Raw genomic sequence first — 71766 nt, 5'->3', positions numbered from 1 at the left:
TCCACTTTCAGTTCTTAACTGATAATCTTTCTCAGTCTCTTCAGTAACTTTGGGTTGGTACATCATCTGATGTTAGTCTTTTCAATATATAGGTGGCTTCCAATCATATTCTTGTCAAGCTTTTTAAAAAATTGTGTCATTCAACCATCTTCTTGGCAAGTTTTTTAAAAACTCATGGCATTATATCTCTCTCTCTCTCTCTCTCTCTCAAGTTATCTTCTTCTTAAGCTATTGATCACCCATGGCATTTGTATCTCCCTCTCTTTCTCTCTCCCTCTCTCTCTCTCTCTCTCTCTCTCTCTCTCTCTCTCTCTCTCGCAGTGTCATTAGTTTTCAATCATTGTAAATCTTCATTAGAACATGCTTTATGTCTTCTCAACAACTGCTTCTTCTAAGAGGTTAGTTTCTTTAACTTTATCTCTTTTGAAGAAATGGATTTTCCAATGGAAATTAATTTCCCTTCCAAGATCTCTGTACTTAACATTTTAGTAGCTTGTCTTAACTGTCAGATGTATGATTACATGTTACCATTGTAATATCACTTTCTTTAACTGTCAGATGTATGATTAAATGTTACCATTGTAATATCACTTTCTTTCTTGCATTTTTCTTTAGCACCTTTGATATGCTTATCATCGTGATTAAACAGGTTTATATGAAAAATAATGTGTTCATTATGGGCTTGCCAGGGATGGATGAATTCCTTTTTCTGATTTAAGGTTTTGTTAAGTGGGTAGCAATTTTTCTAATCATAGCTTTCACTTGCTTGGAGTTTTAGTGCAGTGTCCACTTGTATATTAGGTTCATGGAGAATTTGAGAGAATTAAAAAAGATGCGGAGATGGAGAGAAGAGGGTTTTGTAAAATAAAAGGAAAAAAGGGCACATAAGGGGTGTCCTCCTCCCGCTTCTTTATTTCATTTGTTTCCTTGTGTTCCCAATGCATACATACTCATCACATTTGTGGTCTTTAGTTTGTAGAATGTTGGAATGTAAATAAAATCCAATATGCCTTGGGAAACGAAGTGTTGTTGTAGTGTCCTAGAATACTTATTATGTGTTGAAAAGTGAAGAGTCTTTGAACATTTCCTAAGTCTTTTCACATAAAGGAGTCATGGTAACTACAAGTCTACAACTACATGAATACTTATTATGTATTGAAAAGTGAAGTGTCTTTGATTATTTCCTGTGTCTTACTATATGATTAATGTGGTTAGCTATTTTAGGAATGGTTTTTGTCCAAAAATATGAGATTATTGGTGTTAAGAAAGAAAAAGTGCATGTGCAACCAAGAGATTAGGAGAAAAAGTGTAGAGATTTAAAGAAATGAGTAGAACACCAAGTTTTCTTGCAACTTTGTAAGTGTTTTGATAAATAAAAGTCTTTTTATTTTGGTGTTATTTTTTATTTTAGCGGAACTCTACACAAACCCTTTGGCAGTGTAAATAGCTCTAATTATTCAACAGATTAATAAATAATGTGTCCTATATATAAAAAAAACAAGCTTATCAAAGAAAAACAAGATTGTATTCTGCGCGTCATATATCCATTTATACTCATAATTATTGTGATCTACATGATGGTATTGAAAGCTTTTTTACACCAATATTAAATTCTTCTTTGTACCTGGTAGGCTGGTACCAATCGATTAACTTACCACTCTTCCAGAATAGAACAAAATTCTTCTTTGTACCTTGTACCAATCTACTCCGAACATTTTTTTCGTTTCTTTTCGTTCTTCTTTTTTTTGAAATGGCAAATTTTATAAAAGAATCAGAAGGGACACCCGAAAGGGAATACCCAGAGATACAGAATAAAAAATATAAAACTAATTACACAATGAATAGGACATCAAATAGGAAATTGATCAGACCAATTCATCGAGTTGCATACCACCCCTCTTCTAGCGAACGCATCCGCATTCTCGTTAGCAGACCTTCTAACATGAATCAACTCAATATCTGATTCCGCCAATATATCTTCCATTTCGTCAAAAAGATCCAAAAACCTCCAAGGTGGAGCCACCCCACTCCTCAGCCACCGGATAACATTAAACGAATGTTGATGTTATCAAATATTTGCCTCTTTAATGTTATCAAACGAATGTTAATGTTTCTTTTCCTTCTTTAATCTTTATTTAGAAAGCAAAAGATTTTTTGTTATTAAATATTTGCTTCTAGCTAAATCCAATCTCTGCATTTCTTTACAAAATGCATAATATTTATTTTTGATTGCTGAATAAAGTACCATTTTTAAAAGAAGGTGACTAATTTATTTTTTTAGAGTAACACTCATTTTTCTTCAAAGTTATACAATACAATAACTATATTAGAGCGTATTGGGTTGTAGATCTTTTTTTCTTTAAAACCAGCCCGGCCCGATCCGAAATGGGGTTGGGTTTTCCAATTGGTAAACAAACCCACCCTAAGAGACATGATTTTTTAACCCAGTCGAGGGTATTTTCTGGTCCAGTGGATGCAGGTCATGTAAACCCCGACCCAAGTTGCAACCCTAGTGAAAATTGCAAAATGTGAAGTCAGTCTTGAAGTACGGATGTTCTTGATGATATAAGATGACATCTAGACCATTGATATTTTCTTCATCTCCCTAATTCTGAGTATACAGACATAAAATGAGCGTGTTTGACAACCATGAAAAAATTTGAGGAATATTTGAGTGAGAGATAGAGAAGGCTGGTGCCAGAGCAATTTGAGAGGGCGATGAGTGAGGAGAGCATGTTACAGAGATGGAAAATAGGGAAAATATTCCGTATTGAAAACGGTTTTTTCTTCTTCTTATTTTCCCACCCCATTCACCGTCTCCTCACTCAAATCTCTCTTCCTCTCTGCCAATCTCTTACATGCCTCTTTGCCCCTCTTTTACACTATGCAAACAAATATTCCATAAATTTTTTTTATTAAGGTTATGCTGTCTAGGACATGTTGTATCTTAGCAAGTTAGCGTAAGATGGTATGTGAAATATGCTAACCACTGTTAACCATGTATGTGATGAGATGCATACGCCTTTAAGACTCATAGATGTTCTAGTTATAACATAGATAAAAAATGAAATTGAATTTAATGTACGGAAATGTTATCAGCAGTACTGTATTCTGATAAGGGCACTCCTCACTTTATTAAAAGTACGGTATCGCCCGGACCATAGGATGATCCAAACCGTCCATTAGATGGGCCACAGCCTAAATAGGTTGAGTCGCAAAAATCATTTCCATAGGTTGAACTTAACCCTCTAACATTCAGATCAGAGGGTCAGGGTCAACCTATGGAAACGATTTTTGGGGCACAACATATTTAGGCTGTGGCCCATCTAATGGATGGTTTGGTTCTTCCTATGGTGCGGGCAATACCGTACTTTTAATAAAGTGAGGAGTGCCCTCATCAAAATACAGTAGTGCTGATAACATTTCCCTTAAATTATCTTCATATATATTTGCACATAATTTATAGAAGAACAATGTTTCGAAGTTCGATGAGTTGATTATTATTATTAACAATGACTTGGCTGAAGGTATAGGGTCCAAAATTGGGTTCGAGACAATCAAAACACCTATAAAGATGGCGATAGGTCAGGAGTTGACAGTGGTATGGAGAATTAATTCATGGTCAATAGTTCCCCGTCTAGGTAGAGAAGATGTCACTAACATTAAGCCCGTCCGCATTCACTAAAAAGTAGCGAAAGGCAGTAGAGAATGCATTGCTGAATCAATATTTAATTTGACCAATGTTGTAAGAGAGCTCAGTGGCAATAAGCACTTAGTGAAGAGGGCATTTGATGAGATTATGAAGATTCCAAATGTTGAAAATTGATTCCAAGAGAGAGCTTGACAGATTCTGATGGCATATGAGAGTACGGCAATGCGGTTTCTTAACCTCCCTGGTGATGAAGAAAGATAATCTATGCAGAACATATACTTGGTGTTTGCAGGGGTGCACCCTCCTCTCTTACATGTGGCATTTGTGTGTGTGTGTAGTAGTTTACTATTAGATATGTAGGAGCATAGTTTTGATGTGTGGATGTGATTACTTGTGTAGGATGACGTTTGAATACATGGTGGTTATGTTTTGAACTTGAGTTTAGCTTTGATACATGGTGGTCATAATGCAAGAATACAAGCCCCCACGAAGATGTCCCATGTAAAATAGAATAAGCCAAACTATTGTAAACATTCCATCATTTCCATTTTTGTACTGCCTAAGTTTCTCATTTATCAATCAATCCCATGTACTGGCTCTCTCGTCATCAAACCATAGATCAAGAATTTATATTCAACATCCTCCTCACATACATAATGAGAATTACTTTAACAGGGTGTGTCTTTAAGCTGATCCAGACCAATCCCTCCAATGGCTCCATTTTGATAGATATGGGTAATTGGGCTATTTTCTATGAGAAGGGTATTTTATCATTTTCATGAGATATGGGTATTGTAGCCATTTTTCATTAGATGTGGGTACTCTGTGGCCATTTTTCATTACATACGGGTGCTTTGGTCATTTTTCATTTGATAGTGTGCTCTTGTTATTTTCCATGAGCAAGGGGCACATTTTATCATTTCCATGAATTTTCTTTTGTTATTTTTCCATAAGATGGGGGTAACCCGTACTTCAGTTATCTTTCATTGGATAGGTGTATTTTGGTAGTCTTCTATGAGATAGAAGCACTTTGGTCATTTTCCCATCAGACATGGGTACTTTTGGTTATTAGGTAGGCTCATTTTGGTAGTTGTATTTTGGTTATTTTCTGGAATGCAGTGGTATTTTGGTCATTTCCTATATATATATAAGCTATTTTGACAGGAAATGATAAATGCGCTCCTTTTCATCACTTAAACACCCAATAGCGGTTTTTCAATGATTGCAGGGTCTGATGTACTTCACGTCAGAAGGATTCAAAGGATTTGATTGCCACGTACACTGCAGTCTGGTGTCCCATGCGATGAAAAGGGGCGCATTTATCATTTCCCTATTTTGATTCATGGATGTGATATATCCGCCCTTTTCATTACTTGGAACACCCGAATCTAGTTTATCTATGACTAGTAGAGGACCATACTCATGTCATGGGGGGAGTGTTCAACGGCCTAGATTGCCACATACACTGATTTCGGGCGTCCCAAGCAATGAAAAGGGGCGGATGTATCACTTCCCGTTGGTTAATTTCTATGAGACAAGGCTATTTTTGTTATTTTTAATGATCTATGAATATTTTGGTTATTTATAATAAAATGGGTATTTTGGTCATTTCCCATGTGATATGAGTTGGACCATAGATTGCAACCGAAGGTGGGAGCCCTCTACTCCTCTAGCTCTATTACTCATTGAGTTTTCAGCGGGGGCATATCTGAAAACTATTTTATTATCTAAATTTGTAAATAAAACACAAAATAATTTTCCTGGAAAATATTTTCCTTTTCAGGTTTGGTATTCCAAACAATATAAAAGTGTCTCATTTGGTTTTGTGTTTTGCCTACCGGTGCAACTCAGGTCGCGTTGATCAGGTTGAGGTCAACCCTAGCCTAACCCAAGATTGCATTCCCTCAGCCCTAACCCGAACCAACCCAAGCCTTGGGTCGAGGATAGTCAATCCTAACCCAACCCGCCTCTGAATCTCTCAACCCTATCGTAACCCATCTAACCTGTTATCTCTTGAGCGGGTCAGATTAGGTGGGGTTGGGTTTGGGTTCACTTTCTTAGACCACAAGAGGCGGGGTCCACTCTCCCTTTTAAAAAGAGGGAGAAGGAACAGATCGAGGGTTTTGTTTTTCTCATTTTGCCAACGCCGCACAGAAACACTTACTCCGCTCTTCTCTCTCTTTACTCCGTAGCCATGCACGCACCAGTCTTCGCTCTCCGTAAGTCTCTCTCTCTCTCTCTCATTATTCTCTAGATCTAGGGCACTGATGCTCCTACCTCATTTTATGTATGTCATCATGATCGCCTGCTTCGTCTTCTAGGGTTAGGGTTTTCTATTTCGCCGTTGCTTTGTTTTCTAGGGTTAGGGTTTTTTTAGGCGTTGCTTTATTTTATCTCATAGATGACAATGATAATGGATGAAGACTGGTTTTGGTTCAGAAGAAAGCAAAATCACTTAGTAGTATCAATTTTTCACTTCATTTTTTTCCTTCTCTTTTTGCGGACTTGATACAATGATTTTATAAGAAAAGATTGTAAAATCAAGAAACAAAGCAGGATTTTTTTTTATAAACCTAGATTTCACTAGCTTTTGAAATCTAGGTTTTATCTTATAAAGTCCAGGTTTTAGATTATAAACAATCATTGATTGTAAAATCCTTGCATCCAAACGGCCATTTGTTACCCTTTCGTTAATTGATTGATGATCTTATGTAATGTTTGGACTGAATTGAGCAGAAGATTCTTCGAGGCGTGAATCTGGAAATAAGGTGCATCATGCCAATATCCAAGCATCTAAGGTCAGGCTTGATCTTTCGCCATCTTTTTGTTCTATTTCTTAGTGTATTATCACATTATTTGACTTATTACATTTTATTCTTTGTTAGTTCAAGACTGATAGTCACATGGAAATTCCGCTTTATTTGGGTTCTAAGCATGCGTGATTTTGTGATTGGACTCATACTGTTTTTCCTGCATAGTATTGAGGACGAATCATTTATCATTGTATATATTGAGGTTGTTTTATTGTAGTCCGGTATCCGATGTCTCTAGTAGAAGAGTAAATGAATCCTTATGAAAGATTGGACGTGTTTAACTGCTTGTCCATCAAATAACAAACTTAATAACATCAAATTGTTTTTTTTTTTTTTTTTCATAGTTCAAGATTGACAGTCACATGGAAACTCCATATTTATTTGGGCTCTAAGCATGCATGATTTTGTGATTTGTGTCATAATGTTTCTCATTTTTTTTTCATTTTCCTACATAGTATTGAGGAAGAATAATTTATCATTGTATATATGGGATTTGCTAGGCAATTTCGCGGAAACCCATTTCGCGGCTTACTTTTGCAAGAGTGAACAGCCTCCTCATAGGAATTAAATGAATAAAACAAAATCTGTTAAAAGGGACCGCATGTGGCTGTTCACTCCTGCAAAAGTGTGCTGTAAAATGGCTTTCCGTGAAATTGCCTAGCAAATCCACACACACACACACACACACACACAACAGCTACACACACACACACACACACACACATATATATATATATATATATATATATATGTTGTGTGTGTGTGTGTGTGTGTGTGTGTGTTGAAGTTGAATCAGGGTGAAGTTTTTTTCTTGTAGTCCGGTATTCGATGCCTCCAGTAGAATAGTAGATGAATCCTTATGAAAGAGTGGATTGTCTTTAACCTTAGATGCAAAAATCTTCCTCATGCGTGCTGCTCCCAAGTTAGAACCACGATTCAACGCTCCTTAGGAATGGAACCGCTCCCATGGTGCTCCCTAAGAGATAGGAACCGCTCCCATGAAGCTCCCAACGTATTTCTATTACTCCATCAATCTTGCCATCACCAACTAACTTGCATCAAATTCCTCCAACTTTTTAAAGTACTTCATTAGATCAAGCACAAAGGCATTTTTAGAATGCATGAGGAAAGAGGGCACGAAAATTAAAATGGTTAGAAATTACTACTTTTTTATGTATTTAGATTTTATATATATATATATATATATATACGAAGATGGTTAGAAATTACTATTTTTTGACGTACTTGAGTTTTGAAAAACGTATAAATAAAATATTACATAAATGCTCCCATGGCATTCCCAACCTTAGACTCTTCTAGAACCCCACGCTTCCCCGCCCCCGCTCCCGTCTCAGCCACCATACCCGAACCCGCATCGTGCTTTTAACTGTTTAACTGCTTCTCCATCAAATAACAAACTGATTAACATCAAATTGTTTTATGATTTTCCTTTTCATGTAGCTGTTAACTAGAAAACTGACCAAATCTTATTTATTTATTTACCAATATCAAGTTTATGCCTATCATCCTTGTTACCATTATTTATTTGAAGTCTACAAAGTTTAATTCTACTTGATGAACATATGATTAGTTGCTCTCTCCATTGGGCTGCATTATTTTATTAATTTAGTAAATTTGTTGAACAATTCTTGCAGGCAGTCTCTGATATAATCCGCACTACATTGGGTCCTCGGTCCATGTTGAAGATGCTCCTTGATGGTGGAGGAGGTGGCCATCTTTTCTTATTGATAAGCTTTTTTATACCATTCTTACTGTCATAATACTACAAATGTCCTATAATGGTGTTCTTCTCACGAGTCAATGTTCATGGGGACAATGTGTGTATTAACTTGGTGCTTTTGAAACATCAACTTATATCATCTGCGCTGTGTAGTATCTTAGTCTTATTATCGTAAGTTTGTCCGGTGAAAGAGTAAGAACTTGTTTTATGTTTGTTTCAAGTTTCAACCTATTTCATGCTTCACATGGATGATGAGATTCCATGATCAGTAGCCCAAACTTATTAATGTTCCTAATCTGATACATGTTGGAGTCGTTATTCCTTCAAGTTGGAAAATATGTCACATCTCTTTCACATCTATATGCCATCTTTCTGTTGAGTTTCACTTCACTGTTTTCCGGACTTGCATTTCTTGTATCCATTCACTACAACAGAATTGATTAGGCACTAAGTGTGGTTTTTGAGCTCATCATTTTGATCACGGTTACCTTTGCAAGATGTAGGCACAGAGTATTTATTGTAATTGATTTAACCTGTTGCGACTTGTGAGTGACACTGTTTTAAAATTCTTTCCTAATGAGGATGCCTGCGGCTTGCCTTGCAACTTGGTGTCACAGGTGTCAAAACATGAAAACAATTAATCAACAATGCGAAGCCTGAGATATCCCTATCATAATAAGATATGATTATGCCAAAAGTCTACACATCGGAACCTATCCTTTGAAGTAATCCATCGTTTAGCTTGTGAAATACTGTGGTGACTTTCACTTTCTTTGCTATATACCAAATACCAAGTGCAAACGGGAGTGTTTGTTTCATAGTCGTGTTAATGTATAAGTATTGTGTTTATTGTTGGGTTTGGTCATTTGAGGTGCTTTGATAGTTTTGTGGATTAAATTAAATGTTTCAATTGGAACAGACTTGCAGCTCACAACTCATTATCTTTCTGAATTCAAAGGGAAATCATTTTCTTGGCTCAGGGGATCTGTTTTTAGTACATATTGATTTTAGTTTGATCCATTTTCTAATACACTAGCTACCTCGTCAGTTCGTCCTTCTAATTCCTATTTCTTTCTCAGATCACTTTTGGCTTCATATGTCATCATTTCACACACACACTCTCTCTCTCTCTCTCACACACACACACACACGCACGGCTGACTTTGTCTGGTTGTTTGCAGGAATTGTTGTCACTAATGATGGAAATGCTATTCTGCGTGAGTTGGATCTTGCTCACCCAGCTGCTAAGGTATGGTTTGGCCATTCCTTGCCATAGGAATGGATATCGTCCATTTTTCTATTTATGATTATTTACCTTGATCATTACATTATATACTGGATGATGTTTTATATTTTGTTCCTATAGTTATTTGCATTAGATTTGCTCTCCGTTGTCTGAGTTGACTCCTTACTTTTTTTTTACTTATTTCATTACCTTTCTGTAGGGTAACCTGTAATATTTTTTTCTCATTGTTTTTCTCTTACTATCTCCATGCATATTTTGTGAGATGGCAGTCCATGATTGAACTAAGCCGCACACAAGATGAAGAAGTAGGCGATGGAACAACATCTGTCATCATTCTTGGTAGGTGACGAACTTTTGACTTTAAAACCTTCAACTCCTGTTTGTGCAACAATCATGTGCTTTCTATCTGTTTTAAGTCCAAGAAGTATCACCCAATGTGAGACGTATCATTCTGATCCAAGTTTAAAAAAATATCATTTCGATCCGTCTCATTTCAGTTGGATGATACATGTCAAATAATTTATGTATTGTCAATAATAATTTTATTCACACAGAAAAAAATAAACAAACAAATTACATTGGGGCTCCTCATAAAGAGGAGTCCCTATGCACCTCTGATTTAGCTTGTATCTGCTAAATGGTTGGCACTTATTGGGACACAAAAGAAGAGAGAGGAATTCCTCTACATAGATTGACAATTTCAACAATGAACTAAGCTATTCCCCACAGCCCTATGCTTCTACCCCCTGCCCATGATATCACATTGGAAGAGTCTCCTTCAGTGATGAGTGTCCCGTTTAATTCCCTTTTGAAAATCTTCAAACCAGGTAGTTCTGTACCTGCCTCGTTTGAATCACACCTTCCAATAGGTCCCAAGAAAGAACTAGCCGCGTTCCTGTTCTCATCACGAAATTCCCCTCCAATCCCCGCTGGAATCAATTGCCAAAAGAGTTACCATCGAAATTCAGTTTTTCAATGTTAGGCGGTGGCATTTTATAAGAAGCGACACCTTTGTTCATAGTAATGTGGCCTAGGAGAATTTGATTCCATTTTTGCATGCAATCTTGGAATGGGAACACTCCAAAGTCCACCCCAATTACCTCCCACCGTATAGTACATGATTTGATGTTCTAAATCAGGTGGTTAAATGGTGCTTTTTTTCCTTCAAACATTCCCCCCTTTATCTCATTCCAAATTAGACCAAAATCGTGTCAAAGAAAGAAATCTGCCACAAACGCTTTTTTGAATATTAAATCTGCCACAAACATTTGCCCAAGGACCCAAGTTGATTGCAATTCCATGCTCTACTAAGATCCGGAAGAAATCTCAACATAACCACACACGTCACATCGAACCATCGAAGCACTGTCTCCCGCATGCTGCTGGTAAACTTTCACTAAAGGAACAAGTGGTTGACGTACTCCTCTTATTTATTGCAAAGGGTGCACCTATTCATGAGTGTCTTATGGGTAAGACTTTACTATATCCGTGTTTGTTGGGATTCCCATATTTGTTCTATTATAGGAAATGTTGCATTTAACAAAAAGTGGCTTCGTCAGGGTGACCCACTCTCCCCTTTCCTGTTTGTCATAGTTGCCGAGTCTTTGAGCCGCTTGATGGTTAATGGAAGAGAACAAGGTTTGATTGAAGTTTTCAAGATTGTTCATAATGGGGTAGAGGTAACTCATCTCTAGTTTGTTGAGGACATGATGTTGTTTTGCTCGCCTAATTGCATCCATATTATGAATCTCAAAGCTACTATTAGATGCTATGAATTGACTACAGGTCAAAGATCTAATTTTAACGAATCAAGAATGTTTGTGGTCAATGTTGATGATTCTCTGGCAAAAGACTTATCGGGCATTATGGGGTGCCCTATGGATAGGTTCCTAACAAGGTTTTAAATTTCGGTTTCGTTACCGGTTTCGGACCCCACAAAAATCGAAATTTTGAAATTTCGATCGAAATTCGACGGACAAATAAAATGAATATTTTATTCTTATCGAAATCCCTAAAATTTCGGTAATTTCGGTTGAAATTTCGGGGTAATTGTAAGATAATTCAATTAACGAAATATCTAAAATTTCTCACAAAATTTCGGAATTAACGAAATTTTGGTCGAAATAATAACACGTTTCGGTTATTTACCATGGTTCCTAACCACATTTCTGGGTCTTCCTTTGGGGATAGCGAGGTTGAATAAACTTTCTTGGGATCCCATAGTTGAAAGAATTGAAAAGAGATTGGACACTGGGAAGCAGAATTTGGTATCTAGGAGTGGTAGACTCACTCTTATCAAGGCGGTTTTGGCTAACATTTCCATTTATGATTTATCCATTTTCAAATGTCCCATTAGTATTGTCAATCGTATTGACGCTATTCAGAGGGGATTCTTGTGGGGTGGATCTAGTGGTAAGAAAGGAATCCTGCTTGTAGCTTGAAAGGATGTGTGTAAATCCTTAAAAAGTGGTGGTCTGGGTATTAGGAAAATTAAAGAAGTAAATCATTCTCTTCTGGGAAAGTGGTTATGGAGGTTGGGGGAGGAACAATCCCAGTTATGGGCCAAGGTAATTGCGAGTAAATATGGGGCTCTTCCAAGTTCTTGGGAACCAAATTATGTTTATGGAAAAAATATCTTACCGTGTGGCATGTCATCATGCCAATGAAACACAACTTCAACCAGGGAACTCGGTTCAGAGTGTACTTGGGGGATAGAATTGGCTTATGGGATTCAATCTCGTGTGATTCCTTTCCATTAAAAGATCTTTTTCCTTCTCTATTTGCAGTAACATCAGATAAGGACGCCTTGGTGAAATATTGCTTTGAAAGAAGTGAAGATATGGTTATTTGGAAATCGGGATTCAGAAGAAATTTCTTTGATAGAGAACTTCCTGAGGTGGCGAGATTTCTTGAGATTTTAGAAGGTTGCTTCATTCGCTGATCTAGTCAGGACAAGAGGGTGTGGATTTGGGATTCTACCGGGGTATTTACTGTCAAATCTTTTTACAATAAATTGCTGCCTTGTTCCGCTTCCCTATTGAAGCAAAAGTGTGGCGAATTAAAGTCCCTCCAAGGGTTGCTGTGGTCAGCTGAGGTGCTATTTGAGATAGGATTCAAACGGTGACTTCCTCAGAAAGTGAAATATGATGTTAGTGGACCATTGCTCTTTGTGCTTGGAGGCAGGTGAGACAGTCGATCACATTTTCATTCATTGTAGAGTTGTTAGGGATGTGTGGAATGGTATTTTTTGCTAGGTTTGGGATATTGTGGGTACTTCCTTCCAACCTCCCAGCTCTTCTTGAAAGTTGGTCGTTGGTTCCTTGGAAGAAGAAAGGGAAAGTTCTATGGTCTATATGGAAGGAAAGGAATGCTAGAGTCTTCGAGGGTGTAGCCAAATCGTTCCATTTTCTTTTCATCCAAGTTATAGCGCTTTCTATAGTTCGGACGAGAAGTCTTCACCTTTTTCGCTTCATCTTTGCATATGATATGTGTGAAGGTTGGAGGGTAATTTGCTTAGAGGAGGAACATAGGGCCTCTCTGCGCAAAAGTGGCAACCCCAAGATGATGGGAGGTGGAAATTAAATTTTGACGGCTCTAGTATGGGAATCTTGATCCTGGTGGCATAGGAGGAGTTCTTAGGGACCACAGGGAAAATGTTTTATGGGTGTTTTTAGGACCAATAAGTTCGGTTGACGCTAGTTAAGCTGAAGTCAGAGCTGTTCACCAAGGGATTATGCAACTGGATAAGGATATTCTTGATCGAGTGATTGTGGAAGGCGACTCCTTAAATACCATCAGGTAGCTTAAAGGTCCCTCTATTCCCCCTTGGAGGTTTGCTCATCTTTTTGATGAGGTCTTTGATAAAATTGAAGGATCGTCAGTCATTTTCAATCATAATCCTGTAAAGAGATCGGCTATGGTTTGGCTAGAGATGGGGTAGATAGGCAGTATGGTTTGGGTAGAGATGGGGTAGATAGGCCTGCTTTAGAGTGGTATGATTATTTGCCCCCGTAATCTGTGCCTTTTTTCCCCTCATGTTCCTTTGTTTCTTTTCCCCTTGCTCTTTGGGTTGACTGTCTTAGTCGCCCCCGCTAAAAAAAAGGAAATGTTGGATTTGCTATTGATGAGTTCTAAATATATATTCAGAATTTCAGATACTGTCACTTTTGCATGTAAGAGAATGCACAATATATTCGTGCCTGTATTGGTTGCAAGTTTCATGTGCATTATGTGATGATCCCTTTTTTGTTATATGCACAAATGACCTTAGCATCCTCATATGTTAATTATCCAAGACTTTATCGTTAATTATTTATATGATTTTTTTTTTAAGCTGGTGAGATGCTTCATGTTGCGGAAGCTTTCATTGACAAAAAATTCCATCCCACAGTAATTTGCCGAGGTAATTTTGACTCACTGTAAAGGATTATGTTCTAGTTGTAGGTGGGAATTTTGTTTTTATTATTTCAACTTAATGCATTTTGCAGCGTACAATAAAGCTCTTGAGGATTCTATTGCCGTGCTTGACAAGATTGCTGTGTCCATTGATGTGGATGATTGTAAGTTTCTGCCTTATCATGGTCGATGACTTCGATTTTTGAACCTTCACTTTATATGGTGTCCTGAATTTGTGAATAGGCTTTGTTTTAGTTTTCTTTCAGGTCCATGGCATTCTCTGGTCTGCATTATTATATCTTTTTATTCTAAGTATTGTTTGCATATAATGTAACTCATGCCACAATTTCTGTTTTGTGTTAAATCAGTACCATTGTTATTTGAAATGTGATTTCTTTTTGATATATCTGACATGTAGGACTTTTATTTGGCAGATGCCGCAATGCTGGGACTGGTTAAAAGTTGTATAGGCACTAAGTTTACTGGTCAATTTGGAGATCTAATTGCTGTGAGTACCTTCTCTGCATTTGATTCAAGGGTCTCCTTTTTTTATGTATTAATATCTTCTTTTTTCTGTACGTAATTAATGAGTTGTAATTTTGATGTACTAAATATGTAGCCTATTAAGACTACTTGAAATGTCAGGTTTTATTGTATTTTCTGTTGAACTCTTTATATTTTGCGACTTGCGAGTCCTCTCTCTTTCCTGATGTGTAAATCAATTTCAGTTGATTTTCATGTTTTCATCTATTACCTTCACTTTTCTTGTCCTTTTGTGTCATATCGTTTTACATTTCTCTTTCAGTTTTCTATTTCTGCTTCAACCTTTTCCTTTCTTTATGATATACAAGCTGTCCCAGATGGATCTTGTCTTATCAGTATCCTTCCCCGTCATTAGTATTAAAGAATTGCTGGTTCAGTTGTATCACCAGAATATCTCTGATTCAAGAATCTGTATTCACAATGCCATGTAAATTTCAGTTATGACGGTGGTGACTCACATGATATGATAACTTCATATTGTGACAAAATTTCGACCTCAAACACCTCATGTAACCCGAGGTTCAACCGAAACAATTGCCACTACCAGCTATTGTTTTAGTGTGGCAAATGTGGTTCAATGGGGGACGACCTTCCCTTGTTTCAGTGATATCTCTGAGACTTCCTTTCACATGTATTGGGATGAGATTCGAGCGAGCACGTGAGGCGCATTCTTGCCCCAGATGGGGTCCTCCCCATCCTGGCTTATGAATCCTTAACTTCAATGGTTCGAGCATTGAAAATCTGGGTCCGACTGATATTTAATGCCTTTTTAGGAGGTCTGAGAGAGGTCAGGTTAGCCTATTCCAGGCTCATTGGCGAGAAGGATTCCAATGAAGCATAGGTCCATGCGCTCCTTAGTGAAGTCTGTTTGGTACATGGTTTTAAATTTCCATTGAAACCAACATGAAGTGATTGAAATGTTTCCATTTCCATCCCTGCCGCGACGATGTCGATTCTGAAACACATACTAAAACCAAAATCATAATTGCATTAGTGGTATACTAAATCAGTATGTGTTACATAATTATGTTTATGTGAATTGCATGCGAAATGTGATATATGTATTATGTTTAAATGTTTATACGAATTACGTGTGAAATATGGTATGCACTAAGTTATCAGACATGCACTTTCGATGTATTCCGTATATAGTGTCAGCTTAGGCAGAAAGAAACTCAAATCTTCTGCTTTATTAGGTCTGTAGACGTCTGCTCGCGCGTTCACGATTAAATTAAATAGTAAAATTTTTGCAAGAGGTCCAAATACTAAGAGTGGTGACTCTGTTAAACGCATATCGACTGAACTATCATCTTGGATCTACCTTTCTTGTTGTAGTTGCCTTGTAAGCTCTTCATGCTGAGTATGCCGAAGGATTTGACTCTTTCTTGGGTGTTGGATAACAATTGCTGTGCTTTGAATCAGGCAGTGTTCACGGGCTAATGCCTGTCGGAACCTGCTTTGTATGATGGCAGGGGCTTTTGTCTATTGTTTTAATTTCGTGCTTTCCAAAGAAGGTATCAACAATGGTTGTTCTGGCACGAACTCCTGACTCTGCAACCTGCGGAATCTCCAAGGCTAGAGGACGTGCATGAAAATCTTGGTAAATATGATTCATGCGATCTAGGTGGGACTACAATATGTCAAATTTGGAGTTTAAGCCTTCCTGTAACTCAACTATTCAATCATGGCTGCATCTAGACGACATGTTTCCACCCTAAGCTCTGATACCAAATCTGTTGCAGGATGATCGAAGAAAGGACTTATACTTCGCTTTAATACCAAACTGATATAGGACGAATCTAAAGAATGAATTATGTCTGCTAATTCTAATCACATATTGTGGAGTTTAGGGCAGTGTTTCAAAACACGGATGCGGGTCGAAATTCGGCAAAAGCAAATGCTAGTCAACTTGGCACAACATGGTCGAGTACTCGGTTGGCGCGGTCATAACTTGAGAGTCAAGGAGTTTAAATTGACTTTGTAGGAAAAAACGTAGACTCGAACACTTCCCCGGTCAAGGTAAAAGGGAGTTGACTCGGGGGAGTCCATGATAACGCAAGGGGAGTTTTGAAACTATGGTTTAGGGCAGGTTTTTAAAGACGTTTGAGTTTCAAAGAAGTTGAGAAATCTTGATGATTTAAGTACATGAGGAAATAGGAGTGAAAATTAGGATTTTAAATCATAAAATCTATGGTTGGATGGGAAAAATATTTCTACTAGGTTGTATTGATCAGTGTCACAATCTTAGTGTGGACTGGTGTGTCCTCGTGCGGACTTCTTGTCATTCGTGTGAATTGTTGTGGAATCTATGCCCTCTTCATCTGGTTTGTTGTGCTTTTGTGAAAATTCATCTGGGTTGTATTGATCTGTGTCACAATCTTAGTTTGGACTGGTGTGTCCTCGTGTGGACTTCTGCTCATTCGTGTGAATTGTTCTGGAATATATGCCCTCTTCTTCTGGTTTGTTGTGCTTTTGTGAAAATTGTTTTGCCTTTATAAGGTTTGGATTGCCTTTATGTGGATTGTGTTGCCTTCTTTAGAATTGTGTTTCCTTATGATCCTATTGCTTCATAGAGGGTTCAGTGTTACAGAGGAATCTACCTATACGTCTTCAGCAGAAATAAGTGATTCCAGTAGAGGATATTGTGTTGTTGGTAGAGGGCGTGGTCGTGAGTCAGGGGGAGGCTATGGCAGTGGTAAAAGACGTGCAAAATATCATGTAATGACAAATACATGCACCCGGGTTGGATTGAATTGATTAATCTTGTGGAAGAAGTGATGAGTTGCATGGTTTACAAGCACATTAAAGTGAATTGTTATATGTGCGTGAGAAGATCAACTAGTGGATGTGTTTACAAAGACTCTTAGTGGAAGTCAGTTTGGTAGCATGTGTTCCAAGCTGGACATAGAAGATCTCTGTGCTCCATTTTGAGGGTGAGTGTTAAGAATTTAATTAGTTTAAGTTGATTTGGTGTTAAAAAATATGTTTATGCTGATTTAGCGTTAAGAGTTAGTTCAGGTTGATTCATGTGTCAATTTAATTCCTTTATTTATGTGATCGCTATTTTACATTGCGAGGATGGGGTCCATTGTAATTGGTTCTTGGTTGCAACTCATGTAATTTGTGAACTTCTTATCTATATAAGCAAGTGGTCATGGGATTGGCTAGCTTGACAGTATTTCAATTTTCAATAAATCATTAGTACACCTGCTTCTAAATTTCAGCCCAAACATAGATCTGGTGTCTCTTAAGACTCAATTTGTCAAAAGTATAATGTTAATGTTTTTGTAGATAGACCTAACTCAAAGGTCAAAACGAGCTTAATTTATCCTAGAAAACAGTTTAAAATCAACATAATTTTTATAAGTAAAAATATTCTCAAATTTCAAACCAAATGAAGCTCTCTAGTTCCTTTTCTTCTTGATGTATGCCCCTCGCATCATCTATATCATACTCAAACCTTCAAATTTGCACTATCTATTGTCGTTGAGAGTATGATGCTTTATTTGTCTACAAACTAGAAGCCTGTAGCCGCCTGTTTCTTAAGTCTCCTTTCTTTGTGTTTTCCATTCATGATATACATCTAATTATCACAGATTTAGTCTGTGGTAGCCCTGCTCTTCGTCATGTTGACTTGTGTCTTGCCCCATTTGTCTATTCTTATTCATGCTAGCAAGTTCAACCCGATCACTTTGCCACTTTCTGTTCGTTTTCTGTCACTGTTACTGCATGGATTTGTAGTTCTGTTTCTGTTTTACGAGGGACCACCCTTTGTATTCTTCTATTCATGTAGATACTTGGCAAGTTTGTTCATATTTTGATATCTTTATTTGGTGCTCATTTGGTGTAAGTTGAATACATAAATTTATGTTAGAACCATTCAAAAATAAATAAATAAATAAAATTATGTTAGATGCAGTATGGTTTGAGCATGCGGGAACACTCTTTTAATTTATTTTACAAAGAATACTATTGCACATTTTATTGAATGTTTTTACCAGTGCTTCTAATTGTGAGTGGGTATTCCTTTTTCTCTTTTTTTCTCCTGCACTTTTCACTCAGTGATCCTGATATTGTAGCCTTTCTATTCCAGGATCTAGCACTTGATGCTACTAAAATGATTGGTGTAGATCTTGGCCAAGGATTGAGGGAGGTGGACATTAAGAAGTACATAAAAGTTGAGAAGGTTCCAGGTGGCCAGTTGGAAGACTCCAAGGTTCTTAGAGGAGTTATGTTCAACAAGGATGTTGTAGCCCCTGGGAAAATGAGAAGAAAGATATTAAACCCTCGTATTATTCTTCTTGATTGCCCTATTGAATATAAGAAGGGAGAAAATCAAACAAATGCAGAGTTGGTTAAAGAAGAAGACTGGTGAGTTTCAATAGCTCGATCACTGATATGCATGTCTAGTTTCTTTCATATCTCAAGGTTCCACTTGTTTGGATTTGGTTTTTTCCTTTTTGTTTTTCTCTGTCAGGGTTGTCTATCTTGTTAAGTCAGCTTAGTATAGAGGAATGCCTTTTTCAATGTTTCCCTTCTGTTTCACGTGTTGTAAATAGATGCTATATGGATCATCCTATAGATCAGAGGGTTAGGATCATCCTATGGAAATGATTTTTGGGGCACATCCTATTTACGTTGTGGCCCAACAAATGGACGGTTTGAATCATCCTATGCTGTGGGTTGTCCCTTACTTTTTGGAAAAATACGGGTTTATGCGGTCACGCATCATGTAAAATCTAATTGGATAATATGATTGCCAGGTTATGTATATATATAAAAGTGAATGCCAAGTTATATAACTTGCCTATTTTGCCTTAAGCACTAACTTGTGAGGCCATTCACCAGGGGAGTCATGCTTAAGATGGAGGAAGAATATATTGAGAACCTCTGCGTGCAGATACTAAAGTTCAAACCAGACGTGGTAATTACAGAAAAAGGGCTTAGTGATCTAGCTTGTCATTATTTGAGCAAGGCTGGAGTGAGTGCTATAAGGAGGTTGAGGAAGACTGACAACAACAGGATTGCCAAGGCATGTGGGGCAGTTATTGTTAATAGGCCAGAAGAACTTCAAGAATCTGATGTTGGAACTGGAGCAGGACTTTTTGAGGTGAAGAAGATTGGAGACGAGTTTTTTGCATTTATTGTCGACTGCAAAGACCCAAAAGCGTGTACTGTTCTTTTAAGAGGCGCAAGTAAGGATCTCTTGAATGAAGTAGAAAGAAATCTGCAGGTAACTCATTGTTCATATGCTATTGGAAGATGCTCATATATGTATATATGTGCGTGTATAGGGAAATGATATCAACACCGCCATGTTTTAATAATTGCACAAACCAACTTGTCTTTTCTTTTTTAATTGGCTTCTGAGAGCTATTTGGGAACTATAATAACCTTTGACAGCTCTTTAAATACTAAAAGACAAGATGAGTTAGTAAAAATATCAAAACCTGGTTGTGCTGATGTCAGATATTGGCACCACCATGTTTTAATTATTGCACCAACTTGTCTTTATTACGTTAACCAGGTTTAAAAACTCCTTGCCTCGACTCGGTACTCGCTCGAGTCAACTCCCTTTACCTTGTCTGCGTCTCGTGTTGCACCGCATCCTCATTCCACATTTTTCCCTACAGAGTCTAGAAAAACTCCTTTGACTCCCAAATTGTGACTGCATCAACCACGTTCTTGGCCGTGTCTGCGCTGAGTCGACAAGGATTTTTCTTGGCCGCATTCCGCGTCACATCCGCATTTTTAAACACTGACGTTAACTTGCTTTGAAAGTTTATTATATTCCCAAAAAGCTCAGAAGCCACTAAAAGTGAAAAGACAATATGAGTTTGTGCAATTATTAAAACATGGTAGTGCCAATATCAGTATTATTTATATATTAAATTCATTTTTGTATATGTACACACATGGAATTTCATGGTTTGGACTTTACTCTGCTTGACAGGATGCCATGTCTGTCGCGAGAAACATAATAAAAAATCCGAAACTTCTTCCTGGCGGAGGTGCTACTGAGTTAACCGTATCCGCGACCCTGAAGCAGAAGAGTTCATCAATCGAAGGTATCGAAAAGGTAAAGATTGGTTTTGCCTGCATCAGTTTGACCAGCCTTTACATTCTGTGAGATACCGTAAACGGAGAATCAAGTTTAGGCATTGGGGTGTGTTTCTGATGACCCTTAGCATGATTTATGTTCCTTCATGTTTGTTTGGTTATATAACAGTGGCCGTACGAAGCTGCCGCTGTAGCCTTTGAGGCCATCCCACGAACTTTGGCACAAAATTGTGGGGTAAATGTGATTCGAACAATGACGGCCTTGCAAGGAAAGGTAAAACGACTAATCTGAACCTTGTTGTGTTGATATCTTATTTTCTTTTTGGCAAGAGGGGACTCTAAATACTTACGATTCAAGCTAATATTTCATATAATTATGTTACTGCACTTGGATCCATTCTGGCTCCAAAACATTAAACAAAAAAGAAACAGAAATAGACTAGATTGATCTTTCTCTTATTTAAATGATTGATTATTTGCTCCAGCACGCAAATGGTGAAAATGCTTGGATTGGCATTGACGGTAACACCGGGGAAATCACTGATATGAAAGAGCGAAAGGTTAGTTTTCTGTTCCTTTTCCCACTCCTCTTGGCTGTGTTGGTTCAACCCTTTTTCCCTGGATTGAAATGATACATTGCTACTTTTTCTTATCCCATTTTCAGATCTGGGATGCTTACAATGTGAAGGCACAGACATTTAAGACGGCCATTGAAGCGGCATCCATGCTTCTGAGGATCGATGATATAGTGAGTGGGATCAAGAAGAAGCAAGCGCCTGGTGCTGCTCCATCAAAGCCTCAAGTTGAGGAGGAAGGAGATGCCGATAATGAGCAAATGATTCCAGAGTAAAAAATATTTCTGATTTTAACTTTTGAAACTCTGATTCAGGTGTGATTCCTCATAAGTTTTGGTCATGCGGCATTGCCTCTTTTTTTTTCCTTTTTTTGTGTGACCTCTTGAACTGTTTGTGAGTTTAGTTGTAACTTGTTCGTGGTTGGACTATGAAAGTAGGGCTGTTGGACTATGTGATACGGGTGCTTTTGTGTATTTTCTTGCAGTTTTGAAAATTTTGATACCTCCCAAGCGAAAATAATAGTTGATTATGACAAAATCCTAATAATCATTATGTGTAGATGGAGTGGATTGCACTATTAAATATGGGCAAATGTGGCAAAGTAGAAAACATTGGAGATACTTTAATGACTGGTAATTGTTAGCCATTGCTAAGGATAGGGTAGTACCAGTTGCAGTATGTGTGTCTCATTTCCTTTGTTTCGACTAATTCTGATTCTTTCTAATTCTTTCTTGACCTCTTTAGTCTTGATTTCTTCGGTTCTTTACATGGTTTAAAATTTCGGATTTCGGTCGAAATTTAAAACCATGGTTCTATAAATATTCCAGGTGTAAAATTTCAGACCCACTCTAATGCATAAGTTGGGTAGAGATGGTGGGCCCTACCTATCAAACATTAGGGCCCACCCTATGCACGATTTGGGTAGGTGGGCCCTACCTTATCAAAACCAGAGGTGTAAACTGGTATGCCCCACCTATTAAAAGACATTAGAGGTGTAAATCGGTGCCCCCATCCCATCAATAACATTGATATGCAAAATGGTGGGCTCGTCCTGGGCTTGGGTAGAGATGGTGGGCTCTGCCTATGATGGGCATGATAAAAAAAAGGGCGGTGATAAATTCACCCTCCTTTAGGATAAGTCCCCCCCATACTGGTTAAAACGCTAGTACAACCGTACAACCAGTACAATCTCTCTCCCCAACATGAAACATTGGTGGGCCCAACAATTAAATTGTTAAATCTTTGAAGAAGGTAGGCTCCACCCAGACTTATTCTCACAACCAGTACTTTCTCTCCCCTCTCTTTGAACGCGGCCACCATGAATGATTTATATCTTTGAGGGTGGACACCATAAAAAGTGTATTTTCTAAAAACAAAAATCACTTGGCCTCATTTTGTTCGAAGATCTCAACCGTTCATCTGTTCCAACTCAACGTAAATAGCCCTTGCCTCAAAGATCATCACCCTGTGACGATCCTAACTCGTATTAGATAGGACGGTTAGGATCATTGAGATGATTTTTGGGACACAACCTATTTACCAATGGAAATGATTTTTGTGGCACGCTGTATTTATGTAGGGGCCTAAAATCATCTTTGTACGATAATTCTAAGCCTCCGATCTGTGGAGCCTTATCGTAATTAGCTCCGTTTAGTTGTCGGAATTTTTTTGGTTCTTGGGATTTTTGTGGAACAAAAAACTCCGTGGGAAATTGGTGGAAAAAAAAACTCCATGGAAGTATCCCGGTAAAATAAAAATCCCATGTTTGGTTGACCAGACTATGGTTTGTGGCCTTGTATTCTAGTATTTTCAAAAAAGTACCGAGGGTCAGCACTAGAAAGAGGGAAGCACCATGATTATCATAGTGTTAGCAAACTGTGCAATTACTGAAAAGGGTGGGGGTGAGAATATCATTTCTCACTTAAAAACAGTCCTTCCTAATTTAGGTTTTGTTTTTTGGCTCTGGACAAGTGTTGTGTCCTAGGCCATTGATCCATCAAGTCCCCATTAGGGTTCCTAAAAAAAAGGCTATATTGTTGCAGGACATGCTCTTATCAAGATGATTAGGGCTGCTAATATCATAAGAATATGAGGGCCGCTAATATCATAAGAATGTGAGGGCTGCCACTATAAAAAAAAAGAAGTGACGTCTGCTATGAAGAAGATGATGAGGGCTGTCATTACCAAGTGCGAATGGGCTGCCATCATCAAAGGGGGGGAGGGCAGTCATAAATTAGTTTTCTAAAATAGTCCAAGTCTGCACAATTAACATACGCATGTAACAGTCAAATGATTCTATAATCTGCATTGCAAGGATTGGCAATGAAGATTCAAAAAATTAAATACAAGCCAATTACCCTAGACTTCAGTGAAGTGGGTCGAGCCTTGGGAGTTCCAATCTGACCTAAAGTGGACCTGTTAGACTCCATTTCCAAGAAAGGAAAAAGGGGAGTACGAGGTGGGGTAAGAAGCCTGCAAACAAAAGAGAATCCTCTATAAGTCCAGACATGTATAAAAGATAAATAATGCCTTTCTCCAACAGCTTAAGCTTTTGGAGAAGTTGGTAAGTTAACACTCTAGTGTCTAGTATATCTTTTCGCCACATTAAGAGAGCAACAAATGATGTGGCGGATAAGTTAGCAGGAGTGGTGTTCATTTGGAATCTTTTGAGCAATATGACATTCTCCCTCCTTGACTTGTCATTCAGCCTTGCTCGTTTGTATATTGCTTGTATTCTTTCTATCTGCTTCTCGTTTTCTCTAGTAAAACTGTGTGAACGGGACACGGATCCCACAGTAAAACTGTTGGAGCTTGGGAGATCATTGTGTGTGTCGTACGTGGGAAGTTTTCACCATTAACGGAGAGAGTTTGGCCTCAGTATTATATTGATAGACTTTGAAACTCTTAATGCTATGGCCACTTCCACGGCAAGTGTTGGTGTTTCCGCCTACCTATCAAGCTGCATCATGGCTTAAATCAACTACTTGCCCCTTTCACCCACACTACATAAGCTTTATGTGAAACCAACATAAATGCCGCAGTGAGGAACCTAGTAAATTGCCACGAATCTCTTTAAGATTCTCTCTACGTGCTATATTGAATCACCCACATTTTTTAGCAATAATTGCTGATTTATTTCCGGATCCTAACTTTAAAACTATGCTCTCCAGGCCAATGTTAATTGTTGGGGTTCCACGCAAAAGCAATAGTCCGTATCGGACTTGTGAAATAGATGTGGATGGGTTATAAGGGAATGGGCACCCTCCCTCTAACAGCTAGCTTTTAGGGGTGAGTCGGCTTTGTTTGGTTGCTTGAACTGTTGGGAAGAAAGAAAAAAAAAAAAAAAAATCTTCTGCAAGCTTATTTTTGGATCTTTGGAGGTTTTTTTTTTTTTTTTTTTTCCAGGGTAGGGTTTCGTGCGGGGTTATTTTGGTTCCTGGGATTGTTTTGGGCCCGCTATATAACCAGCAACCAAACGTGGGTTTCCTACGGAAATTCCACAAAAGTCCCAAGAACCAAACAAATTCCGGCAACCAAACGGCCCTTTCTTTTTCCTTCCCAATATTTGTCTTGTTAGAGGCTTTTAGAGGCAGTAGCTCTCTCTATTTTTTTGTTTTTTTTGGGTTTTTGAACGGTGAGAGAGCTCTCGCTTAGCACCCAAAAAACAAAAACTAACAGAGCTCTCTCTCTCTCTCTCTCTCTCTATCTACTCCATAGTGATGGCAAAAATAGCCTGCCATCACCTCTTCCCAGCCCTAGGGTTTCCAATTAGGTTTTCTCTCAGCAGAAATCCCTCTCTTGAATGGCGAATACTCGCACAAACCAAGCGATTCTCCTCTAGTTCATCTAAGATCAGCATGAGCTTGAAAGCAGGCATCGTTGGACTCCCCAATGTCGGAAAATCCACCCTCTTCAATGCCGTTGTAAGCCCCTCCCTCTTATTCCAAATGCCAAATCTTTATTCTTTATTGGATGTTATGTTGATATGATTAAAATATTTGTCTAAACCCGACTTTTGTTAGTTTTAAGAAGAAGGAAAGACGCCTTTAAAACAGGCGATTAGCGATTATTGAAAGAGAGAATGGGGCTCAGATTACCCAACATCATCCCTTTGGCTTCTTGTTTACTTGACTTCTTGATGAAGGGTGTTTTCTTGTTGCTTGCAGTTTAGTCTTGTTTTCTACCAAGGGAAATGATTTTGACACTCCCTTGTTTTATTATGGATACTGATAGATAAGAGGTTAGTAGATAAGTTTGGAACATGAAGAACTGACTGCAAGGATAAGCAATTGTTAATACTCCTTTACCCGAGATGCTGTGCAAAGAGACATTAGCCATTCTTCTACTTGTTTATGAAATCGCTCTCTATCATGCTCAATATCCCATTTTAAGAGCTCATAGTCATCTAATTCTTCCCACAAGCCATGAAGAGTGGAGAAGTAAGAAGATAGTGTCTTCTTCTCCTTGTCTAAGATTCCCAATCTCTTGCCGAAGCTGATAAACTCGAGCAATATTTCTTTTTGTGAACATTATCACATTGTTCCTAGACTGCTTTCAAGTTTGAACACTTCAATATTATCATTCCTCCACTTCGTTCATGCTCCTGTTCTCACTCCCTCTCCTAGTTTCCAATGTCAAGCTGTCATTTTTATCGGTGTGAGGTGTTGGGTATACATGTGTGTGGTATAACCCTAGTATATGTTCTAATATAAGCCCAATAAGATAATGGACCGGTGTAGTGGGCCTACATGGGCTAGAGTCCATTAACCGGTCATTAACCCTAGTGTATCTCTATATATATAGGGGCTGGAGGCAACAAACTTGGTATTCCAAACTAGATACCTTGGGTGTAATGCTTCAAGCACTCTTTGCTTGACCTAATTACCTCTAACAATCTTGAAGCATTAGGTTTTCTCTTTTGGGTACGTCCTCAACTCCAGAACAGAAGAAGACGTCTGTTAATCGCTTGCTCGTGGTTTTAATTTCACTCGTTGGAATTAAGATTTAGCCGTGGGTTTGACTCCCTCAAAATTGTTTTTTGGGCGTAGTTATCTTCTCCAGAAAATGGTTTGGCTGTGGGTTTCACTCTTGTGACATCGTGAAAATGGTTTGGCAGTGGGTTTCACTCTTGTGACATCGTTCTTGGGACGATCTCTCTTTTCTCGTTTTCTTTGTAGGGAGAATTACACGGTTGGGTTATTCGTGAAACCCTAGTGGTTTCTTCTTCCACATAAGCAGAAAGGGGCGTGGTGGGAATTAATAAACCCTAGTTGGGTAAAGCCCTCTGGTGCCGTCGGATTTATTCCCTCCCCCACCATACACGGCTCTTACTCTCACGATTTTGGGGGTTTCACTTGGCAGCCATGATCTCTCTGCAACTAGTTTTATAACTTGTGTTTGGCTGGGGCAGAGTTGAACAATTGGGCGTGGATTGCACACCCACAGAGCTCGTTTGGGAGTGGGTTTCACCATCATCACCGGATCTGCAATTTTAACCCACCGGAGTTTGCCGAGTAGTCGAGGGAGCACCCTCCTCTGCAATTTTTGGTTGAACCCATTGGCCAAAACCCCTCTTTCTCTTTATTCTTGCTTACTTGCAAATCAAAGAAGAAACCACCCACCAAATAAGGGATTTCGTTTCTTGGAACCAACCCACCTGTATTGAAGGGATTCAAGGGAAGGCAAAAGATTTCCATCTTCTTGACTTTCTCTATTTCCTACCTTGGTCGTTTGGGGCCAAGATCAAATTGGCGAAATTTTTGGCGGACGAAACCTTTTTTGGGTCATCTTGGTGGCCGAGTTAATTTTTTGTGGCTGAAATTTGGTTAAAAGAACAGTAACCAGTTCTTGTGACCGGTACATCTTGCCGTCGGGTCCTTTTCTAGTCGGTTTTGCCGGTTTTTCGCAGGCGGTTCCCACCGGTTAACGCAACCGGTTCACGCGGTTCGTTGTAGTTTTCGTGATTTGGTACGCGTTTCGGGTCTCGGATTTGGTTCTTGGAGCTCGGCGTAGACTTTGTTTCTTGCGCGGGTTCTTGTAGCCGGTTCTTGAAGTTAGTGTTTGGCTTCGGTTCTTTGTTCATGGTTCACCCCCTGTAAATCCTAATTATCATTGGGTTTGGGTATTCGCCTTGGCTGGTTTGTCCTCGCCTCGGGTATTACCTTGGTGGTTATCTCTTGCTATTGAGTTACATCTTGGATATCTCGGATTCGTGTTTTGGATTTGGTCCGCGATTTTGTTCATGCCTTTGGTTTTCGCAATTCGCAAATCAGGTGCACTCTTTTCAATTTGTGTTTTAATCTAAAAATAAAATGGAAAAGACTACAATTCCCTTTGAGATTGTCAAACTTCAATCGTTTGGAGGTTTGGAATTTTATTCCTAGAAGCGGAAGACTCAATTTGGTCTGAAATACTTGAATGTTTTCTACACCATTTTGAGTACCTTTGCTGATTCGATTGAAGGTGTTGAGGAATCTCATTAGATTCGAGATAAGGATTTCTGCAGAGACTACTTGTTGAACTGTCTTTCAGATCGTCTAGCAGAAACCTATAGCAAGTTTAACACTGCTAAAGAAATTTGGGATAATTTAGCTGCTCAATTCAGAAAGGAGGAATTGTCCAAGACCTACCTTGTGGACAAATTCATGGATTTCAAGTTCAAGGAAGACATGGAAATCACTCCTCAAGTAACTGATCTAGAAGAATTTGAGATCTAAATTAGCTAATGAGAAAATAATAGTGTGTGATCCGTTTCTTGTGGGTGCAATCATATGGAAGTTACCATCTGCATGTCACTCTTTCAAAACAGAGATGTATAGAAAGAAGGTGGAAGTGGGACTGGATGATCTCAAACGATTCATTCGAATCGAAGATGAGAATAGAGCTAGAAATAACTTGGAGATGGTTAGACAACAACAGTCAGCTGCTAACATGGTGATATATCCCAAGAATTTTCCTAAGAAATCCAAGTCACCTAAGAGTGATATTCCCAAGTTGGAAGCCAAAAAAACTGTCTTTAAGAAAAGAAGGGCAAGTGCTACAACTGTAGAAGATATGGTCACTTTGCTGCAGATTCTAGGCAACCTCAGATGGTTAAATCTGACACACCTTATAAAGAAGCTACTATGTTGGTAGATAAGGCTGAGCCTAAAAAATTTCACTGCCATGTTGGAAAAAGGCAAGGCCAGTACTTCTTCAGTTTGGTGGTTAGATAAATGTGCCATCTGTCGTGCTTGCAACTCAAAAAAAAAAATCCACTGGTGTTACCGAAGTAAAGGAGACTGGTACAGTGGCTAGTGGAGCAAACATGAAGGTCACTCACACTGGTACTGCGAACTTGGTTCTTTCTTCAGGTAAATAACTAACTTTATAAGATGTTAAAGTAGTTACTACTATTTTGGTATATGCACTTTATTTATGTGTGGTAGAGTAATTTTGATTGTTAACTCATACTATTTTGGCTATGCATATTTGATAGATGGTATGTATGGTTTGAGTTTATACAATGAGACTGTTAGTAAGGTTAGTTCAATGCTAATTGATCATATGTTGTTATACAACCGATTAGGATATGTGAACTATTAGAAAATGGTCCAACTTACTAACATTCATAATATACCATTAATTATGTCAATTAAGTATTGTCAAGTGTAAGTTTAGGATTGATAAAAGAGGAGGAGGATACACAATGACAGGGTTTAAGGAATTCTGTGCCTCTTAGGGCGTAATCCTTGAAACCACTGCTCCTCACTCGCCTCAATCATGTGGCATAGTTGAATGTAAGAACAGGACGTTAACTTAAGTGTTAAACTCCATGTTTTGTCAGCTAGGATGCCTGGTTGCATCTGGGGAGAAATTGCTTTGGTTGCAAGTCACATCCTGAATAGAGTGCCAAACTCAATAACTCCTCCATTCTTTATGAGTTATGTCTTATGTGATAGAGTACCCAAGGGTTATGGTGAGGACTATGTGACCTACCATATGGAGAATGATCCATCATCATGCTAGGAAGTGATGAGATCTCGGGACTATGTTATGGGCAGAAGCCATTCATGATGGAATGAGCTCTATGTTGGTTATCTAACTTGGTAGCTAGTCGATTTGCCAATGAGGCTAAGACTATGGGCTGTAAGTAAATATTTGTTTGTATGTGATTATACAAAGCTCGTATGGATGTTAAGATCTAACAATCCTTGTATTGGTCTTAATCAAGCACTTAAATTGTGACATCAGAAATTTGACAAAGTAATAAAAAGCTTTGAGTTTTCTGGCCCATTATTCGGATGAAAGCCTTTACTATCGTTCTGTGTCAAATCGAGTCATGATTATTTTCTTATATGTAGATGTTGATTCTTGTTTCCAAACTCTCTTTATGGTGAGTGACGTGAAACTAACCTTGGGTAAAGAATTCAACATAATATACCTGGGTGTTAACACACCATCCTTGGTAAGAAAGTAAGTTTTGAAAGGCAAGGAATCACCCTTAGCCTAGCCCATTTTACTGAAAACTACTTTTCATTTGGGGATGCAGTGAGTGCAAACCGATTGAGACACCAGAAGTTATACCAAGAAGCTGATCTCTAAGACAGAGACAGTGTGTGGATCAGTTAGATTATTCTAAACTGATTGGTAGTCTCATGTATGATTTGTGTTGCACTAGGCCAGACATAGCCTTTATAGTTGGCATGCTGCGTCGTTTTACTAGCCATCTTGGCCATGAGCATAGAGATGCCCTTATGAGGCTGATGAGATACCTTTCGTATACTCAAGAGTATACTCAACACTATGGTAGCCATCCACTTATCGTGGAAGAATATTCTGATGAATCATGAGGATTAGAATTAGGGGACAACAAATCTACTGCTGTTGTGTGGAAGTCGAATTGGAACTTTATGCTCTAGCTTCAGTTGCAAATGAAACCAGAGGAGATGAATATTCTGATTATGGTTATGGACATTCCACTGACCCGGTTAAGGATTAGTTCCTTAAGTGTGTTTTGTGATAATCAAGCTTGTGAAAAACTCACTCTTTAATGGTAAGAGGAGACATCTTGGGCTTAAAAATGCCATGTTGAATTATCTCAAGAGCACGGGATTATCACTTTGATTGATATGAAATCGAAGGATAATTAGGCCGAAGCTCTCACAAAGGGATTGAACAAAGATCGAATATTCAAAACTGTGGGGGAGATGGGGTTAAAGACTATGTAGACATGTCTTAATCTCTACATCATCCATGTTATTTTGAATTTTCGAATCTCCCTTTGGCCCAAAGATAGGCACTTGATATGTTTTCCTTGATGTTTACAGTTGTTGTGTGTCATTCCACATTTGATGACATGCCCTTTTTTTTGGAAAGGTTGTACATTCCATACATAGATGATACAACTCACCTCAAATTTGGTTATCATTTTTTGGGAAAGGTTGGACATTCCATACATAGATGATTCAGCTTAACTCAAATATGGATAAGATGACTGTAACATTCCAAATGGAAACATGAATGGTTCTTTGCAAAAGAAACTATTTTGGTCTTGTTCTTTCTTGAAACTTGACAATGATGAAATGGTTCTTTGACAATGCAAAAGAAGCCATGCTGGTCTTGTTCTTTATTGAACTTGTTCTTTATTGAAACTTGACAATGATGCCTATGGTGAGAATGATACTGATACTTTTTAAGCCATTTATGAAATTGTACTATGTTCTTATGGTAGAACTAGATACTTTCGTGAATTATGGGATTGTACTAAGTTCTTCTTAAGGTAGAACTAGATACTTTCATGTGTGTAATTCATGTTTTACACAAATGATTGGATTTATTCTTATGAAATCCATATTTTGATAATTCACAGGGATTGGCGAAAAAGGAGGAGCTTGTCTTGATTTGGACTTTGATGAGGATGACTTACTTGATGAGTAAATCTTCTAAAGTCATGTGAGACCATGGTTTTAAATTTCGGCCGAAATATTTCAGTTTCGGTGGAAAACGAAACGAAATTCACAGTGAGTCGGAAAGTACCAAACTTTGCCAAAACGTTTCATTAAAACGTTTCGGAAATTTTTACAAGATTTCATCCGAAATTTTGTACCGAAACCGAAACCCAAACCGAGATTTAAAACCTTGTGTGAGACTATGCTTTCATTTCAGTATGTATAGAGTTCACTTGTTTGTAAAACTTTATTTTGGATCTCGATGAGAATCATACCCCATGAATGAATTCCTCTAAGATCAGTGGGGTTCACTTATATGTGAAACTACCTTTGGTTGAGTTTAGATTGTATCTCAAACTCTTGGTTAATTATAAAAGTATTCGTGTTTTTAGTTGGATTACAGATCTTTTATGATATGGTGATGTGGATGATTCAATATTTTGTTTGAACATCACACTATCTATCTATTGGATTGTGCTATATGTAGAACATAATGAGGAGATTGTTGGGTATACATGTGTATGGTATAACCCTAGTATATGTTCTAATATAAGCCCAATAAGATAATGGACCGGTGTAGTGGGCCTACATGGGCCAGAGTCCATTAACCAGTCATTAACCCTAGTGTATCTCTATATATTTAGGGGCTGGAGGCAACAAACTTGGTATTCCAAACTAGATACCTTAGGTGTAATGCTTCAAGCACTCTTTGCTTGACCTAATTACCTCTAACATGAGGTGCAACGATATTGCGGCTGTGTCCAGAAACTACAAACAGTTAGACTGACTTATAATGGTTGTGGGTTATTTATTCATTTAAATTTTATTTATCCGATCTCACTGGCTTTAATGCTTTAGCTAATATTGCATTTTTGCTATTTACAAAGTTGTTCCTCAACACTGTTAGATTCTTCTCTAGTTGACTTGCATAATGAAGAATTGAACTCTTATCAATTAGTAATAAATCTAAAAATCTATCCTTTGTCTATGTTGCCAATATAGTGAATTCATGCATGCTTAAATATTTGTGTTTCATCGTTTAATTGGTTTGCTTTTTGCTTTACTTCTTCAACACAAGTGCTTCCAATTATAATCCTGCTGCTAGGTTTAACCTATGTTATCAATATTTAAAATGGCTAAAGATCAGGTACATGTGGGTGTGGACTTGGACTTGGACTTTATGTTTAAGAGTTGATATATATGACATTTTTAATGGGTATACGACTGTACGGGTAACATAGACTGTATACGTTTCATCAGAAAAAAATAAAAAATTTGGGATTCCATTCCATATTCATTGTTGTTTCCTAGTACTTCCTTGCTAATTAATTTTTGCAAGATTGATGCCTATTTTTTAATTAACAAAGAAACTGATAGTTAGCATTAAGGAGTTTATATTTTAATCGTAGGTTGAGAATGGAAAAGCTCAAGCTGCAAATTTTCCTTTTTGCACCATAGAGCCCAATGTTGGGGTTGTTGCAGTTCCTGATCCACGTCTAAGTGTGCTTTCTGATCTCAGTAAATCTCAACGTGCAGTCCCGGCATCTATTGAATTTGTAGATATTGCTGGGCTTGTAAAAGGAGCCAGCCAGGGAGAGGTTATAACTTTTTCTCATTGATTAGCTTTTATTCAGGTTGATATTGAAATTTTGCTATTACTTTCTGGTTTTTTCTCATTGATTAGCTTTTTATGTAGGTTGATATTGAAGTTTTACTATTACTTTATAGAAAAATGAACCTTTGTCAAGTTAATCTTTGGAAATGTAGATGTATCAATTTCTACTTCAATTTGAAACATATCACTAAATTGAAATGATATTTAGATTGCATATTCAAAATTGTTGATAGGCGTAGTTGTATAGTTTAGGATCACTTTTGTTGCAGATGATCACCATAAATGATTCAACGCCTGAATTCAATACTTCATAATTTGAGTAGACTTGGAAGTTGCATGGATAGGATGCACATGCTTGCTTTATTGTGGTGCGAGGACTGATAACCAGAATATATTTGTTCCTTTAAAGTTTAAACAACTATTATATGCGGGCTTGACATGATGGTTTCAAATGTCGGCTGAAATATGTCAGTTTTGGCCAACATGTGTTGACATTGGTAATGGCCGATGTGAAACTTAGGAGAGGTAAGATCGCTAGGGATGATGGATTTGAGTTGTCCTGTACCTCTGTGTGGTATTGACATAGGGTTGGGGCCCTTGGGGATGAGTTGTCATTATATTGTGCTCCTTTGTATACTTGTATCCCACATACTGTACTTTGTTGTGCTCTTTTATTATATTGTACTTTATGGAATTAATGAATGGAGTGGATTTTCCTCGCATTTTGTGTTTATTTGAAGCATATATATATATGCATTTTGTGTTTATTTGAAGCATATATATATATATATATATATATATATATATATATATATATATGTGGTTTTGTAACATTTTGGTTAGAATGAACTTTATGCTTCCGGGCATGGCACTAATTATTTGGACGGGTTAAACAATTATGGATGCATATCTTGTTCATAGTTTCAAAACTCCCCCGTGTCATTGTGGGCTCCCCGAGTCGACTTCCTTTTACCTTGGCCACATTCTTGTCCAAGTCCATGTTTTGCCCAACAAAGTCAATCAAACCCTCTGACTCTTCCTAGTTATGACCACGTCAACAAAGCACTCAGCTGTGTCAATCAAGCACTCGACCGCATTGTGCCGTGTCGACTAGAATTTGCTTTGGCCACGTTCTGACTCGCCTTCGTGTTTTAAAACACTGATCTTGCTTGTATGATGGTTCTAAGTGTGTACTTGTGCTTATTCTAGCATTTTCCAAAAGTGTCATCTTAAATTTCTATCGTTTGCTTGAACTTGTGTAAAGTTCCATGTTTTCTATAGGATTTCTTTGGATTTCTATGACCGAAGTCGACTTACTTCCACTTCCGTGGGGTCCGAATTCCATACCAAAACTGATTCAACATGATTTGTTGCTTCGTGTAACAGTGTATACACACTCTCAAAACCTAGAAGGGTAGCAGTCAATGTTCTACTTGAAATGTAGCATCCGGACCTTCGATTGGAACGGCAAAGTATTTCCAACTTTCTCCGGTTAGGCATTGTTGATGTTTTTCGATTGGTCTTGAGTGATGCATGAAGCTCTCACTTTTATTCTTTCCTACTCTGTTATTTCTAGTTCTTACTTGGTCTCTTGTCTTTTAGCGCATGCATAAAGTTTCTGTTCTATTTATCCTTTGTCCGTCTGCCACCCTAGTTGAAACTCTGATTACTTCAGTGCGAAATGTTTTCAAATATGTGAGTTCTTAAGAGAACTCGTGCAAAGAAACTCACTAATCTGTTGAAGGATTGTTGTTGCATCCATCCAACATCCCAAACCTTCCAGTGAAAAAAAAAAAATTTTAAAAAGAAAGAAAAGGGAAAAGAAAACAAAAATTACTGCACACCAAGATCGGGTCTTATATTGTGGATGGAAGCAATGTGTGAAATATGGGCAACTTAAGCATGGAACATCACAATTAGTGTACATGAGAGCAGTGAAAGACAAAGCTGTCTTTTAAGCTGTTAGCCCTTTGGTCCATAGATGATACTGGATGTATAGTCAAGCATTAGGAACATTTAGAGACTTCAATCTTGCTATTCAGAGTTGTACCATTATCAAAATCTTTCTTCACTTTATTGTTTGGATAATTGCATCATGCTTTACTTTTGCCCCCTGGGACTTTGGTTCCCAAGTGTTAACTTACTGATGTTTTTTTGTTCTGGTATTATAGGGGTTGGGGAATAAATTCCTTTCTCATATTCGTGAAGTGGATTCCATACTTCAGGTTCGTGTATCTCACTATCTCTTATTGTCTAGGTACCCCAATAACTGCTTAGATTGCTCCTTTGTTTTCTTGAAAACTATATTTTTAGTCTGTCTAAAGCCTCTGTTTTTTATTTTTTTCCATAATATGTGGACTGTCTCAAATGCATGAATTCTGACAATATGCTGAGCTGAATTTTCAACAATATTCATGTATGAACTAAGTGTTGCCTGCAAGAAGATAATATTAAAAGGAGCCATTGGAGTGCACTATTATCTTTAGAAGATTCTTCGTCTTTAATTTAACCATAATAACACTTTCGGGCTATTCTGACGTCTGTAGTATCAGTGGGTGATGGTAAATTTCAGAATGTTCGGATAGAGGCCTCAAAAAACTGCGACTGTATAATTGGTACTACTGGGAAATATGCTCACCACATATTTTCAGCAAGAAATATGTTATCATGGGCAATTCTCATTTGAGTCCTGATCTAGAGTAAGGCTTTTCAATAATAGCAACCTTTCATTTTCCTTCTCCAACATGATACCGGATAATTTTTGACCTTCCATTTTCCTTCTCCAACACCATACTAAGTAACACAATTGTGCAATCTTTCATAAAGCAGGGTAGACATGATTAATTGTTATATCTGACCTTCTATTGAAATGAAAAGTTGCAGATGACTATCAAATTGCTTTTTAAAGAAAAATGTTAATGATATGTCAGTCTTTCTAAAAACATACTTAAGGTAGAATTTTTAGTATCTAACTGACTTATAACTTTATGTGTGAATTAATTTCTCTGTATTAGTTATTTAGTGTTTTTTCTTCTATGGCCTGCAGTTCAATTACCCATTGTGTCCTTCATATATTTCATCACCAAAGTTCAAGTTGTCAAATTCTTGTTTTAGATCTGTAAAAAACTTTTGGTGATTACAACAGCACTCGTATCAATGATATTGCTTGCATGTCATGTTTATTATTTCAGGTTGTGCGCTGCTTTGAGGATAATGACATTGTTCATGTGAATGGGAAAATTGACCCAAAATCAGATATTGATATAATCAACTTAGAGTTGGTATTCTCAGATCTTGACCAGGTATCCTGTTAAAGATTATTCTGTGCAATATAAGTAGCTGTTATTTTGAGCAGCATAGCCAAGTCTTCTACAATTTACCGTACTTGAAAAGTTTCATATAATTGCACTGCCATTATCTTTAATATGTGTGTGTGTGTGCGCGCGCGCGCGCGTGCGTGCGTGTGCGTGTGTGTGTGTGTGTGTGTGTGTGTGTGTGACTGACTTGCTAGGAATGTGGTGAACTAATAGGACTAACTTGTATTTTACAAGAAATGCAGATCGAGAAACGAATGGAGAAACTCAAAAAAGGCAAAGCTAAAGATTCACATTCAAAATTGAAGGTAACATATGTCATTTGCTAGGATCTTTTGGTTGCCTTTTCAGCAAGGTTTGAAATTTCGGTATTGGTTTCGAGTGTGGCCAAAACTTATATTCGGTATAAAAAAAAAAATCATTAATGTGCAGGAATTTAAGCAAATTTTCGAAATTCGGCTGGAATTTTGGGGAAAAAAGTAAATTTCAGGAAAAAATTTTAAAAATTATATATGGCCCAAATTTGGGCCGAAATATGGGCTGACACTGAATTCATGTACTTTCACTGCAGTTGGCACTAAAATTTGTTTTACACGTGTTTATGTTCAAGTTTATTCAGCTGATCCTTAACATTTGATTGCACCTTATGTGAACTTCAGGAGGAAGCAGAAAGGTCTGCACTTGAAAGAATTCAGCAGGCACTTTTGGATGGAAAACCAGCACGATCAGTTCCAATAACGGATTTTGAAAAGGACTCTATTCGACAGCTTTGCTTACTCACAATGAAACCAGTTATATATGTTGCTAATGTCGCAGAATCTGATCTTGCCGAACCTAGTAATAATCATCATGTCAGAGAAGTGATAAATCTTGCATCGGAGTTGCAATCTGGGCTAGTGTCGGTCTCAGCACAGGTATGACTTGATAAATTTAAACAGGATATTGGGGTCAAGGATTTACATTTCAGTTTCAGTGTCGTTTTCGGCCACCACCACAATCGCAATGTTTCGGTTTCGGAGGAAATTTCGGCCGAAATCATGTAAAATTCAGATATTTTTAAAAATTTCGGAAATTTCGGCCGAAATTTAAAACCATGATTGGAATGTCAAGAATGTATACCCACTTTTAGAAATATGTATTATAGGGAAGTTTAATTGTACTGTTGGATGAGTCTAACTCTCAAGCTTAGGAGTTACAGATCTATGAGTCTTTGTAGAAAGGGTTGCTTTGGTGTCCAGATTATGATTATACACTTATTGGTATAGTTTTATTTTGAAAACTGGAGTTTGAAGTTGATCCCCGACATCTTTTGTATTGTTTAGATTTGCATAGATAGCAAATGTGTGTTTGGTGGCACAAAAGCTTGGCAGCCGTCCGAATTTGGCTTGGAGTTGGAATGCCGTTCCACGTTTGGTTGCCAAAATAGCATTGGACTCCCCTTTGACTCCCTTGGATGTCTTCCATGCAATAATTGCATGACGTCCCCTCCAGGGGCGGAGCTACATGTAGCATAAGGGTGGCAGCTGCCCCTGTTGAGTTGGGCCAAACTCCTTAAAAATTTGAACCCCCTTTAAAATTTGAAGCCTGCCCCCCTTATGTATAAATCTTGGCTCCGCCACTGGTCCCCTCCTCAGGATTTTTAAACCAAATTCTTCCAAAAGCAAGGATATTTACTTGAATTTTCTAGGGAATGATGCTCACTCCCCCCCCCCATATTGGTAATGACACCCCCTACTTATTTTCCTACTCTACGAGTATATGCCGCACAACCAAACACTACTAACACTATTCTCTGAGGTAATTCCAGACAAATCAAATGCTTGTCTACTCCCTTTTGACTTCTTATTCCACAACTGTCACGAGCCACCCCCAAGCAACTAAACATAAACAAATACGTTCTTTTTTTAATGGGAACCAAATACATTCTTGCATATGCCAATGTGTACACTGCATAAGGCTTGCAGGTACATGCACATCCTTAAAGATTCTGCAACCTTAGCTGCAGAAAATACATGCTTATGTATCTTTCTTTGCTATGGAGTTTTTATGTTCTTAAATCTCTGATAGTACTGATTTCCATGTGCCTCTCTCTATCAGGGAGTCCTTTCCATGTTTTCTTCTACGAAAACTTCGTACCTATCCTTGATTTTTCTTGTCATGATTATTTGTCTAGTATTTAGTGGTGCATTTGTGAACGTGTAAACTTTTTTTTACGGAAATGTGCTTACACTTCATAACAGGTTGAGTCTGAGCTTACTGAACTTTCACCCGAAGAAAGGAACGAGTACTTAAAATCCCTTGGTGTTAATGAAAGTGGTCTTGGAAACCTTATACGAGCAACGTATCAGCTTTTGGGGTTGCGTACTTACTTTACCTCAGGAGAGAAGGTGATGTGCCTGGACTTTCATCTATCTGATAAACTATTCTTGAATTGTTTCAAATAGCTAAATAACTTGTTTCCATGTTTTTTACAGGAGACAAAAGCATGGACTGTACTTTCAGGTTGACTTTGCTTTACTAATTTATCAAATTATACTCAAGAATAATTGTTTTTTGCACATAGAAAGTTTCTTAATAAGATCTCTACTTGGTTCATGTCATTTAGGAATGACAGCACCACAGGCAGCTGGAGTTATTCATTCTGACTTTGAGAAAGGCTTCATTCGAGCTGAGACTGTAAGAATCATCCACGTGAAGCTGCTTTCCATTTGAAAATCTTCCAAGTTCTATTGATTTTATATGTGAATTGCAAATCCACGTGGACACTTTGGAAATATGAACATCTGTAAACAATGCAAATAGGTCTTGATCAACAATTTGAAATTATGGTTTTTGATGACTAATTTAAGAATATAAGTGGAAGCATTAGAAATGGGGATTCATTTCTCCATGCCCTCTGCTCAATATTCGCATGACTTCCTTCGTTGTTTTGCACTGTTTTTTAAGGCTGGGCCAGTAATAGTTGGCCACCCTGTTAAAACACCTTTGGGAAAAAATATAGCAAAAAAGAAAAGAGAGAAAAAAGGAGAACCAATGTTGTTCCTTCGGCTCAAACTAGCAGCCCTGGGATTGCATCTTGCTTCCCCTAGGGGCACGCGTGCACACGCACACACACACACACACTCTCTCTCTCTCTCTCTCCTCTCTCTCTCTCTCTCTCTCTCTCTCTCTCTCTCTCTCTCTCTCTCTCTCATTACAGACTTTGTGTTTCATTCATATTAGGAAGTCTGAATAAGGGATTTTCCTACCAAAGAGGGTGGAGAAAAAGAATGTACCACCTATTATTGTTCACCATAACAGTAGTTCTTCTAGGAGTCCAAGCCCAACGGGAGACCGTACCATCATCATAGATCACTTGGGTATAGTAGGGCATTTTAGGCCTTCTTTTCAAAAGGAAAACGGAACTGAACACCCAACATGGGAAGCCACAGCAACAACCACAGCAGTGTCTGAAAATACGTGTTATGGAGGCCAGATCGTTAGCTAAGCGGTCTGTAATTTCTTTTTTTAACCCAGGAGCAGATCCAGCCGACCCCAACTAGTTTGGGACAAAGGCTTTGTTGTGTTGAGTTGTTGAGTTAACCCAGGTGCAGATCCGAGATACCTAAACTGAGGTGCGCGATATACAGTCAAAACTCCTTCAGAAATCACAGATCTTTTAAGTACGAGGAAGGAAAAATAGAGAACAAAAGAGAGGGCATGGAGAAAGCACAGATCTGTTAACCAGGTACTCGGACGCACAGTGCTGAGTTTATTAGGATTTGGTTTGGCCCTGTTTTAGCCCGCATCCGCATTTTGAAATACTGACTTTGACACAATTAAATGAAAGAAACAATATTTAGATGAATGAGTTATCATTTCTATGCAGTGAAAATATCTTTTGTCGTCTGTAATTTAGGTATGGACATGCGTAAGTGTGAAGACAGATGTGATGAGCCAGACCGGCCCCAAAAAACCTATATACTGACCCATTTGATTGTTATATATATCATAATTTGAAGATGGGTAAGGATCTGGTGTGGAACTCCTAAACAGAAGAGTTAATTTAGATGTTTCTTATCATCATTAGATAATGATCCATTTCAAAAATCATTAGATAATGATAAAAAGTGCACCAGTTAATACCCACTTCTTACAAAGGTTTGATTTCGATCCAATGGTGATGAAAAAAAACCCCTCATTGACCTTGCAATGCAATAGCTTCACTCTAGATCATTGCCCTTGAAAGATACATTGTTATATAAATTTTAGCATGCATAAATTCAAGATGTATAAAACATATCTATATAACTAGAAAACAGTAAAATGATACGATGTTTATATAAATATTGCAGGAAAACATAAGTAGAAGGTGTTTTTAAAGATGTTCTCTAATAGCAGATTCGATGAATATTTGATTTTCATGGTAATTTCAAAAAAATGGAGGTGTCCTATAGATTGTCATACTTCCAAAAGCTAAAAGCACTAAATCTTTTTGAAAGATCGGATCATATTAAAGTTTTATTATTAAGTATATTATATATTATGCTTAGGATTTCTTGTCTTCAGTCCATTGTTAATTAGCAACTTAACCCAAATTTTCTGACTGGTGCTTCTGTGTGTATGGATGTAATAGGTTTCTTATGATGATTTTGTTGCGGCTGGTTCACTGGCTGCTGCAAGGGAGAAAGGAGTTGTAAGTTTTCATTCTGCTTTTACCATAGATTCGTAAGCGAGTGCAAAACGTGCCCAGAGGGGAATTGACATGGGCTTCTTTTGTTAATGTAGTTGAGGTCCGAGGGCAAAGATTACATTGTACGGGAAGGAGATGTAATGCTTTTCCGGTTCAATGTCTGATTGGCGCCACAAACAAATGGTATTTGAACCACCATTTGAGTTTACTTGTGTGGATCTCAACTTACCCAGGGCTTTCTTTTGAGAAGAGTGAGCACGCCTAAGCAGCAAAGGCTGTGGTGGACTGTAGTCTGGTAAGATTTTACTTAGTCATGTATCAAAAGAGGAAAAATCTCATTTGATAATAGAATCATTAGCTTTTATTTATTTTTTCATGTATCTATTTTGTTGCATCAAATGGAAGAGAAAACATAGAGGAGCTTGAGCTCAAACATAAATAGAAGAAAGAAAGAAAGAAATGGTTAAACATAAAAAGGTTTTGTCAAGCTTTCTCTCTTATCATTTGCATTATTGATTGTAGCTTAATTTTGGTAACTAAGCATGGATCTTGTTCAAGAGATTATATTTATAACATGTTTACTGTAGTTTTTCATTTTTTGTTAATCTCACAATGGGATTGACGTTATGATATCTCCAAAAGCTTCACTCCTTTTTTTCTCCTCTTTTCATGTTCTCTCTTCTACCTCTTCCAAAAATTACATGATATCAGTGCCAGGTTAAACCCTAATTACATGATAATCGCAATCTTGACCTCCAAAGCAATGTGGTACCACGACTTGGAAATGTCCTTGAAAATCCTGTTGTTCTGCTTCTTCCATAGGTACCAAATAATCGCATACGGTATAGCCGCCCACATGAGATACCGCTAACATGCACCGGAGGCGTATCAATGCTCTCACATTGATGATGATTTTGTAGCAACACGTGGCATCATAATAGAGTCGCCATGTGGATTTTTAGTTTCTTCAGTTACTTAGGATTCATACTACGTGTCATTAAAAGTATTTAATGATGTGATTACCGCATAATAAGGGTTTTGTTAACTAATTCTCTACCCGCGAAATCAAATTGATAGGATAATGATTAGGCAAAATGACAAGTAGGTTTCCTATAAAATGGTAAAAAAAAAAAAAAAAAAAAAAATTAAATCAATTCTTTTACTTATTTAGAATGAATACATATATTTAATTTAATACGGATTAATTAAGTTTAAAGTTGAGGTAATTTTTGTGTTTTACATCTTAGGGCATTTTGGTAATTTGCAGGTAAGATCAAGTCGGAGACTAATTTTGCAAAAACCCCTAAAATAATTTAAGACATTAGAAATTTATAATTTCTAACTGTTGTTAAAGCTTACAACAAGGGAAATGTTATTAGCACGACCATATTTTGATATTTGCACAAACCCTGTTGTCTTTTCTTCATTAATTGCACCCTTACTTTCTTAGTCTAAGACACAACAACTGTAGCTGTGGCGTGGGCAGTGTGTGTATATAGATACATAATGCACAAAGTATCAACCATTATAAAGCTTACTTGTGCATCTTGCATCCCCTTCTTCCCCTTCTCGATAGCAACCGTGATGAAAATAGTCGGATATCGGGCAACCTGACCCAACCCGAAAAAAATCAACCCAACCAGCCGTAAAATCTATCTTGTGGGTCCATCATTCATCCTCGGATCACCCCAGTGAGTGGAGGAAGGAATTAAGGATTTTGGAGATTGATGGGTTTGATTGGAGCTCTTGATCTTTTGCCAATGTCTCAACAGCTTCTTTTGGAACCATGCATTTCTCTTCTTCATATAGCTTCTCTTGGATTCTTGGAGATGTTACAAGACCATGGAGTTTTTCTACATAGGCCCCATCCTTACTTTCCTGCATGCATACCCCACAATCCATGTTAGTGACACAGAAGTAAGAAAATCAATAAAAATTAAAAGAAACAAAACAATTAGACTATATTCATGTGGGACCCACGCCGATCAATCTAGACAGTTCGTGGTGTTCTTTTCTTTGGATTGATGGGGCGGGACCCAAAATTATTGTCGGTTGGAAAATGCGGGCCATCCAATCAAATCTTGAAATGGTCCACATTCAAATGTTAAAAAAACCATTTGATCCAATGGTCAGGATCATTTGATCAGTTCATTTTTTAGCCATTTCCCCCTCTAAACGGTGTTGCATTATAATATGAAGTGGATACCGGTCGTGCCATTAGACATTCAGACTATTGTTATAACTTTACAAAGTGGATAGCAATAATAGCAGAAACTGAAATACCAAAAGGAGGAAGGGAAATGATATCTGCGCCCAGGTGTTTCTATAAACAAGCGCTCCACTTGTTTGTCGGGTAGTATTTGAAGGGTTTAAAGAGCTTTTTGAGAACCATAATATCCTCTGAAATCCCTTTAAATACTACACGACAAACAAAGTGGAGCGCTTGTTTATCGAAACACCTCGGCGCAGATATCATTTCCCAAAGGGGAATAATATTTCCACCCCCTTTGTTATTCCTAACAGATGGCTACAACTTTTGTTTGATTTTTTTTTATTCACTAAATTAAGGTTAGTTCCAGGTAAAAACATACAAATGGGAGTGGAAGTATCGTTTCCCAATCTTTAACTAGTCGGTTGGAAACATGGATTTTATAATCCAGGATTGTAAAATCCTGAATTTCACAAGCTATAAAACGGATTTTTATAAGCTTGAACCTGGATTTTATAAGCTAAAACCTGGATCGTATGAAAACTGAAAAACCCACAGGGGGGATGACATTTCCACCCCTGTCATTTCCGTCAAAATGGCTACATGCCTACATCTTTTTGTTTGTTTTCTTTTTTTACTAAATTAAGGTCAATTCCAGGAAAAGACCTACAAAAACAGGTGGAAATATCATTTCCCAATCTTTAACTAGCCGTTCGGATACATGGATTTTATAATCCAAGATTGTACAATGTAAAATCCTGGATTTTTATAAGCTAAAACCTGGATTTTTCAATCCTGAAAATTTTGCAATCAAGCTTTTAGCTTATAAAATCTAAGTTTTAGCTTATAAAAATCCTTCCATCCAAATTATCAGAACTTAACCTTCACAATATATAACCAAAGCAAATAGATCAAATTCCCAATAAAAATACACATCTGTCTAATAGATACTACAAAAAGACAAAAGAACAAAAATTATTATTTGGGTTTGAAGCAAGGTTGGGGAATCGAAACGGGATCGAAGGCTCCCAGGTAAGAATCCTGCTTCCTTGATTTGAAGCTTAATATATAATTTTACCTGAATGGAGCTCATGAATTGAAGAATTCCAACTTGGGCCTGCAAGTACTTCACATACTTGAATGCAACCTGAAACATCTCAGCAGTGTTCATCTTATTCCCCGCAGGAATGAGCTTCCCAAGCTCTTGAGTCTTCACACTGATCTTCTTCCTCCTCTGTCGATCCGCAACACTTTGCGCTGATAAACACACTCCATTAGTCTTCTTCGAGCTCTGAAACTCCGCCGGAGAGAAAAACTCCTGCGAGATTTCCCGGCAAGAAGTCCCGACAGACCCATCAAAGGAATTGTACATAAAATGTTGCGATTTGAATGAATCATAGAATTTCGCCCTTTTTGGATACTGATAGAACTCGAATTCGTCTAGGGAGATTTGAGGGTACGAGTCAAAATAGTGTGGAAGTAATTGGGTGTTTTCTTGTGTATAGATAAAATCTTCTGGGTGGTAAAAAGAGTTGATTAAAGTGTTTTGGGCACTTAAATTGTCATAGAAAGAGAGGAATTCATTTGGAAAATCTGTCTGTTCTTGCTGAAAAGTACACATTTCTGGATTTTGATGCTGAAATGTGTCCCAATTTGAGCAGTAACTTAAGGCCATTGAGTTCAGAATCTGAAAGGAAAAGAATACAAATATTAATAGAAATGCAAACACCAAGTATAGATGTTATAGCTTCTACAGGGAAGAAAAAATGTAATTTAATCATGGGTTTTCTTTCTTTCTTTCTTTTTCCTCTGTTACTGGTCTTAATATTTTACATTGTGGTAAGAAAATTGATTCCATTACAACCATTCAATAATTTTTTTGCATGAAAGTTTAATAGAAAGCTCATATTTCCACACCCTTTTGTTTGTATTTTCCTAAAAATGGCTTAATTTCACCTACTCTTGTATGTCTGTTAGCTATTTTTAAGAAAAGACAAAGTAACGGGAGTGGAAATATCATTTAGCAAAATAAACAATTAGAGTAAAACTCTTCAGAAAAGAAGTAAAAGTTTTCAAATGTACCTCTACCAGTTCTCTAGGCTTTGGGAAGAAAAAGGATCCATTACTGTTACACGCTGGACAGTTGAAAAAATGATGAGAAAATGTCGAGTTTTGAAAAAACACGAAGAAATGCTATTTTATTAAAAAATGACTTTTTAAGACGAAAATACCCTTAACTTTACTTTATCTTTCTCTTCTTTGTTTTTACACTTTATCTTTACGGCGATAGAAGCCTTCTTCTCCGGCGAAACATCTTCATTTCTCCGGCATATGCTCATTTGTCTTGAGAGATTAGAAGGAATTCTCTAGAGACGCCCCTTTCTCATTTTCTTTTTCTTCCTCCAAATATCCAAAATCTCATTATCTTTGTAAGTATTTCCCCTTTTCTAGTGGCTGTAGCCAAAATCAGTTGCCCAAAGAGCTTTCACTAGGCAAAAGGGTAGTGGAAGCCAAAATGGTACTCGAAGCAAAATGTAAATTAGGCAAAAATGATAGTCGAAACCCAAAAAATGCTAGTTGAAGCCAAAAAAATGTTACTCCAAGCCAAAAATGATAGTCGAATCCAAAAAATGATAGTCGAAGCAAAAAAATAATGATAGTCGAAGCCAACAAATATTTCTCGAAGCTAAAATATATTAGTTAAAGACGAAAAAAGTTCCAAATGTTACTGGAATTTAAAAGTTTTAGTCGCAGCCAAAAACATGTTAGTTGAAGCAAAAAAACCAGTTATTCGAAGCCTAAAAAAATTTAGTCGAAGCGAAAAACACAACGGCGAATGTTACAGGAAACACATTTTTCACTTCGACCAAGTAATTTTTGGCTTTGACCAAGAGAGATAACGGTCCATTTGATAGGCCCCACCATTATCATGATTTGAACCGTCCATATGATGGGTCTTGCTCTTGCTTTTCTATGACATAAAAATCGTTCCAATCATGCATTCCAAAGGTCCAAGATTTTGTATTTTTCTGTTGAAATGTGAACCGTTGAGATGATTTTAATGCTATAAAAGATTTAAAATCCAAACCTACCAAATGGACGATTCAGATCGATCGAAGGTGAGAGGAGAGAATTGGATTATGCAAGGTAATCAACCCTTATCATGTGATAATGACGTCATCTTATATACACGTAAGATGAAGGATTATAGAAGTCAGTGGTTTAGATTTTTGTTGGAGGAACCCTTGATTATGAATCAAGGGCCTAGATTATCGAATCGAGTTTGTCTCAAAGGATTTTGGAAATCAATGGATCCGATCTGTTTGGAAAAACCTTATAAACTATTCATAATAATTCATTGTGTCCAATCCTTAGTGGGACATTCTGTTTGGGTAAAGGGATATTATAATCCGGGACTATAAAATCTTGGATTTTACAAGCTAAAATTCAGATTTTATAAGCTAAAATATGGATTGTACAGTTTAAGGATGGGCTATAAAATCCATAGTAACCCCAATTAGGTGGATCTGATTTTACAATCCGTGACCAAATAGCTCATTTCAAACCATAGGGGGTGTTTTGATCTAAGGCCCTGATTGGATTGCAGGAATTTTTTTAATTTCCACTCTTTAGAAGAAAGTGAAAAAATAGCTTGGAAGGTTTTTAGAGGAAGGTGGTGATTCAAGTTACTTTCTTTCCATGTGGAACCCATTTTTCCAACCCAACCCGAGTTCCAACCCAACAGGGTTCAACCCGACTCAACCTGAGGAACAATTTCCTCAACCTGACCCGATTCCCATATTGAATCATCTTTAGATCATCTAAATATGTTGGCCCCACTTCTACTTCTGCTGCTAATATTTTCTCATAAAATATGGATGTATGTCTTGTAATTCATCTAATTAAGATTATGAAAAACAATTGTGAGAGCCAAACCGATTATTGGACTCAGATTTAAACATAATTTTGAGTCCAATAATTGGTTTGGCACCCACATTTGTTGTCATAATCTTAAACGATCAGGGGCATAGACCGGTGATGACCTAGTTTCTAGTTAAGACCAAGGTTATAAATTTCGACTGAAATCCAAAATTTCGGTCGATACCATAATCGAAATTGGTTAAACCCGAAATGTTACTTTATTTCAACCGAAATTTCGGTCTAAAAAACTATTTTTATTAATTATTTAATATTCCCCGAAATTTCAGGCGGGTTACAATATTACTGTTTTGATTTCATGGGATTTTGAACGGAATTTTTAAATTTCGGCAAAACTTTCGGTTTCGGTGAGTATCGAAACGCATTCCGAAGCCAAAATTAAAAACCTCGGTTAAGACACTAATGGATCTAATATAGAAAGTTAGATATTAGGTGCATACATGTAGATTGAACACTACCTAGAGTTCAAGTGGCATTCTATAATTTAAAATTTTAGAAACCGTATATAGGTCAGTGTGTGTATAGATACATAATGCACCAAGTATCAACCATTATGAAGCTTACTTGTGCATCTTGCATCCCCTTCTCGATAGCAGCCGTGGTGAAAATAGGTGGATATCGGGCAACCTGACCCAACCTGAAAAAAATCAACCCAACCAGCCCTAAAATCGACCCGAGTTGCACCCGTACAAAACACCCGAAAAATTATTTTCCAAGGGAAACAATTTTCCAACAAAAAATTTCCCTCCATCCTCCCGGCACACATTGAAATAGTTGATTACGTTACGATATATCAGATATGAGATAGGAGTGAGTGTTAAACCCTAACTTTCAATAAACCTCTCAACTTTCAAACCCTCAAACCAAATATCTTATTTTTCCCACCTCATTTCACTCTTCCTTGTCTCTGAATAAACTTTATGCCATGGAAACTTGAAACCCATAGAAATGCCCATTCTCTCCCACCGTCCTTTCCAAACCCTCCTTTCCTGCAACATCTTCATGAACTCTAAGCCCTTACTAAAATACATACATGGCACAATACCCATATCCTCCTCTCGTTTTCACCTCTTCCACACCTATCTACATATTTTCTCAACAAAACCACAAAGACCCATATCCAAACTTCACAGATTCTCACTAAACAAATCTGGGTTTAGCTCCTATACCCCTGTTGTGCTCTCAAGAACAGGTATTTTGATTTCAATTCCCACTTCAAAGACTCATCTCTCCCTCTCTCTCTATTTTTCGTAATGTTTCTCTCTTTCTCTCTCTCTCTGTTTTTTTTTTTTTTTTTTTTTGTGAAGTTGAGTTGCCGTGTCCCGCGGAGGAGAATCATGCTGTAGAGCTACTTGCTTCATTGAAAACAAAATTGGAGCACGAAGGGATTCATTGTGGTCCCTGTAAGCCTGGTCAATACAGTGGCATGATATGCCCTAAGGTACTTTCTTTTCTGTTTTGTTTTTTAGGATTTGGGTCTTTTTCTTTATTGAACTTTATTCTATGCATAGTGTTACATGTCTAGATGGGTCCCACCTAGGGTAGAAGAAATTAGTTTAGATTTTTATAGGGTGTGAAATTTTCTCTCTAGTTGTTTGGTATGGATAGGAGTTTTTGAGATAAAGGTTATCTAGATTGGCTAGGGTAGGAGTTTTAGAGGAAGTGGTCAATTGGGTTTTCTATTTATAAATGAAATGTAAGTAGTCTTTTTGAAATTAATGAAGAATTCCAAAGTCGAAACTGTATTTCTGCACACAGAGGAGGACTGATCCTTCCCCTTGAAGTGGGTCTAGAGGCTGATCTTCCCTATAAGAAGATCAATCACGTTGGGAACCGATTCGGGTTCATAACATATAGCTTCTTATGCATACGGGTTTTGAGTATTTGCATTGTAGCACATCAATGTCATAATATGGATTTGGGCATTTTGTTTTTCTTTCTATTGTTTCGGCGCATTTATTTGGTCTTTTGACCTTGTTATTTTTTAGTTTTATTTGAACAGTAGGGGTTCTTCGTGTCAATTCATATGTGTTTATTTGCATGTATGATATGGATTCGTAGCAATTGTGCATATGTTTCATAGGCATTTCAGATTTTAGTTTTATTTGAACAGTAGGGGTTCTTCGTGTCAATTCACATTTGTTTATTTGCATATATTATATGGATTTGTTGCAATTGTGCATATTTTTCACAGGCATTTCAGATTTATAATACATTTGAGCTCACTTGTTACTTTGGGTGTTTGTATCCATTTTCGTATCTTTGATTGACACAAACACTGCGTTTACCTGTTTAATTTTCTTGGGGCCATAGTGTGGGTCAATGGAGAGGACTTTCTCCATTTTCATTCGCGAGGACGGGTAAGTTTTTTATATTGTTCATTAACATATCCAAAATTTTCTTCTCCTTAATTTTCTTATTATCTTGGATTTATTTTGTATTAAGTTTGGGTATTTTTGGGCAATGTAGAGAGTTGGCCATGTGGTCATGCATTGGAGCTAAATGTGGATGGAGGGGTCACATGCGGGTAAAGTTTTTGTCGGATATTGATCATATAAATATTTGATTTATGTTATGTTTCCATTCTGTTTGAACTAGGAGTTCCCATGCACTTCGTGGAGTGACATCTATTTGATTGCAGGCATCTGTAGACCTCAAGGGATGTAGCAGTGGTATGCAAAATTCTAAAGTTAAGCCTAACAGAGTACTCACAGAAGAGAGCCTTGGGCTACAGCCATTGTGTGGCGAGGTAAGTTCATATTTGTTTTCCTCTTTTTTACTGGAATAACTATTTAAATTAATTATCAACCTTAGGCAGTTCATAGAGTGCTATTTTAACTCAATTATATTTGAAACATTTTCTTATGGATTGGGATCAAAACCACAATTCTTCTTGAGATTCACTTTTTTTCTTATTTTTTTTATGTATGATTACATTGGTCATTGTAAATTGGAATAATATAAATGTGAGTCATTTAGAATAAGTGCACATAAGGCCATAATTAGCCAATATAATGCTGATGTCTTCCTGCCATCTGAGGGAGGTCAACTTATCATCATTAAAGGTTTTTATGGTCAGAAAAGAGTATACGGTGTTTTTTTTTAAGGGAAGGGCCTGAGGTAAGAAATATTAAGACGCAATCTGACTGGAGTGACATGGAGTTACTGACATCGATGAGAAACTTTATTTATCAAAGCTACAATGTTTGGGCAAAAAGAGCTTTAAAGTGCTTTTCTGTCTCACTTATTGGTTTGATGATGGCAAAGCCTAGATTGGATAGAGGCGTTCTTCTACTTTTAGTTGTGAGTGGGGATTGTGAAGGTTACTGCTGAAAGAAGGCCAGCGATTGGTTAGAATTTTGGACCTAAGGTTGTTTTCATTTATTTTTTATTTTCTATTTTCAGATCTTTCTTGACGTAAAATGGAAAAAAAATCAGATCTTTATTTCATCAAATATAATCATGTCATTATTGAAAAATCATCCAAGAAATATCACAACATATCTATGTCCAAAGAAGGACTTTATTCTAGTTAGGCCCAACTATCAGAATAAACTAAAGAAAAAGGAATTGACCTTCTTTTATCATTTCTAGAATAAAATGAGACTAGTTGGTGTTTGCCTAACTCGTAAGCAATACTCTAAAATAGACACTGAACATAAAGAACGAACTAAAGATTTCAAACTACTTAGAGATAGATGACCCAGCCGACATTAGCAGAGATGCAGAGAGGAAGTCGAATGTAGACCAGCAACCTAAAGTTCACAATTCAGGTAATCGAGGCCGTTCTACTCTATTTCTCCACCAATTGTTATCTTTATCTTTAGATCCTGAAAATCACAAAAGGGTACATAAAAGGTTACCAAACATTGAAGGGATTTGGTTAGTTGACTTATAGATAACAAGTGAAAATGAAACATTGGAACATAAAGGACAGCTAAAGGGAAGTGATGCGACACAATTTCATGGGTTCTACAAACCAAAAATTGGAGAAAGAAGGATGACTTTTGAAAAAAAAAAATTATTTGGATTTTGGTGATTGAATTTGAATCTTTGGGATATTTTTTATGAGTTTTGGAAATTCCATGTTCTAGGAGAAGATTGGGTTAGTTGAAGATTCTAGAGTCTCTATTTTTAATTGAGGAGATTTAAGTTGTAGTCGGAAAGCTGAATTAGGACTGTTTTATAATTAGAAACTATGTAGCATTGAAAGGCATATTTTTAGAGGAGATTTGAGTTAGTTTTCTATGGAAAGTTTCTGTTTTGGTCATAGAAGAATTTTAGCTTGTTTTGGAATTGTTTTAGATTTGTAAAGTGTGCAGGAAAGGGCTAGGCTGGTTCTGTCCAAGAAGCAAAATGTTTTAGGTTCCTGCTTAATCATATTGAATGGTTATACAACTTATACTCGCAATAACTTTTTTTGTTTCCCATATATTAGGGATCATTTTTGTTAGTGTTCGATACAATATGAACACCGGCAACGGATCTTAGCGATTCAACATTGAGAAAATCACAGAGAACAATACGGAATTAATTGAAATGAGAAAAAGACATACCGGAAGCCATGAATCTTGTTTTTCTTTCTCTCAGGGTTTCTCCTTGATACACAATAGTCAGTGATGGGGACCAATTTCCTTTCTCTTCAAGCGTGGATTCTCAAAGATTGGAAACAAATTCGTTGTGTGCAAATAGGACCCAAGAGATCTTTTTATAGGCGTTTGTGGGAAGAGATGCGACTCCTCATTGCGCCGATCCCTCTCCCCAAACGTCTCTTTTAAACGTTTATACCTTTTATATAAAGTCTTTTCATTTAATGACTTTTCACAAAAGTAATTAACTAACCAAATGATTTCGACCGTCGATCTTGCAAAAGCCACATCCACCGTTAGGATTATTTCCTAATATTCTCCCACTTCGCTAGCAAGATCTTTGAGCCAAACATAAGGATCATAACTTTAAGTTAGTTAGATAATAAACACAACATTCCGTTTAGCAAAAATTACCAACAATAAACCATGTAACCATTGGGTCACCAACTCTACCCAATAGCCTACCCTATGATTATATTTTTAGTAATTCTTACTAACATGAATGTAAAAGCATACATGCATAAGATGTAAACATGGTCCAAAACAGTCATACAGACACATTCTACCTCTTATTAACAATCCATTTAATAAATGTGCACGAAATGGAGCGGTAGAAAATAATCATAATATATATCAGAATCATAAAATATAATGTGATCGCAACAGTGTATCTCAATACCAAATGCAGACTCCCACTATCATAGGCTATCAAAAGTGTCAACCAATCCCATGCGCGCTACATGCTCTCTGAAGAGCTTTGGTGACAAGTCTTTAGTCAAGGGATCCGCCAACATAACTGCGGTGCTTATGTATTTCACAGATACACGCTGATTCTGAACTCTTTTCCTCAGAACAAGATACTTTAGATCTATATGCTTCAAGCCATCTCCAGACTTGTTCTTGGAAAAGAAAACCGCAGTGGAATTATCACAGAGAAGTTTCAGCGGCCTCTCAATAGAATCAATCAAATGAAGCCCTGAAATAAAATTCCGCAGCCATAAGGCGTGAGCCGAAGCCTCCGAACATGAAATAAATTCCGCCTCCATAGTGGATGAAGCCGTCATTCTCTGCTTGACGCTTCTCCAAGAAATAGGTCCTCCTGAAAGCATAAAAATGTAACCAGAAGTGGACCGATGGGTGTCCCGACAACCAGCGAAGTCGGAATCAGAATAGCCAATCACCTCAAGGTTATCTGATCTCCTAAATGTGAGCATGTAATCTGAAGTCCCTCGCAGGTAACACATAACCTTTTTGGCTGCCTTCCAGTGATCCAAACCTGGGTCACTTTGGTACCTCCCAAGCATGCCAACTGCAAATGCAATATCTGGACGGGTACAAACTTGAGCATACATGAGACTACCAACAGCGGAAGTATAAGGAATCTGTCTCATCTCATCCCGTTCCAGTGCGTTCCTGGGACATTGTAACTGACTGAATACATCGCCCTTAACTATAGGTGTAGGACTAGGGGAGCATTTATCCATGCTGAATCTCTTAAGGACTTTCTCTATATAGGTCTTCTGAGATAATCTCAGCAATCCTCGAGTCCTATCTCGATGAATCTCAATTCTTATGACATAGGAAGCTTCACCAAGATCTTTCATATCAAAATTCCTTGAGAGGAATTGTTTTGTTTCTTTCAGCATGCCTAGGTTACTACTGGCAAGTAGTATATCATCAACATATAACACTAGGATGATGAATTGACTCCCACTAACCTTAAGATATATGCATTGATCTACAACCCAAAACTAGACACTACCTCATGAAATTTCAGATACCACTGCCTAGAAGCCTGCTTAAGTCCGTAAATAGACTTTTTAAGCCTACAGACTAGGTGCTCTTCGCTCTCAGCCTTAAAACCTTCAGGCTGAATTATATAGACATCCTCATGAAGATCACCATTTAAAAATGCAGTCTTCACATCCATCTGGTGTAACTCTAAGTCATAATGAGTCACCAAAGCCATAACTATCCTCAAAGAGTCTTTCCTTGATACTGGAGAGAAAGTCTCTTTGTAGTCTATTCCCTCTTTCTGAGTGAACCTCTTAGCGACTAGTCTGGCCTTATATCTTTCAATATCGCCCTTAGAGTCTCTTTTGGTCTTGAAGACCCATTTATACCCTACAGGCTTGACCCCTTTAGGTAACTCGGTGAGTTCCCAGACACAGTTCTTTTCCATCGAGAGCAACTCATCCTTCATGGCTTCAAGCCACTGAGCTGATCGGTTACTATTTTTGGCCTGACCAAATGAAAGTGGATCATTATCCATTTCACCGTCGTAGTCACACTCGTTTAGATAGACAACACAGTCATCTGAGATAGCTGACCTCCTCTCTCTCTGTGATCTACGCACAGGTTGCTCAGTGACAATCGTCGCTGGAGCATCAGGAATGTGGGGCGAAACCTCCAATGTGCTATCTGGTGCATCATTATCCTCAGGTGGAGGAATCGACACTACTCTTTCTTGGATTACCGGTATTGGAACAAATACCCGGTTCTCCTCAAAAGTAAGTGACCTAGGCACAAAACTCCCACTAAGATCACCATCCTCTAAGAATACAGCGTATCTAGTCTCTACAATCCGGGTGCTATGAGTAGAACTATAGAACCTATAACCCTTACACCGTTCAGGGTAACCTATGAAGTAACAAGAGATGGTCCTAGCATCTAACTTTCTCAACTGTGGGTTATATATTTTGGCTTTAGCCATACAGCCCCAAACATGCAAATATCCTAGCTTAGGCTTTTTACCGGCCCATAACTCATAAGGGGTCTTAGCCACAGCTTTACTCGGTACACGGTTTAGGATATGAACGGCTGTTTTCAATGCTTCTCCCCACAAGGACTCAGGCAATGGTGAATTGCAAATCATGCTCCTCACCATATCTATAAGAGTACGGTTTTGTCTCTCAGCAACACCATTTTGCTCAGGTGTACCTGGCATCGTGTACTGAGCGACAATACCGTTCTCCTGCAGGGAAAGTGCGAACGCACCTGGACTGCGGCCCGTATCGGAATATCTGCCATAGTACTCCCCACCTCTATTGGACCTCACAACCTTAATCTTCCGGTCAAGTTGTAACTCAATCTCAGCCTTATAGATCTTAAAGGTATCCAGTGCTTCCGACTTTTCTTTGATGAGATTGATGTAGCTAAAACGTGAAAAGTCATCGATAAAGGTATTGAAATATCTCTCGTCACTTTGGGCAGAGTAGGAAATGGCCCATAGATATCAATGTGAATAACTTCTAACAGGCCGGTACTCCTAGTGGCGCCCTTCTTACTAGTTTTGGTTTGTTTACCCTTAAGACACTGCCTACAAATCCCGAAATCAGAAAAGTCAAGAGGAGGAAGAACTCCATCCTTAACCAGTCTTTTCATACGACTAATGGAAATGTGGCCTAAACGCTTATGCCACAAACTAGAAGACTTTTCATCAACTCGACCCCGTTTATTGCCACGGTAACTGATTTTCCTCATTCACATGCATGGATAACAGAGAATGTGCAAACGAGCTATCTAAATTAATCATATATAGATTGCCCACAAGAGGACCAGAACCAACAACCTTGGAATCATGGAGTAATGTGAAACCTTTATTCCCAAACTTAAATTCAAATCCAAAAGAATCAAGTTTGGATACAGATATAAGGTTTCTGCTCATGGCAGGTACATAAAATGTGTTCCAAATACATAATGAAGCCACTATCTAATACAAGATGAAAAGTGCCAATAGCCTTGACGTCTGCTTCTACTCCATTTCCCATCTTAATGGTTCTCTCCCTCTTCCCGAGTCTCCGTCTCTCTTGAAATCCCTGTAAGGAATTCGTGATTTGAATAGTTGAACCTGTATCTATCCACCTTCTAGGAGCATCTACAAGGAAAGATTCATGATAAACAAAAACTGAATTATTACCTTTCTTATGCAGCCACTCTTCATACTTGGAGCACTCTTTCTTTATGTGACCAAGTTTCTTACAGAAATGGCACCTAATGCGACTTTTCATCCCACCGGTCAAGCCCTGCTGAGCTGAACCACCTGCTACCTTCTTCTTGCCTTTCCCAAAGCCCTTTTCTTTGGTTTTCTTCTTGAAGTGACCCTTCGAAGTTCCCTCTGTGGTGTAATGAGCACTTTCAGGTTGTTCGGTCTTCAACCTCTCTTCTTCTTGAACATACATGGCTATGAGTTCACTCATTTTTCATTTCTCCTTCTGCGTATTGTAATTAATTTTAAATGGAGTAAACTGCGCAGGAAGAGATGTCATGATGAAATGAACAAGGAAACCCTCAGAGATCTCCATGTTCATTTTCTTTAGCTGGGAGGACATGTCATTCATTCGCATAATGTGCTCTCTCACACCACTACTACCATTGTATTTCATAGTGATCATCTTCATCATCAGTGTACTAGCAAGAGCCTTAGACGATCCCTTAAACTGGTCATCTACTGCTTGTAGGTACTCTCTAGCAGTAAATTCTTCATTTTCCTCTGAGTCGGGAATGCCTCATCGGATAGAGGTAGAGATCGTGCTTTTCATAATCATAAGGCTCATGCGGTTTGACCGTTCCCATTTTTCATAGGTAGCCAAATCCGCAGCAGTACTCTCATTAGAAGGCACTTCAGGTTTGTCATTCCTAAGTGCATAATCTAGGTCCAAACACCCTAAGAATATGTGAATATGATCCTTCCATTTTCCTAAATTAGTCCCACTCAAAACCTCGATCTCGAACAAATAACTAGAGATAGAACTAGGGTTCAATGCTGTAGACGAAAAAGACAGACAGTTACAATTTTGCTCACTATCTAAGACACCATTTAAATCCACAAAAGGAGTTTATTCAGTAAAATTCACGATTTAATGTAATCCAACTTTAAAATAAATAACTAAAGTAAACAGAAACACAAAATACATAAGTGTGTTCTTGATGGAACACCCGATGTGTCACCGAACACCCGATGTGTCACCGTGGGATGTCCGTTGGGCCATGCCACGATACACAATTGGTTCCATTTTTAAGTCAATTTATCTTTAGGGAAGTCAGTTGGATTGCCTGGAATCACAGAAACACATAAATGAGATTCTAAGGAGACACCAGCGTATCATCATGGGTCGTCCGTTGGGCCGTGCCACGACACACAATTGGTTCTCATCCATGAGACTAACTAGGACCAAATAACTCTATATTTAAGGTACACATCACCGTTGGGCAGAAGCGCAACCCCAAACCAAGTTATCCAGGCCTAGCCCTTTCACACCGCCTATTTGTGCAAAGCAACAGTCATCCGTTGGGCTGAGTGTTGCTCTTGGACAAATAGATACAACTTAAAGTGGTTTTGTAGTTCATAATGTGTCACTATATGCGACACTGTTCTTTATTTAAACCACTAACCCTAAGTGATTCCGTTTCCCAGACGGAATCAAGTTTCATAATATATCAAAATCAATGCATAAGGATTTTGAAAGATATACACAACCAATTCAATAACCAAAAGACAAAGGTTTTAGGTATATTTGACAAAACCAATTTGTTTTCAAGTCAATTTTGATCCCATAGATGGTTATATAGAATCACCAAATATTTGACTAAAAAACAAACTTTAAAGATCCAAAGTTTTGAAAATTATACTGTAACTTTGAAAACCAAGTTTCTAAACCCAAAACTGATGTCAAAAATAGGTTCAGGAAGGTCAAAAACCCCAAGAACCGGTCCTACTTGGGAGAGAATCCCCAAAAATTAGGCCGAACCGGCCCAAAATAGGTGGTTGGACCAGTTCGGGCCGGCCGGTTCGGGTCAGGTAGGTTGGTCCCATGGGTGGTCGGGTGGGCCTCACAGAAGCCACGACATGCTTATGTCACATACATATTCAAATTTTGTTTTTAATAAAAACAACAACCCTATGACGTTAGACAATGGACATGTCTCTCTTATTATAATAATATTTCTATTATTATAATAATACTTTTCATTCTCATAGTTCAATTCCTAATATGCCCTTATTAGTTAATCATAAAGTAGGTGGAGTGTCACTATCAAACAGAAGTGTGAGTACCATTTTTTATAAAATATTCACCGTCTTCTCCAATCCACTAAAAGGCAAAACAAATCTGAAATTTTCATTTGAAAATCCTTGTTTTTCATAAATTTCGATTTAGCATAGGGAATTCATTTCTCAACCATTTTAGGCACCGTTTGCGGCGTTGGGTCTCTCTCTCAACGGACTACACATACATGCCGAAAAATCATCAGTAAGAGCAACCGTCTTCCGGCGGTGTGCTGTTTTCCAGTAAGGCCCAAAACTCCCAAAACTCGAATTTTTTAACTTTAAATGGTCGTCAAATACAATCCAGACGTCGGATCGACGAACCGTTTGTTGCGTTGGATTCGTGAGAACACAAGCAACATTTCAGTGGCACTCGACCGTCGATCGGATTTGTAAATTGACAGAATACAAAGATTTTTAATACCAAAAACCCTATTTCTTTCAATTTTCAGCATTTTAAGGCGATTTTCTCGCCGTTTTCTCGCCGAAACCGTGGCTCTGATACCACATGTTAGTGTTCGATACAATATGAACACCGGCAATGGATCTTAGCGATTCAACATTGAGAAAATCACAGAGAACAATATGGAATGAATTGAAATGAGAAAAAGACATACCGGAAGCCATGAATCTTGTTTTTCTTTCTCTCAGGGTTTCTCCTTGCTACACAATAGTCGGTGATGGGGACCGGTTTCCTTTCTCTTCAAGCGTGGATTCTCAAAGATTGGAAACAAATTCGTTGTGTGCAAATAGGACCCAAGAGATCTTTTTATAGGCGTTTGTGGGAAGAGATGCGACTCCTCATCGCGCCAATCCCTCTCCCCAAACGTCTCTTTTAAACGTTTATACCTTTTATATAAAGTCTTTTCATTTAATGACTTTTCACAAAAGTAATTAACTAACCAAATGATTTCGACCGTCGATCGTGCAAAAGCCACATTCTGGAAATGCAGTTTTAACTGAAATTATCACAATAAACATGGTGCTGCCACTGACCCCTTCAAATCTGCTAATGGGAGCAATTTTTGTAGATATGTGAGGGCCGTATATTCATTATAAGGAATGTGGAACTGGATATTATTAGTTCCAGTAAAATCTTTCTTTATCACATTTGATTAAAATTTAGGGAAGAATACGGATACACCCCCTCAACTTTCTAACATTTTCAACGATAACCCTGACTTTTCGAAGTCATCAACAACACCCCCTGACTTTTCACCGTCCATGAAGTAGACCCCTTGACTTTTCACCCTATAATTCAAATTCACCATCCATGAAGTAGACCTCCTTGACTTTTCACGCAATAGTTCAAAATTCATCAAAGACACCCCCTGACAATTTCTTCATTCCTGTCCACCCTGTCACATAACAAGTATTATTGAAAACTAAGGGGGTGTCGTTGATGACTTTGAAAAGTCAAGGTTATCATTGAAAATGTCAGAAAGTTGAGGGGGTGTATCTGTAATTTTCCCTGAAATTTATTTCTTCATCCTTGTTGCATTTGAACTTCAGCCTACATTGTGTTATATTTGCTGAAATCTTTTCAAAATCTGAGAAATTTTATAAAGATTTTGATTATTATCCTTTTGAAATGTTGATGATGTTATTCATGCCATTTTAGCTCTTGTTTTAGCTAATTGCATACTTTGCTGAGCGAATGATATCGGGAGAAACCCTACGGAGAAATGCTGTCATGCAACGGAGATACCAAGATCAGGTTTGCAAACTGGATCATTTTCACTGATTTATGCTTTCTGCATATCTAGCTACTCTTGACATTTTGTCCACAGATTGTTATTGCATTTACATACAGAAGGAATGGAAATCTTATCGGTTGCAAATATAGGGACATCAACAAAATATTTTGGCAGGTACTCGATACATTCTGCTCATTGTTTTAAATTTTGGCCGAAATCCAAAATTGGTTGGGACCTAAAATTTTTGTCATTTTGACCGAAATTGTAAAAATTTAGGCTGAAATGACTGCAATTTGAACAAAAATTCTGTTTTGGTAGGCACCAAATCCGAAACCAAAATTTAAATCCATGGTCTAAATTAATCAAAAATTAGATCTTGTTGCAGTATTCTGTTATCATTTGCTTTGTGGTTGTTGTGCCTTCTAATTCAAGGAGAGATGGAAATGAGGCTCTAATTTTACTTCAATCTGAATGTCTATCATTTTCTTCAGGAAAAGAATACCGAAAAAATATTGTATGGACTTGATGATATAAAGCAAGCAGGCGACATTATTATTGTAATATACCCATCCATGAACTCTTTATATACATTAAGTACTCCATTTAGTCTTTTATTTGTGAATTCATCCTGTTGTTTTGTTTTTGTTATATCTTTTTTCCCAATGACAATTATAGGTTGAGGGTGAAATGGATAAGCTTTCGATGGAGGAAGCTGGCTACCCTAATTGTGTGAGTGTTCCAGATGGCGCACCTGCAAAGGTTTCCGATAAAGAGTTACCAGATATAGAAAAGGTCTTGTCAACTCTAAATTTTGAACTCTGTACTTTACCTCTAGACTGTATAACTCAATTCTTCAGGTTTTAGGCTGATATCCATTGCCTTGTTATTTAATTCCTTAATTTATTCAACTTTATTTGTTATCTAAAGAAATTACCTCACTATTAATGTTCAGCATGACTTGTTTCTATCAATTGGTACGAGGAAAATAAATTAGCAATATTGATTAGGGATCACTGTGAAATGATGTGGGATCACCGTTGATTACCTCTTCCATCGAAAAATTCGGAAAATTGAAGCGAATCTCTATTAAGTTTTTCTACCTTTTCAATTTTATGTTTATCCAACAAGAAATCTGAGTACTTTTCAGAGTTTTACCACAAATTAATTGCGGCCGGTAACATTTTTAGTAACAAACTGAGACTACTTTTCCAAATCAATCTCCATATATTTTGCTTTATATTAAAAAAATATATTTTGCTTGACCTTTTTCACAGGGGGGCTCAATAAGCTTAATGCCCCTAAGAAACTGGAAATTTGGACACATTGTGTCTAATATTTCTTTTGCTGTTAATCTTGTTTTATCATCCTTTTTATGTTATATTCTTTTCACTGGTCCCTTAGGCTTTTAGATATTTCATATCTTTGTTTTCCTCATACTGGATTATTTTGGCAGTTGGCCGGCTCATTTTTTAAGCCATATTAATGGATATGAATTATCTTTCTCAATTATTCTTTTTAAACACTAAGTTATATTAGTATCCATTCCTTTCCCCCAATTTTTAAAGTGAAATCTAACATTTCAGTAGTATTTTCTGTGAAGCTAGGACACAAAGTATCAATATTTGTGGACCTGTAAAGAGTATTTGGATAAGGTAGCTGCTAAACACATATTTCGATTACAAATGAGTTAAGTGCTCATGATAGAGCTTGAATTTTAGAGTGATCCTCAATTTGTGAATGAATTAATTTTTGGCGTGTATTTGTTAGGCATCCAGGATTATTTTAGCCACAGATGCTGACTCACCTGGTCAAGCCTTAGCCGTAGAGCTTGCACGCCGTCTTGGCAGAGAAAGGTTTATTTATTTTTGTTCGTATTTAATTGTTTTCTGTGACTCCTGGAAAGACACCTTTCTAGAAGTAATTCTCGACGATACTTTATTTAATTTAACAGTTTTAACATTGTATTTTGTCAACTAACAGATGCTGGCGGGTCAAATGGCCAAAGAAACCTGACGGTGATGTTTGCAAGGATGCAAATGAGGTCTGAGAATTATTATTATTTTTTGTGCGTAATGCTGAAGAATTGCATCGTAGACAGTGATACTCAAACAAATTAGATTCTGAAATGCTAATAAACGTATGAGAGGATGACATTTCAGAATGTTAAAGCCCATTTTTTAAAACTTTTTTTAACATATATCATATTAATAAAAAAAAGGAGATACAAAAGGAACAAAAAAAAAAGAAAAAGAAATATGAGGCAAGCGGAGGAGCAGCTCCAACAAAACTATAAACTTGGCATCCTGTGCCATACTAACACGCCTGTATAAGAGACTCCAAAATTAACTAGGGTGTCAGTTCTTTAATTTCCTTCATGGTGGATATGAGAAGAAATGCACTTGTTAAAGTATAAAAGATTAACGCCTTTCTCCAACAGCTTAAGCTTTTGGAGAAGTTGGTAAGTTAACATGGTATCAGAGCCAAAGGTCTCGAGTTCAAACCTCCCCGATGTCAAAAATAAAAATAAAATCCACATGCAATGGTCGGCCCAAGGTGGGACCACATGTGTCACGTGTTTGCCAAGTGGGCCACACGTGAGGGGGAGTGTTAAAGTATAAAAGATTAAATACTTGTTCTCCAACATCTTAAGCTTTTGGAGAAGGCGGTAAGTTTCTAACAGCACTCATTGGACTCAATTATATCTTAAATCTCTCGAAACAAACTCCTAAATCTTCATGGCGGGGGAGACTCCATCATCCATATCTTGGAGGGTTTCAACGAGATAATAATTTAATCCCCTCTTTTTGCAAGGACCATCATATCCTTTGCTATATTAGAAGCATTGGAAATTGGATCCTTGCAGCCCATCGTATTGCATTATTTGAGTTCCCCTCCACCAATAGGGGACTGGATTAACCACGAGAATATAACCAAGTCCATCTCTGAAGGTTCCTCTAATACCTACTGGGCCCAAAGAGAACCTTTCAAAGTTAAGCTTTATGACTTTAGAGGTTGACAAAATGAGTCCTGTAGCCAACATTTATTATGTAGAACCATTTAGTGGTTTGTGGTGACCAAAGGTTACCCTACTATGAATAGCATGCTATTTGGCCCCGCGTAGACCACCCACTTCAAATTCCAGGTAGCAACCCATCAAATCATGGCTTCCCAAGTGCTCTTCAACATATATGGGCATCTTTCTGTTACTTCTGTTAAAGGAACATATATTCTGAGTCAGGACTGTTGCAAATAGTGTGCTGCTTTGGTTATGGATTCTTCCAGCATCGTTCCTGGCTTGATCCCCGGTCAAAGCTTGGGTTCCAACACTGTCACATGGATTCTTCTAAATGGGTGAAGAATCTGTGTTGGACGCGCCTCGGATTCCAATACTTAAGGATTCTTTGAGACACTTCTAGTTTTCTTTTATCTGATGTTTATGAATACTACTACCACAACTTCACAAGTACTATATGTTTTATGTTTTACCCATCCTAATATTAAGTTTCTTAAATTGAAATACAATATTATATCTACTTATCATATTAAAATATAGGAGCTGGTCTCTCTCCTTCCCCCTCCCCCCCGGCGCGCAGGATTATGCGCCCCCCTGTTAACGTGAATTGTGGGCAGACTTTAACGCTTTTTTGACGTCAAATCACATTAAGAGAAGAGGGGGTGGGTGGTGGGGAATAATCCTACAGGGGGCGAACAATCATCGTCCTAAAATGTTCACTATATTACTTAAAAAAATAAAATTTGAAAATTGATTAAAATATTCAATGTATTACTTATTATATCCATATTATTATTTTAAAAATAAAATAAAATTTGAGAATTGATTAAAATATTTTGGCGAATCCACGAACCGTTCTTTGTGAGGTTTGCCAAATCCGACACTCAATACCCGTGTCGGATTCCGACATTCGTATCCGAACTGATGCAACATATGTTCCTAGTGCTGTAAATATATTTAAGCATCTTCCAATAATTTCTTTTATAGGAACAAGTTTTTTGAAGGATTGTTTCCCGCATGCATTTCCTGTTTGATACTAAATATTCATTTGGTCTCATGTATTAATCACTTTTTTTCTATACAGGTTTTGATGTATCTTGGACCAAATGCACTGAAAGAAGTAATTGAGAATGCTGAGCTATTTCCAATTAGGGGGCTTTTCCAATTTAGTGACTACTTCGACGAGATTGATGCATATTATAATCACAGTCTGGGTTATGAGTTTGGCGTCTCAACTGGTTGGAGTGGTCTGAATGATCTATATAAAGTAAGGATTTTCTGAAATCTTCATTTTTTTTTCATCTTTATCATAGTTCTCATATCCTGGTAGTATAATGTTATAGAAGTGACCGATGATATCCATTCTTCTTTTTGGTGGATAAGTGGAGATATTTGAACATTCGATCAAATGCCAGATATCATTTTTCATCTTTGTTCGAAGCTGTATTTACGATTGAACCTCCGACCTCTAGGTTGAAGAGCAATGCCTTGACCATACCTTGTTATTCCTGGAGGCCAGAATTTTGTGTGGATATCATTGTTGGATCTTCTGCAGATACGCAAAATTTTGTGTCTATATATGTTCACATTGTTCAATGATATCTTGAGCAGGTTGTACCAGGGGAGCTGACTGTTGTAACTGGTGTTCCCAATTCGGGAAAGAGTGAATGGATTGATGCTCTCTTGTGCAATATTAATGAAAGTGAAGGCTGGAAGTTTGCATTGTGCTCCATGGAAAACAAGGCAAGCTTTTAACAACTTGAAATTCCTGCCTGTAGAATTCTGTGGATGCTGTCTGATTGTGTCCACTCACGGTTTTTTAGGTTCGGGATCATGCAAGAAAGCTATTGGAGAAATATATAAGAAAACCATTCTTCGATGCTAGGTAAATTTGAGAATGCTATGATCTTTTATCTTGCTTTTGCATTTCTAGGGCGCATTTTTCCTGTTTCCTTTTTTTTCTATGAACAATTGATAATTTTGCCTGTTATCTGATTTATTAGGAGAATATTTCTTTTCTTACGCATTTATCTTTTACAAAATATTAACTTAATATTTCCATGTTTTGATGTTTATATAAGCCTCTTGTATTTATTAACCCTCCACGGTGGTCTTAGTGTGTTTTTGTATTCCTTAGGGGCCTTCTAGTTGTTTCCTTAGCATGGGAAGTTGACGAAAACAAAGGTCATTTTTTTCATTTTGACTGCAAACCACCTGCAAATGATGGAATTTTGAGATGAAACTCCAGAAAATGGTAGAATAAGCATAAATTCAGACTTAGAAACCATCAAATAAGCAAGAAAGTCATCCATAATAGTTGAACAATGTCAACACCTAGTGACGCGCGACAACAAGAAAGTGAATTCTAAACTCAAAAATGTATGCAACCACTCCTATTTGGTTTGATTATTTATTTTTTATTTTTATAAATTTTTAACTTGATACATGTGTAAACCAAGTTCCATTTTTTTTTTGTCAATATTCTTAAATAATTGTATTAAAAAATAAATACTAAAAATTTACTATTTACTTATATTAAATATAAATATTCCTTAACTTTTTATTTCATTCAAATTTTTTTATTTCCTGAAATGTTTTCGGCCTTGTTTGGATTGTTGTAAGAAAAACATTTCTAAATCTTTCTACAAGTTTTTTGTTTCCTCAATTTAGAGGAACTTAATATGATTATGATTTATTTAGGGGGATATCATCATAAATTGAATGTCCCTTTAAATATAATCTGGATAGGATTGGTACTAGTTATATTTTTCGTGTAAAATAGTAGGAAATATGGCCCTGTTTGGATTGCAGGAAAAAGATATCAGAGAGATATTAGGAACTTTTAGAAATATTTTTCAGGTAAAAACATTTCATGTAAAACTTTTATAAATGTTTGGATTGCAAGAGAAACATTTCAGGTAAAAAAAAGGATCTTTTAGTAAGATTTTCCTTTCCAAACTTTTTCAGAAAATTCCTGCAACCCAAACAGGGCCTTAAACAAGGTGGTTTTTTTTTTTCCTTTAAAAAAAAAAAAAATGGTTACAAGGTTTTAAAACCTTGGCTCTGAGGAAGTATTTTTCCTTTCTGAACTTTTTCCAAAAAAATCCTACAATCGAAACAGGGCCTTAAGGAAGTAGTTTTCCTTTTCAAACTTTTCCAAAAAAATCCTGAAATCCAAGGCCTTAAGTATTTTTCCTTTCCGAACTTTTCCAGAAAATTCCTGCACTCCAAGGCCTTAAGGAATGTTCGTTCAAGTTTTCAGGAACTTTTTTACAAACTTTTCCAGTAGTGTTTGTTCAAGTTATGTTTTGCGAAGGGCTGATATTAAAAAACATGTTTTCAGTGAGATTCATCTCAGCCCTTCACAAAACAGATATATTTAGCCGCAACAAGAGGTGCAAAAACCTCAGGAAATCCCATGAAAAATGCCGAATTAAAACAATGATGATGAGGATGATGCTGATGTTGATAAGGAGGGTATAGATTTGTCAATATTGATGAGGAGGACATAGATTATATTATTTGTTGGATTATGTTGTGTATTTTTTTTAGGAACCATTATGTAAGAATTTTGAGAAGTGTAGTCATGTACTTTATTTTGTTAGTGTGTTGGTGTGGTGGGTGGATGATTAGGACTCTAAAAGACTCTTTACACTTTATAATTCGGCTTATATGGTACAAAAAAGTGTCGTAATTTCCCTTTAAAATATTACAAAGATGCTAGTGAGCCTTACCTTGAACTTATAAATGCGATGCTAGTGTTAAAAAAAGCTTGCAGGTTACCTTGAAACTCAGCCAAGTTAACTTGGTTTTTGGCCAAAATTAGATACGGCGTTTCAATCTCGAAGTTGAGTTTTGGTTTCTGAACATCGTGTAGCACAATTGCATTCCGCCTGATCTGTTGTTCTGGTATTTTAAATTATTTCTGGTCAGTAATTTTTCAGTTCATAAACACTTCTGTCCAGCTTATTCAGATATGGATTACTCTTTTATTTATTAAATATCAGGGTTTTTTATGTATCAATTTTTGGAAATTCTTTTGGATACTCCTGTTTGATATGTTTGATTTTCTTTAGAAGTAAATAGAGTCTTCAGTCACAAGCATACTTAAATTGCTTATTTTTTTTTCTTTTGGCTACTTATAGATATGGTGGATCTGTCGAACGGATGAGTACTGAAGATTTAGAACAAGGAAAAGAATGGTTGCACAATACATTTCATCTCATACGGTGAGTTTGATCAAATACGTTGAAGGAGCCTTCCAGGGAAGATAGTGATGATATTTTATTTTATTTTATTATTTTTACTTCCTCTAATCTAATTTTAATGGGTAAATTCCTCCTTTCACGAAGTGGAAAATACCCATTTGGGTGTGTGATGGGCATTTCAAATTGATAGGCATGAAACTTTTTTTTTCCTATCGTTACACAATTAGCCATCTTTAGAAACCTTGTCTCTAATGAATGACATTTTACCCTTCACTAATGGGTTACTTTTGTGTATGTGGAACAGATGTGAAGACGATTGTCTCCCATCAATTAATTGGGTTCTTGATCTTGCCAAAGCAGCTGTTCTAAGGCATGGGGTCCGTGGGCTTGTGATTGATCCATACAATGAGCTGGATCATCAGCGGCCATCAACTCAGTAAGCCTTTCAATGTTGTGCATATCAACGTGCCACTCCATTCTGTTATTTGCTTTCATAGGGTGTATTTTTTAATCTAATATTCTTATGAACTTGACTTCCAAGGTTTATGTTGTGTTGTTTAATTATCATGTGGTATTTGCTAGGGAATTTCACGGAAAGGCATTTCACGGCTAACTTTTGCATGAGAGAACAGCCACCTTAGATGAAGTAAATGAATAAGACAAAATCTGCTGAAAAGTGATCCTGTGTGGCTGTTCTCTCATGCAAAAGTCAGCCGCGAAATGCCTTTCCGTGAAATTCCTTGGCAAATCTCTTATCATTTCATATGCGTTTTGGATTACTGACCAAGTGACCAGTAAACTGTAAACATGCAGATTAGTTTCTACTTACTCATTTGGTTTTTAACAATGGTAGTTCAGTTATATGCATAAATTTGATGATATCTATCATAGTGGTGAATTCAAACTGAGACTCACCACTCAAACTGAGACTCCATCTATGTGTAACAGAACAGAGACAGAGTATGTGAGTCAGATGCTTACAAAGATTAAACGCTTTGCTCAGCATCATTCATGCCATGTTTGGTTTGTAGCACATCCCAGACAGGTACTTCAATCTTATATTAGAAATTAAAACCATTCTATACTTGTTCCTTCCATAGCAACACTTTTCTTACCTTAAAAATTGCTTTAGTTACAACACTGGGCTGGCGGTCCTCCTAATCTGTATGATATCAGTGGAAGTGCACACTTTATAAACAAATGTGACAATGGGATTGTTGTTCATCGTAATCGCGACGCAAATGTTGGGCCCCTTGATCGAGTTCAGGTTAATTTTGATTCTAAGCTATGGATTTAGTTCTTTATTATGGAAAAATCTGCTTTAATGTCCCTGTGATTTGTTTATTTGCAGATTTGTGTGCGGAAGGTCCGGAATAAGGTCGCTGGAAAAATAGGGGAGGCCCTCTTGTCATATAATAGGTATGCAATTCATTTTTGTACCGTGTACTATTATGCAGTTATTATGTTTGATTGCCGTCTCCTTTCACGTTAATAAAATTATCTATCAGTCAAAATGGAAATCGAGGCAATAAAAATTGTTGTAGTGATTGATCATGACTTGCTATATGAATGCAGGGCAACGGGAGAATTCGATGATTTTGTTGATAAGGCAGTGAAGAAGTAGATACTAAATTTGGGGCTCTAAATATATATTTTGGAGAAATGGATGCAATCTGGTTGGAAGGGATGTTCACGGGTGTTGGTGAACATTGGGGCAGAGTTCCAGAAAATTGGCGCTCTACCTTTAAATCATTGAGAGCTTGTTGTAAGTAACAATAGGCAAGAGTAAATTAAATCATTTACATATTTCTCTACAAATGTCTTGGGGGATTCTGTTTCCTTTTCTCTAATCTTGTTCTTACCAATTTTGAGTGTCTATTTAAATCTTGCTATTCAATCAGCTAAAGGTGTGACAACTGACATGTAACTCTTATGCATAATACATAGAAGGTAAGGCTTGGAGAGAAATTTGAGTTTTTTATGACGATGACCTCATTTTAGTTAGCAGTTTTGTTGCAGGGAAATCTACTATATGTATCTTGCTATCTCATTTTCATGGTGCTAAGATAGTCACAGATAAGTTCAAATATCTTTGCAAAATGTCGATAATATGAGACAATTTCGCCGCTAATTTAGCATATCGTGGTAAATTAAACTGTAGGATCTGCGCTAGTAATTTGTTGCGAAATTAGATAGTATTACCTTTCCGTATGTTCAAAGAAATACAACTTCTCATTTTATCATTCGTCGTGAAATATATAAACTTATATTTTTTTCTAAAAAAAATTTAGGGAGATTTCTTTCATTTTCATCATGTATCTTTACTGTATGTAGACTTTGGTAGGCGCACCAAGTAACTAAAAACCTTGTAAATCAAAACCTTTAGCTGTATTTTATAATGTGAATTTCTTTATAGCCATAAAAGTAGGGCTGCAACTCGGGTCGGGCGGGTCGGATTTTGGAGAACCCAACCCTACCCGAGAAATATCTCGGGCCGGGTCGGGTTGGGTTTTTTTTCGGAAAACCCACGATTCCCAAACCCGGCCCTACCCATGATAAATCTTGGGTCGGGTCGGGTTTTTTCACGTTGACGCAATTTTTTAAGAAAAATTCTTGTTTGGCAAGGCAACTCAACTCATAGAAGCAGAAATTACACTCACATTACACTTGAATCAAACAATGATGTAATTACACTCACATTACACTTGAATCAAACAATGCTCTAATCAAACAATGTTGTAATTACAATCAAACAATGCTGAATCAAACACTTAATCAACTCAACTCATAGAAGTAGAAATTACACTAACATACAATAACAGTGGGTGTGTGGGTTTTCACTTTTAACTTTTAACTAACAATAGAAAAAAATGTACATACTATAACTTATGTAACTCGGGTCGGGTCGGGCCCCTTCGAACCCGGCTCGACCCGAGATTCATGCGGGCTTTTGAATGCTCAACCCGGCTCGACCCGAAACCCATGAAACCTGAACCCAACCCAGGCTATTTTCGGGTCGGGTCGATGCGGGTCGGGTAAAACCCGGCTCGAGTTGCAGCCCTACATAAAAGGTCTTCCAAGTTACAAATGTGAAATTTCTCTATGGCTATTAAATATGGGATTTGCTAGGCAAGTTTGCGGAAAGCTATTTCTCACCTAGCTTTTGCATGTGAGAACGGTCACATAGGTTGACTTTTTCACAGATTTTGTCTTCTTCATCTAGTTCATCTGAAGTTGCTGTTCTCACATGCAAAAGCCAGCTCTGAAATGGCTTTCCATGAAATTGCCTAGCAAATTATAAGCACAATTTTTTTTACTTATTGATACCTTACACAACAAACAATCATATTGGAAAAATATATTATAATATGGCTTAAACATAAGCGATTATTCAAATCTTCTAAAAAGAAGAAAACTTTGCTATACTCAATTCAACTCAACTAAGCCTTTGTCCCAAACTAGTTGGGTTTGTTAATGAGTCCTTTAGAAAATTTTCATAAAGTGAAACGATATACCCGGCTCAAATTAACTAAGTCTAATCCTGATACTAGTTGGGTTCGTCAATGTAAAAAGAAAATTGAAAAGCCTAATTATTGATTTTTATCGGCTTTGATCTTACAAATGTTATGTGCTTGTGATGTGGGGCTCGAATCATGTGGGTCTCATGGGAATCTACCAAATCAATGGTCTTGATTTAGGGGTGCTACTCAGGTTGATTTTTGGGAATTTTGGCTGAGCTTTTACCGTAAAATTGAGTTGGGTTTGGTTTGATTCCAATTTTTTCTTTTTAGTAAAAGCTTTACCACTTTGCCAACCTAACCCGACCCAAATTGCTTCCCTAGTCCTGATCACACATGTATGTTATGTGTGGCCCACATAAAAAAATCAGGGTTTCAATTTGGGTTGGGTCGTGTTCGAATCAACCCGAACCCGTTGATTTTGTGGTAAAAGCTCGACCCGAATTGTACCCCTATTTTTTTTTATATGGGCCACCATGACAGGCCCCACCAGATAAACTATCTGAAGGGAAATGATATAGTCACCCCTTTTTCTTACTTTGGGACAGTCCCCCATAAAGAGGGCTGTCCTAAGTAGAAAAGGGGAGCAAATATATCGTTTCCCTATCTGAATCACTTCAGTATGGGGTCCACCTTTAAGGTTAGAACCTGTCTAGGGTCCAGTCGGTACGTCCCTTTACTTCTAGCACATTCCTGATGGGCCCACTTTTTAAACTAATAGCGGTACTAAAATACGCTTAAATAACCTCCATCTAAAATTGTGAAAATATACTAGAAATAAAATCTGTATTGAACATTTGATCGCGTGGCCTAATGGATAAGGCGCTCGCCTCCGGAGCGGGAGATTGTGGGTTCGAGTCCCATCGCGATCGTTGATATTTTTTTAGCTAAAAAAAGAGTGCTTCACCACAGCTTGAAGTAAAAATGAATAGTTAAAAAAAATAAAAAATTTCACGAGCCTTATGCATTAAGAAAGGGAAATGTTATCAGCATTACTGTATTTTGATGAGGGCACTCCTCACTTTATTAAAAGTACGGTATGGCCCGCACCGTACGATGATCCAAATCGTCCATTAGATGGGCCACAGCCTAAACAGGTTGTGCCCAAAAAATCATTTCCATAGGTTGATCCTAACCCTCCGATCTGAAGAGGGTTATAGGATCAACCCAAAAAAGTGTAAAAGAGGGAGGCGTTATAAAACCAAGAGCATGAATGTCATTTCCCCTTTTTTTAATTGTTGAGATCACTAAGCAATATGATCTTGTCTTGAATTCTTGATGACCATAACTCAATGCACACGGGGCACATGTGCATGATGATCAGGACCGTTGATATGTCAAGATTGTGAGGGTACGAAAATAACGACTTGATGACATCTTATAGGACAATTTTTCATCAGGCTTCATCAAAGGTCTAGAATGATCCGATGAAAGCATGGATTGTGTGTTTGTGGACGTATGTATTGCTTACATTAGCTTATTTTGCATGTATGTATATTTTCTATAACGCCGAACGCCAACCCCTTTTGCTAAGATTATGGAAGAAAATTGAGTGTGGTCATAACTCTGTGAACTGAAAGTGTAACCTGTTGATTGTGCTTACTGCGCTTATGTTCTCACAAATGATTCTCTTGTCATGGGAAAAAAATTCCTAAACAAAGTGGTGAGAGGTTAATGAGTTAGTCAGATGCTGCATTTGGGCATCAATGACCAATGTCCAAGGTGCTACAACAACAACATAGAGGGATTCTGACTGCAATAGACAAGATGGGCAATCTTAAGGAGATAGTTCTAGGTAGATAGTTACGGTTATGTTTCCTGTTTGATAGCTATTGGTTATTTAGTATTGTCTAATGAAAAAGTAGTTATTAACCATGGTATATAGCAATATTATCATTACAGGCACTCTTGTAAAAGACTATTGTTGTTAGGCTTTTTTCAAACAGTCGATTTGTAGACATGAATGTGGCACATGGATGTGATCGGATCCGT

General features: G+C 37.4%; 5 protein-coding genes and 1 non-coding gene across 6 annotated transcripts in view; 5 read left to right on the top strand and 1 right to left on the bottom strand.

The window, feature by feature from the left end:
* Positions 1-22, top strand: part of LOC143854901 (protein LIGHT-DEPENDENT SHORT HYPOCOTYLS 5-like) — a 675-nt gene extending 653 nt beyond the window's left edge. The window contains exon 1 of the mRNA XM_077365031.1: positions 1-22. This exon is cut by the window's left edge and continues 653 nt beyond it. Within this exon, the coding sequence (XP_077221146.1) occupies positions 1-22 (22 nt within the window).
* Positions 23-5719: 5697 nt separating this feature from the next.
* LOC143854516 (T-complex protein 1 subunit gamma) lies at positions 5720-21475 on the top strand. The gene is made up of 14 exons (XM_077364526.1): positions 5720-5871; positions 6389-6450; positions 8121-8193; positions 9388-9455; positions 9722-9791; positions 13786-13854; positions 13940-14011; positions 14282-14355; positions 18484-18761; positions 19239-19623; positions 20344-20469; positions 20620-20724; positions 20936-21010; positions 21115-21475. The coding sequence occupies exons 1-14, from the start codon at positions 5847-5849 to the stop codon at positions 21298-21300; spliced, it is 1668 nt and encodes a 555-aa protein (XP_077220641.1). The 5' UTR covers positions 5720-5846; the 3' UTR covers positions 21301-21475.
* Positions 21476-24631: 3156 nt separating this feature from the next.
* LOC143855099 (GTP-binding protein-like protein) lies at positions 24632-41152 on the top strand. Its single transcript, XM_077365283.1, has 11 exons — positions 24632-24948; positions 32364-32552; positions 34741-34794; positions 35761-35871; positions 36129-36191; positions 36543-36797; positions 38124-38270; positions 38358-38385; positions 38489-38559; positions 40499-40558; positions 40651-41152. The coding sequence occupies exons 1-11, from the start codon at positions 24745-24747 to the stop codon at positions 40717-40719; spliced, it is 1251 nt and encodes a 416-aa protein (XP_077221398.1). The 5' UTR covers positions 24632-24744; the 3' UTR covers positions 40720-41152.
* Positions 41153-42238: 1086 nt separating this feature from the next.
* On the bottom strand, positions 42239-44385 carry LOC143854900 (uncharacterized). The gene is made up of 2 exons (XM_077365030.1): positions 43843-44385; positions 42239-42433 (listed from the first exon to the last, which is right to left on the bottom strand). Exons 1-2 carry the CDS (start codon positions 44383-44385, stop codon positions 42239-42241), a joined length of 738 nt encoding a protein of 245 aa, XP_077221145.1.
* Positions 44386-47490: 3105 nt separating this feature from the next.
* On the top strand, positions 47491-68263 carry LOC143854787 (twinkle homolog protein, chloroplastic/mitochondrial-like). Its single transcript, XM_077364896.1, has 21 exons — positions 47491-47895; positions 48011-48144; positions 49017-49063; positions 49173-49230; positions 49345-49452; positions 58972-59055; positions 59129-59209; positions 59527-59592; positions 59711-59827; positions 60640-60687; positions 60803-60888; positions 61016-61076; positions 63133-63315; positions 63660-63791; positions 63872-63933; positions 66194-66277; positions 66561-66692; positions 67205-67301; positions 67389-67523; positions 67608-67675; positions 67832-68263. The coding sequence occupies exons 1-21, from the start codon at positions 47652-47654 to the stop codon at positions 67878-67880; spliced, it is 2076 nt and encodes a 691-aa protein (XP_077221011.1). The 5' UTR covers positions 47491-47651; the 3' UTR covers positions 67881-68263.
* Positions 68264-70573: 2310 nt separating this feature from the next.
* TRNAR-CCG (transfer RNA arginine (anticodon CCG)) lies at positions 70574-70646 on the top strand. Its single transcript has one exon. It is a non-coding gene; the product is annotated as a tRNA-Arg (tRNA).
* Positions 70647-71766: the final 1120 nt, after the last annotated feature.

This window comes from Tasmannia lanceolata, unplaced genomic scaffold, assembly GCF_043159265.1.
Source record: "Tasmannia lanceolata isolate RefF3 unplaced genomic scaffold, GAP_Taslan_0.1 ptg000020l, whole genome shotgun sequence".
Classification (NCBI taxonomy): domain Eukaryota; kingdom Viridiplantae; phylum Streptophyta; class Magnoliopsida; order Canellales; family Winteraceae; genus Tasmannia; species Tasmannia lanceolata.
This window is presented reverse-complemented; position numbering and strand designations above follow the sequence as displayed.

Coding starts and splice junctions, on each gene's coding strand:
- LOC143854900 (XM_077365030.1), bottom strand. CDS start 44,385: ATGTGTACTTTTCAGCAAGAACAGACAGATTTTCCAAATGAATTCCTC. Junction 42,434..43,842: donor AATTCATGAGCTCCATTCAG/GTAAAATTATAT, acceptor GTATGCATGCAG/GAAAGTAAGGATGGGGCCTA.
- LOC143854516 (XM_077364526.1), top strand. CDS start 5,847: ATGCACGCACCAGTCTTCGCTCTCC. Junction 9,792..13,785: donor AACATCTGTCATCATTCTTG/GTAGGTGACGAA, acceptor TTTTTTTTTAAG/CTGGTGAGATGCTTCATGTT. Junction 18,762..19,238: donor TTGGTTAAAGAAGAAGACTG/GTGAGTTTCAAT, acceptor GCCATTCACCAG/GGGAGTCATGCTTAAGATGG.
- LOC143854787 (XM_077364896.1), top strand. CDS start 47,652: ATGCCCATTCTCTCCCACCGTCCTTTCCAAACCCTCCTTTCCTGCAAC. Junction 59,210..59,526: donor TCAACAAAATATTTTGGCAG/GTACTCGATACA, acceptor CATTTTCTTCAG/GAAAAGAATACCGAAAAAAT. Junction 67,676..67,831: donor GCCCTCTTGTCATATAATAG/GTATGCAATTCA, acceptor ATATGAATGCAG/GGCAACGGGAGAATTCGATG.
- LOC143855099 (XM_077365283.1), top strand. CDS start 24,745: ATGGCAAAAATAGCCTGCCATCACCTCTTCCCAGCCCTAGGGTTTCCA. Junction 36,798..38,123: donor TAGTGTCGGTCTCAGCACAG/GTATGACTTGAT, acceptor ACTTCATAACAG/GTTGAGTCTGAGCTTACTGA. Junction 38,386..38,488: donor AGCATGGACTGTACTTTCAG/GTTGACTTTGCT, acceptor CATGTCATTTAG/GAATGACAGCACCACAGGCA.